Consider the following 56,469-nt stretch of genomic DNA (forward strand, 5'->3'; position numbering starts at 1 on the left):
AGATTAGTCAGACATTAGTGAATCAATGCTGACTACTCCTGGTAACTTTCTTTATATGCTTGAGATGGTCCCAACAACAAACTATTTCATCAGCTTTCCAGGATGGAGGTGAGCCTGTAGTCGCCTGGGTCCTCCTTGCCCTTTTTGAAGACTTGACTGACACTGGCTTTCCTCCAGTTCTCAGACACCTCTCCTATTCTCCAACACCTTTCAAAGATGATGGAGAGTGGCCTACCACTGACTTCTGTCAGTTCTCTCAGCACTCCTTGGATCATGCCATTAGGGCCCGTGGATTTGTGAATGTCCAGTTTATTGAATTGACCTATAACCCAATTCTCTTCAACTGAGGCAAAGAGTTCCTTTCTCCTGATTTTCTAGTGCCATATTCCATGGTATTTCTCAGTTTCTCAAGTAGTTCCTTGAAAAAGCCAAAGTTAGTCCTTCTGAAGTCTAGGGTTGTGACCCTGCTTGTTGCTTTGGGCCTACTGAACGTCATCTCATGCTCACTACAGTCAAGGATGCCCCCAGGCTTCACATCCTCAACCAGCTACTCCCTAGCTTCACCACCTGTGTCAAGAAGTTATTGTCAATGGACTGTAGGAGCTTCCTGGGTTGTGCATGCCTGACTGTGTGACCTTTCCAGCAAATGTCACGGTAATTAAGCTCCCCCTGAGAAACAGGCACTGAGATTGTGATGCGTCTTTCAGTTGTCTGTAGAAGGCCTTCTCACCTTCCTCATCCTGGTAAGGTAGCTATTACCTGTATTAGCCCAACTCTTCTTACCCACAAACTCTGAGCTTGCTCTTCATCTGCCCCTGCGTACAGCTCAATATATTCCAGTTGCTCTCTCAAGCATAGAGCAACCTCACTCCTTTGGCTTGTTGGCCTGCCTTTCCTTAAAAAATACATAGCCATCCATGACCACATTCTGGTAACGAGATGTATCCCACCATGCCTCCATAAAGGCAATCAGATCACAGCCCTTCACCTGCACACAGACCTCTAATTCCTTGTTTATCCCCCATGCTACATGCATCAGTGCACAGGAATTTCAGAGAGGGAGTTGAGCATGCAGTATTCAGCCTAGAGAGGTAGGTGGATTCTGATTCTTATCATGGCAGGTAGCTGAGGAACTTGTTAGTGATCTGACTGGCCAGGCTTATTCCCCGGCTGGATTCAATAGACTAAACATTGCCATTTTGGCCCTCACTCTCCCAAGTTCTACAGTTTAAAGCCCATTGAAGTTGGTCAGCTTGTTGCCAAAGAGGTCCCCTTGCCTCTAATAGGAAGTGAGTGAATCCATCTAACAGATTATAGTCAGGAAAAAAAGTAATTTAAAAAAAATCCCATTGTCATAAACTCCAAAACATTCATGACAACACTAGGCACATAGCCAGAGGTTGACATGCTTTGTATACCAAGCCTCTGACTGGTAAAATGCAGGAGAAAATAACTTGGCCCCCACATGTTTCACTTGCTGCTCCACAGCACTGAGGTTACAGGTTGCGGTGTCATTCATGCCCACGTGAACGAGTAACAACAGACAGTAATCCCTGCTTTTAACAAATTGGGGCACATGCTCAGCAATATCCCGAACCTTAGATCCTGAAGGGCAGCACACTTCCTGTGACTGTCAGGCCAGTAGATGGGTGCCTCAGTCACCCACTCTGAGCACATGTTATTTCTTTTTATGACGCCCACTGCATGCTGCTGGTACAGTTACTCCTCAAGGACCTTGGTCGGGATTGTCCGTAGTTGTTAATGCTTCATATCTGTTACTGGCTGCAATGCTGGAGGATGGAGACTGTTGCAGAGCCCTGTTTTTGTGGGCTACCAGAGTCCAAGGTAGCTCATTCTTGGTGGTGCCTGTTACCAGAACATAATTCTGAAACTGTCTCTCAGACTTCGCTCCCTTAATATACTATGCAGTCTTTTAACCATTTCCTGCAATTTGTCAACCCAACATAACACATCAATCTGTACACACCTTGTGCAGGTACATCCTATATCTGGATGTGTGGAAGGGCTGTGTGGAAGCAGTTCTCATAGTGTGAAGGTGAGTGCCCATCATTCTAGCACAGATCTCAAGTGCTTTCCTGACCTTTGGACCTACAAACAGCTTTCAGCACCTTTCCTGCACGCCCCTTTGCATGAACTGCAACACGAAGCCCTGCGGCACACTCTCTCTGCCTACTCTGAGCACTGTGCGCCTGGGAGGAGTTTAAATTGCCCACGGTTGCTCCTGGCAATGCCCAAGCTGCACCAGGAACTCCTGTTCACCTCAGCCTAACACTAAACTGCAGCAGCAGCTGTTTTCACCTTTTATTATGTAGATTACATATAATGTGGGAAAAGATGAAAATGTAGCCTTTCTTGACCAATAGACTTTGCTCCAGAAGCTTATGCCCACAAATTTCTAAGAATCATAGAACACCAGGTTGGAAGGGACCTCAAAGATTATTTCTTGGCAAAAGCATGGTCTAGACAAGCCAGCCAAGCAACCTGTCCACCCAAATCTTAAGTGTCCATTGCAAGGGACTGCACCACTTCCCCAGGGAGGTTATTCCAGTGGATGGTTTTCTCATTGTGAAAAACTTGCATTGTGTCTAATTGAAATCGCCCCAGGAATAATTTGTATTCATTACCCCTTTTCTGTTCCATGTAACTCCTTGTAAAACAAGAGCCTCTATTTTCTCTGTAGCCATCTTCACAATCCTGGAACCTGTATTTTATAATTTTATGAAGAACAGCTTGCCATTCAATGTTTCTGCTTAACAGGGGCTGATTAAAAGACCACTAAAGCAAAAAGAATCCTTAATTTAATTTAGTAGAAAAATTATAGAAAGTGTTTACTATAGTAATTGACATAACTGCACTTTGGATGCATTAAAATGCTCTCACAGCATATGTTGAATTACAAAAAAAATCCTTCAAAAAAATCCTCCTCCTAAACCTTAGAGTGTTGCCGTTCAACTTCAGCCCTAGGTACATTTATGAAGTTTACTCTCTGTTAAAGTTTTCTTCTTTTGGTCATGACAATAGCCCACACTGATGCACAACAATATCTACAACAGAAGAAGCATATTCTTGTTGTAAGTAGCAAAGTTATCATACATTTCCAAAATAGTAATTTCCTTCATATTCTTTAAACAAAAATGGTAATTATGATAGATCACTGAATCAGAAATTACAGTATTTTTCCAAGTAATGAGTAGGGAAGAGATTTTCACTGAATTTTCCTTAGCTTTGAGGCGTTTAAACATCATCAAATACTTGGCTTCGAGACATTGACAGGTATCTTCCACCGGGCTGGTACCTGCAGAATCAATTTTAAACATGAAAAAATATCACAGAAAATAGAAAAATAAAGACCTATGAAATCATGTAGCTCTCATTGCAGTGCTATTCTTTAACTTTCAGTGAATTACAGGATCTGTTTCCATGAGAATTTGATAGGCAGTCATGAAATTAAATATCATCTGTCCAAGAAAAGCAGTGATTTAAATACTGAGAGTCTTAAGAACTTTGTTTCCTGATACAGTGGGAAGAACACAAATGTTTTTGCTGAACAGAACTGCTTGGTTATTTCTTTTAAAAACAAAGGAAAAAACCCAGCTCCAAACTAAACCTGACTAAACAACATACAAATGTCTTTGGGTGATTAAGAGAACATCTCACTGGGTATTCCCAGGAGAAATACAGTATCACAGATAATGAAAACAAATGGCTACATGCTTAGCAGGGGGGGAAAAAAGCTTCACAAATTGTAGGTCAAAGGCATTTTAAAAGCATAATAAATGCACAAATAAGTTCTACTGCAAGCACAACGTTTATTTTCCTCTCCGCAGTACTTAGTAAAACAGACAAAACCATAACCTGTTATGGAATGATTTAACAACTGCAGAAGCTAATTTGTTATGTTTTTCAGCCACTGCATTTTGTTTGGTTGGTATTTTTGTTGTTTCGTTGGGGGTTTTTTTGTTTGTTTGTTTTTAAATCAATGTTGCACAAGCTATTTTAAGTGAACTGAAATTTCATATGCAATTATTCTTCATTTATTACCTCTATGAAACCAGATGCAGGTTGTTAAATCTCAGCTCTGTGGCTCCAGATTTTCTTTTTAAAGTTCAGAATGTTCCACTCTGAAAAGTCCATATAAATGCCAGGAGACTGCAGATACACTTATCTTGAAAGATATTTGCTCCAAAAGAATTATATATTCATATTCCTGGTTTAGTACTTTGTATTATCCATTTCATATTGTAAAGAATTCAACAGCTGACAAAATTTCTAGGCTAGCTCTTCTTTAAACTTTTATGCTTAAGAGCCAACTTTTGCAATGTGGTGACAGTAGATTAGACAAGTTAGTTGCTGATAGCAGCTAATGTTGCTGAACCAATCTATAAAACCAGGCAGTGTCATTTTAACAGCATTCCTTTCATATTTCTGTACAGGCATTCATTTTGACATTACAGATAAGTCAACTAACATAATTTATGATTTTTTATTGGACTGAGTATGCTAGTTTTAGCTGAAAAATAACGTGAGTAGTAACTTTTTATGGGGAATTTAAAATAATTTATAATTAAGTAGTCCGTAAGTGGTAACTACCCAGATTAAAACAGCATAATAAAATTTATTCCTTGTTTCTTAAATATGAGCAGAACTTAGCAAGTTGTATAAAATACTCTTTTTCATCCACAGAATCCCAGAATTCTCTATTCCAGAACTACACTGTGGAGTCTAGGACTTTTTGTTCAGCAAGTTCAGAGCTAATTTACTCCAGCACTTCCAAGATCTGATCCAGGTGTATTCTGGCAACTACTCATCCTGTAACACTTAAGCGTTTTTTTTGCAGCCCTTTAAGATTGCTTCAATAAGGGAAACCAAGTGAGCTTTCTAAATTCTTGCAGGAAATTACAGAAAACATATATGCAGCTAGGTGAGAAGACTAATTTTGTTTATGAAGATATTTTAAACCATCTGATACAGTCACATAGGTCATTAGTATATCTTAATTGTAAATAACACAGAAGGTTCCTCACCTTCCTGAGTCCAGTTCAAGAGGGTCATCACTAATTGCATCTGCGTTAAAATCCAAAGGTTCTGCATCCTGGAGGAGTTCTATTCTATCTCTTTCAGTCCTACCATTTGATCGGGTATACTTTGACAGTGCTGAAGAGGGAAAAGGAAGGAAAGACGCTCATTTGGGCTGAGCACCCTGCAGCATGTGGAGACATCAAACTTAAAATACCAAATATCAACTTGCTACCACCTCACCCAAAAATGCAAGTGGAGTAACTTCGACTAGACTCAGTATTTAACCAGATTTAGCTACATACTCAAAACTGTAGTATTTCATTCTCATATCTCCACAGCAATGTAACTACAACTTTTCTTTCACCCCTCAAGTAGGATGAGATCACCTTTACAAAGAAACAAAGCAATCAAGAAGTGACATGTAAACTTTACTTTTAAATGAATAATCAATCACCCTTCCAATGTGTGACTTGGACTATGCTATCTGGGGTTTTGTTGTTTTGGTTGTGAGTTTCTGTGTTTTTTTGTGTTTTGTTGGTTTTGTTTGTTTTGACTTGTTTTTAAAGAGGCAAATCTCATGAATTAATAAAGTAATAGCTGTTTTGCAGCTCACTGCCACCCTCACTAGGCCAGTATGTACAGCCTGTTTTGGTGTTGAAATGCTACAAAATTCACATGGTTAACATTAATATAATTTAATATAATTTCATCCAGTCTACCACTGAAAATCTGAGTTTCCAACTTTGTGTAGAAGAGGGGGAAATCTACCATAGTTGTCTTGAAATCATGTTCAAAGATCCTCCTCCCCTTTTATCATTCTTTTCAGTTTCACTTCTTGTTAGCTTACAAGAGCACATCAAATACATAAAAAGCATTCACGTTGTGCCAAATTTTTTTCTGAAAGTTTAGAGCATCCATGAAATAAGTTTTTGATAACAGACATTATTAATCGAGCACATAGTTACTTATGTGATATGTTACTGGCTTTCAGTTTGTTGGTCATCTGATTATTCCAGTCTTAGAGACGTCATTCACAAGTAGAAGAGACAAATTTAGACTTAAAGTTCCAAAACATATTGTAAATAAAGTCTTTGTTGAAAACTTCTAATCTAGTAGAAATCTTTGTATGTCCCATAAGACCAAGTAATTAAGACTATCCAGCATCTCCAACTCGTTGAAGTGCTAAAGATAACAGCATTGGTATCAAGTATCTTCAACAGCAGAAGTGGCACAGCACATCAAAACACAGGACAAAAAATAAAGGTATTTGAAACTACTCACACAGCCAGTTTTCTGCAAATCAGGCATCGAAAACAAAACAAAACAACTACATGTCAAGTCCACAAAACTTACGCCTATTGGTACTGGTCTCTGACAAGCCAGACTCTTTTTGGTCTGAGTGGACAACTCTGTTTCTAGTGGAATCATCTCTATTTCCATATCGTTCCTTCCATTCCTGGGGGGGGGAAAAAAAAAAAAAAAGGAAAAATTTGCATATGTAGCATCAAGAAATATTCCAGATTCACGATTTAAAGTTAGTCAACCACATCAGAGTAAGCAAGTAATAACTTGATAAAGTTCCTGTTTGGTATCTTCATAAAGGAAAGTAATTTTTTTTGTTTATTTTTTGTCTGTTTTGGTTTTATTTTAAATTCAAGATATATCCCATCACTGAATGTCACCATAACTGTTCTGTAGAAAAAAGACTTGCAAAAAACAAGCTACCTATTAAATCTGCACTCATTGTTCTCTGAGCCACTCTGAGTTGTGGTGAAAATGTTCCTATTTTTTGATTTCTACTTCCATCTAGTGGTAGAATGGAGAATTAGACACAGCACACGGACACCCCACATCTAGACTGGCCACATTTACTAGACTTGGCATTCTCTTCCATTCCATTTTGTTTTGTATGTAAACAAAGTACAATGAAATATTAAAGAATATCTCATGCTTTTGTTAGAGCATAGAAACTTTTCAAACAGTCATTTTGTCACTGTGGTACATTTCAAATTCACATCTAGATCCCAGACTGTGGACTGGTAGGAACTGGTATGCTAAAAGTTACAGTGCTAATCTGCCTTATGTTACAGTTCTAAGGTACTCAAGGATGAAACATTTAACCCTGATTCAGTAAAATTCATCACTCTCAACAGCCCCAAAGTTTCAAGAACAGATGTGCTACAGTGTAAAATGCTAATTCAAGAAACAAGTAACATCTGAAATTAAGTTTGCTGTTGCACTAAAATTGTTGCTTAATGAAAGATGATTTCAGTGCATACTAAATGCATCATGCATTTGGTACTATGTTGTTTCACAGTAAGTCCAAGTTCTTAACTCAGGTGATGGGGCAAGAGGATCAGAAGTCTATGCAATACTGCCATCTAAAATTAAAAGTATCACTGAACTTGAAAAGTCAAGAGGTTTCAGTCCCAGTATTATCACAGGATGGCCTAGGATTGAAGGAACCTTAGAGATCATCTATTCAAACCTCCCTGCCATGGGCTGGGGTCTCTCAACTAGACGCTGCTGCTTAGGGCATCACCCATCCTGGCCTTAAAGAGCCCCAGGGAGGAGGAACCCAAGCCTATTCTAGAGTCCCACCATCCTTGTACTGAAGAACTTCTTCCTAAGATCCACGGTAAACCAACTCTCCCTCTGCTTAAAACCATTCCCTCTTGTCCTATTGCTATTATGACTTTCTGTAGATATTTTTCCTTCCTTTATTCAGTTAATTTCTTGCACACATTTTTACCTCTTTCATTGTGACCTTCCATACTAAATTTCAAATGTTACAAATTAATGAAAAACTAAAGGTATAGTTCACCGAAGCGCCTTAAAATTAAGCTGCTTGAATTATTTTTTTATTTGAATTGATTACCTTAATTATTTTTTCCTATTTAGCATACATTCAAAATATGGTTAGAAGCAAATACTATTTGTTACTCGGTGGTAACAGTATTTGTTCAGTCTTAATTGTAATTCCTTCCCCTGAGGAGACAGGGAACAAAAACCAAAAAACACCATGCCAATTACTTTCCACTGACTACACAAAGCAATGGGTAAGTCTGGGAGTTCCCATTTCAGTGAGTATGATGATAATGCAAATGCAGTTATTTCCAGCAGAGTAGTATCAACATAAGAGATTGTAAATAAGCCATTTTAGATCATTCTACATCCCAGAAGTCAGGACCCTTTTTAATGCTCGTTACACCTATTTAGCATATACCGTTCTCACAGCACACTGAGTATATCAGTGCCCAAGCAGTATGGCCAATACTTGAAATTTTTTCCACCAAGACTGTTTTGCAAGATTAAACAGATTCCATCAATTATTTGTAACTTGTTCATGAAACAGATGAGTAAGGCTGAATCAAATGGTAATGATAAATCCTATATCAGACTGTAGTATAACAATATTATAATTAGGTAAAACAATCTCATACCCTTCTTCTGTTTTCACCTTCTTCCTGCCTCTGTCGATTTCTTTTCTCTGTAATAATTAAAAAAAAAAATCATGAGAGCTCCATACAAGAAAAATCATTACCAATATTTTTTCTCCCCACTTAAAATGAATTCATCATGTTGGTATCTTGGGTCAAGGCATAATATCTGGGTATCAGCTGGCAAAAGAATCCCTCTTAGAAATAATTGGAAAAAATATGACATTAAAACCAAACTTGAGCATTATGAATCAAAATCCTGGTGGAATTCTGTGAGGCATAAAATATGAATCAAATAATTTGTGTCCATATGTGGTATTTCACTTGAAATAGAACACTGCAGTATCAAAAATTAGTAACTTCTCGTTTAAAGGAGTGACAGACACTCCTATTTCTCCTTAAAAAAATAAATGCTACTTTAAGTAAACCTGCATTTTGTTATCCATAAACTATGCAAGGAGAATAAAAGTATTCCATAATGTAACATTGTATCCAGATATAATTTCAAAACATTCATTCGTGAATCACAACAGCTTTTAACAACTTTCAAGAAACACTTAAATAAAAATTAACCCCCAAAAAAAACTCTAAAAGCTTTCCAAAACAGCACATAACACCTTCACAGGAAAACATGCCTTCTGTGATAAAAGCTAGCTAAATCAGCCAAAAATCTTAAAGGAAATTAAAGAATCTGGGCAGCTGAATCACACAAAGAAAGATTAGTTTGTTGATGACAAAGGTAATTACTGATACCCCTGACATATTAAGTGACAAGTGACTATTTATATAGCAACCACAATGCTGTACATCTATTGCAGCAGAATACTGACTCAATACAGTTTCAAAATATTGCCATGCTATATACCTTTGTGTGCCATATTTCAAGGCAAGTTTAATGCAACAACATATATGCCATAGGACAACTTAATTTACCTCTTCTGATTAGCTCTTTTCCTTCATCAATCAAATCAGAGGTCATTTCACTATCCCCCATGAACTGCTGGAATCCCAAAAGATTCAAACAACGAGTTCCTAAACTGGTAAAAAATAGAACAAGAAACAAATTGCTTTGTTAATTTGCAACATACAGTTTAGCTAAATTACTATGCAAAACGTAAAACAAGTTATTCAGAAATTTTTGGAAAAGTCTAAAAAGCATACAGAAGAAAGGCAGACTATTATGCTAGCTGAGAATTGAGAAAATTCAGAACACTGACATGTTCCTACATTCAACTGAAATTGATGTTATAATCCTATTCAAACAGAGAGAGAATTTACAGTCTGAGAGCAGTGCAAATGATTTAAGACAAAACAAGTCCTTGAAATATTGGAGGATTTGCATCTATGGTGTCTCATTGACTCTTCTTTGCCAGAAGACAACTGCTATAAAAATTCTATTATGATTTCTCTGGGTTTGGAACTGTAATAACATGGAAAAGCTACCTTAATCTAAGATTTCACTCAGGAGAAATTTGTGGCTTACTCATATGTTGTTTGGATGCTGGCTGCCATTTTGGATACCCATTAGGCAGCAGTCAGGTGTTAAGATTAGTCCATGTATTTTAAGCTAGTCCTGGAATGAGACAGCATGAAACCACTTTCACCTTCTTAACTTCACACCAGAGAACACAACTGCTTTTTTCATTACTGTTTTCCTCCTTCCAGACAGGAGCATCTCTATGTTCAAAGTCAGCTTCATCGTATGTTTGCACTGAAAAGCGTATTTCTTACGCTATCAGAACTTAAGGACCGCTGAATTCCACAAGGGAGACAATTTCCCTTGGAAGATTTCAATTAAACATTTAGTTTTGCATGTATCTGAATTACCAAAGGGTATTAAAGTTCATGCAAAGCAACTTCAGTTTCTGTCCTTCAGTTTCTTTTCTTCCTTTTCACTACTATGTTCCAGACTCAGGGTCATTATGGACAAGAAGTCACAAACTATTTTGTTTTCCTGTCATAGTTGGCTTTTTTTTTGCCTACATCACCACTTTTTTCACCTAACCTACAGGTAAGCAAGGAAAACCTAGGACTGTATACTTGATGACTTACTGTTTATGAATACACAGAGGGTCTTAATGGACATGAAAGGCATTTAACTGCATTCTACATGACTCGGAACATACACATTGCTTCTGACTGAAAGGTAATGCAAAATTGAAGAAGTGAATGTAAACACAGCCAAGTTAAGGTGAGACCAAAAGTATTGCTCACACCCACACACTTTGACGTGTAAGCAAGTATAAAGCAAGCCATACAATAGTATTTTCTGCAATTATCCTTCCAACCTCCAAGGATTTGTGGCTCAGGGAAACAAAATCAAATGATGTAACCACCAGTTCTCAAACTAAACCCTGGTTTGTTATGATCCTGTCAGAAAGTTCACCATGTGTGATTTCTGATAATGCTTCTTAGTTTACTAGAAAACTGCTTCTTTACAGTAATCTCAGAAGCAGAATGTAAATGGTATTAGGCTCCAAATTCTAAAAGAACATATCAGACCCCAAAATCTAGGAATGAATTTAATGTGGGACCCCCCCACTCAGTTGTGAATTAATACTATTAATATTCTTTAAATGCACATTTAAATTTCATATCTATAAATAGCAACTTATTGCTTTAGTTACTGCAATTTTATGAATTTGTCACAACTTAATTGCTGGAAAAGGAGAAGTGAATCTCTTCCCAACTAGTATTACTAAGATAAAAGAAACATGGAAAATCTATCTTACAAATCACTTACCTAAAGTATGTGGCAATACAGAGAATGACAACAAGCATCGGGTAGTATATGTAGAATCCATCAGCAATGAATGACAGCACTCTCATGGATCCCATTATCTGGAAAAAAATTTGCAAGGAAGTTCTAATCAGATATATTCTACATCTGTCTGTAAAGACTGTGGCCATCAACCTATTTTCAGTCCACAACACACAAACATACAATCCTTTGCAGTTAATGAAACAGATTTCACACAGGCAGTTGACGCACAACAACCAGATATAAAGGCCACCTCTAACAGCGTACCCACTTTTAGGCTTCCAAGACGATGGATCTTCTTATCTAAACCAGAATTAATCTGAACCATGTGGATCTATTCTGAAAGAAGCTTCTGGACAACACTAAGAACCTACTTGCTAATAACAAAGATGCGAGCTGTAACTTGTCCTACAGTAACTCACTGTTCAGCAAAGACAAACTCACAAGTTTTCAGTGACAAGTTTGAATCATAAAATTACAGAATTATTCTGCTTTGAAAAGATTTTTAAGGTCATTGAGTCCAACTGTCAACCTAACACCAACATGCCCAATAAACCATATTCCGAAGTACCATATCACAGAATGCTAGGGTTTGGAAGAAACCTCTAGAGGTCATCTAGACCAAACACCCCTACCAAAGCAGGATCAACTAAGGCATGCCACACAGAATCACAGAATTGTCAGGGTTGGAAGGGACCTCAAAATCATCTAATTCCAACACCCCTGCCATGGGCAAAGACACCTTCCACTAGATCAGGTTGCCCAGAGCCACATCCAGCCTGGCCTTAAAAATTTGCAGGGATGGAGCTTCCACCACCTCCCTGGGCAACCTTTCTAGTGTCCCACAGCCCCTGTGGTGAAGAACTCCTAACACCTACTCTAAATCTCCCCTCCTCTAACTTGGATCCATTCCCCCTAGTCCTATCACTACCTGAGATCCTAAAAAAGTCTCTTATCGGCTTTCTTGTAGGCCCCCTTCAGATACTGGAAGGCCACAGTAAGGCCTCCTCAGAGCCTTTTCTTCTTCAAACTGAACAACCCCAATTTCACGCTGTCCTTACAGAAGAGGTGCTCCAGCCCTCTGATCATCCTTGTGGCCCTTTTCTGTACATGTCCATATCTTTCGTGTAATAGGGGCTCCACAACTAGACACTTCAGGTGGGGAATCACGAGAGCAGTGTAGAGGGGGAGAATCATCACTCTTCCCCTGCTGGCCACAATTCTCTTGATGCAGCCCAGGATACAGTTGGTGTTCTGGGCTCCAAGTGCACACTGGCAGCTCATGTTGAGCTTCTCATTCACCAGCAACTCCAAGTCCTTTTCTTCAGGACTGCTCTCAAGCCAGTCACTGCCCAGCCTGTACTAGTGCCTGCGATTGCCCCGAACCAGATGCAGGACCTTGCACTTTGTCTTGTTGAACCTCATGAGGTTGGCTTGTGCCCACCTCTCCTGCCTGTCAAGGTCTCTCTGGATGCCATCCCTTCCCTCCAGCGTGTCTGCTGCACCACACAGCTTGGTGTTATTGGCAAACTTGATGAGGGTGCACTCTGTCCATGTCACCAAAAAAGGTGTTAAAATCGGTCCCAGCACTGACCCCTGAGGGACTCCACTTGTTCTAGCCTCCACCTGGACACAGACCCTCTTATGAAATTACGGATTTATCAGTATTTCATTGGCAGAAGAATTAATAAAACTAACTATTAAAAAAATCCCATGGAAAATATTTATAAAACCTATTTACTGGTTCAAAATATTTGGTTGTGGAACAGATACCTCACCAGCAGGAACATGTAAAAATTTAAACTATATCAGCAAAAAAATGGAAATAAACAAATTTAAACAAATTTTAAAATAAAAGAAGAACATCAGCAACATGTCAGCTTCGCCCACAAGGGCCAGCAGGGGGGAACTCTAGAATTCTCTAGGGCAACAGACCTTTTAATAGATGCTTATAAAAATCAGATTTTGTAGATTACTTATTGCAAGTCACTTCAGTCCAGTATATACAGTCACCACGTTTGTAATCCACAGATCATGGCACAGGTGGGGATTTAAAACCAAGATGATGGCCAGTGATAAAGATTAAGAGATAGAAACCTGATACTTTAACCTATACAATCAGTTTTCTCCAAACATGGCCAAAGGCACACATACCTGGCCCACTTCAGATAAGCCTGGGCAATGTGGGCAATCTCCTGAAAAAGCAGACCTCCTGGCTCCTGCTCCACTGTCTCATTCAGGGCATTTTTGAGGCTTTTGTCTCCTCAGGACAGACCCACTACCAGCCACTCTTTGGGTGTGGCAACCAAGCCAGCTCTTTATCCACCCAGAAGTCCATCCATCAACTCCACGTTTTACCAGCTTGGAGATCAGGATGTCATGTGGGACAGTGTCAAAGGCTTTGCTCAAGTCCAGACAAATGACGCTGGCTGCTCTCATCTGTTCACATTGTGACCTTATCAGAGAAGGCCACCAGGTTTGTCAGGCACGATTTGCCCTTGGTGAAGCCATGATTGTACCCAATCACCTCTTCGTTATTCTTCTGCCTTAACAGTACCTCCAGGAGTATCTGCTCCATGACCTTACCAGGCACAGAGGTGAGACTGACTGGCCTGTAGTTCCCTGGATCATCCTTCTTTCCCTCTGTGATGGTTTTAAGACGGTCTTTTTAATTTTTCTTCACAAAGTTCGAGCAGAGAAAGTGAAAGAATGTAAATAAATCACTATTGGGTGTAAGAAAGAAAAATAATGATTATTCTTAACACTTCCATTGGAGAGGTAACAAATGTTTAAGAATCTCTACTCAAAACAAGTTTGATGAGTTGGGGTACTCTCAGCTTGCTCAGCTTGTCTGCCTGCTTCTTCTCTTCCAGCTGAAGATAACATACTGACCTTGACAAGCTAAGTCTAACACTCTCTCTGCTTCTTGACTCTCTGCCTTCTGCCAGGGGGGTCTGGGGAGAGTCACCTCAGCGTCCCTCTGTTAAGAAAGATCCTTCTGGTGAGGAAGAGAAGGTTAGCCTTAATACTCTGGCAGAACTCTTGAGGCCACACATGGATGATGGAGATGTAGGTCAGGATGTGGACCCTGGTAAAATCATCAGCAACTGCTGGAAGTGCCTCTGAACTCCACGGAATTGCACAGAGGATTACAGTAGGAGTATGGGGACAGCGAGCTCAGGATGATGATGATGACATACAGTCAGCTAATGTACCCAGAGAGGAAATTAGACATGTGAGGAAGGATTACATCAGAGGAGACACTGAGCCAATTCTATCTTGGCTTGGCAGGTGTTTTGATATGGGAGCCCCAGCATTGGTGGTAGGCGACAAGTCGGCCTCTCAGTTGGGGATGCTCTCAAAGGATACAGGCATAGACAGGCACCTAGGCAAGTGCATTGGTAAAGCTTCTCTGTGGGCACGCCTCCTACTGGCAGTCTCGCTGAGGTACCCCAGCAGAGATGATTTACCATGGAACCCTAAGCCTTGGACCACAATAGATGAGGGAATCAAGCGTCTGAGAGAGTTTGCTGTGAGAGAAGTGGTGTATGGAGATCATAAGATTCCGAATCCTGATGAAATTCCTGTTGGAACAGGCTTTGCCAAAAAGCTTATTAAGCTTGCTCCTCCTAATTATGCTACCATTTTGGCAAGCAGAATTTTGGCAAGAAATTATGGTGGATCACCTCCTACTGTTGGCCATTTCACTGACCAAATGAGGCAATTGGAGGACAGTCTCGCACGTACTTCTTTGGTTTCAGCCATTGAAACTTTGTCTGGAAAGATGGAGAATTGCATGAAAGAGCTGAAGGAGGAATTTAAAACCTCCATATCCAACTTGATGAAGGGGGATGATTCTGATTCCTTTTCCTCCAGATGGATACAAGTTTCAGCTGTCAGAAACAGACGTGCTCCAAGAAGGCCATTCCAGAATAGGTCAAACCAAAACAGACAGCAGAGGCAATCACGTGGCAGTATCTGGATAACTCTGCATGGTCAGTTTGGTGAGAACATGAACAGATAGAACGGTCAACCAACTTCTGATCTTTTCAAGAGGTTATGGGAGCTGCAGTGTGGCAGATCCCGAGGTAGCAATACCAGGAGGGTAGCTGTCACTTCCTCAGTTTCCCAGAACAACTCTAATAGCTCCAACAGTGATTCTAATTCTGGTGCTGGATGTTGTGCCAGCTGTACATGTGGAGGTAATCCCCACCATTAGGGGTGCCCTGCCTTCCGCCAGGGGGAGGTAAGGGATAATGGAGATAACAGAATCTATTGGGATGTGTACATCCAGTGGCCTGGCACTTCAAAATTTCAGAAGTACAGGGCTTTGGTTGACACAGGAGCTCAGTGCACCATAATACCATCAAATTATCAAGGGGGAGAATCTATAACTATTCAGGGAGTCACTGGTGGATCTCAAGAGTTGGTTAAGATGCAGGGTGACATGTTTAACTGGGAAACAGTGGAAGAAACATAATATTTTAACAGGACCTAATGCACCTTGGATTTTGGGAATTGATTTTCTGAGAGAAGGGCGTTTTAAAGACCCTAAGGGTTACAAATGGGCTTTTGGAATAGCAACTGTAGAAATTGATGGAGGAAAATTGAAGTTGTCTATTAGACCTGAGCTTTCAGATGAATCTGCAGTTGTGGGACAACATGAGATAGAGGATGTAAAGCTGCCGGTTGCTTCTCAAACTGTGCATCACAGACAATACAGAACCAACCATGACTCTTTGGTGCCCATTCAAAACTTGATTCGTCAGTTGGAGAGTCAGAAGGTCATCAGCAAAACTCATTCACCTTTCAACAGTTCAATCTGGCCTGTGAGAAAGCAGAATGGAGAGTGGCATCTGACAGTTGATTTCCATGCCTTGAATGAAGTAACTCCACCCATGAGTGCAGCTGTACCAAGCATGATGGAACTCCAATATGAGCTGGAATCCAAGCAGGCCAAACGGTATGCTACCATAGACATTGCTAATGCTTTCTTCTCTATTCCCATAGCAGTGGAATGCAGGCCTCAGTTTGCTTTCACCTGGAGAGGCATTCAGTACACATTCAATCGTTTGCCCCAGGGGTGGATTCACAGTTCAACCATCTGCCATGCAGTGATCCATGATGCTTTGGAGAAAGGTGGAGCTCCAGAACACATTCAGTTCATCGATGACATCATCGTCTGGGGTGAGACTGCTGAAGAAGTCTTTGAGAAAGGTAACAAAATCATTGACATTCTCTTGCAAGCCAGTTTGGCTATCAAGTGAGACAAGGTGAAAGGACCTGCCAGAGAAATCCAGTTTCTGGGAGCGCGGTGGCAAGATGGTCGCCATCACATCCCAATGGATGTGATAAACAGAGTCTCCACCATGGCAAATCCCACCAACAAGAAAGAAACTCTGCGTTTCTTAGGCATAGTGGGATTTTGGAGACTGCACATTCCTGGATACAGTCAGATTGTGAAACCTCTCTATGATGTGACTCGAAAGAGAAACAGTTTCCAATGGGGTCCTGAGCAACAAGCAGCCTTTGACCAGATAAAACAAGAGGTAGTCCAAGCGATGGGTCTGGGACCTGTCCGAACTGGTCCAGACATTAAGAACATTCTGTACACGGCCACGAGTGACAATGGTCCAACCTGGTGCTTATGGCAAAGAGCTCCAGGAGAGACACCTGGACATCCTCTTGGTTTCTGGGGTTGTGGCTACAGAGGTTCAGAAGCAAACTACACTCCAACAGAGAAAGAGATTTAGCTGCTTATGAAGGAGTAAAAGCTGCTTCTGAAGTGACTGGAATTGAGTCACAACTTCTTCTAGTTCCTAGATTGCCAGTTCTGAATTGGATGTTCGAAGGCAAAGGTTCTTCACCACATCATGCAACAGATGCTACCTGGTCTAAGTGGATGGCTTTGGTAACACAGAGAGCTCGAATGGAAGATCTTGAGGCCTGGTTTGAGGATTGAGTCAGACAACGGAACTCATTTCAAGAACAATCTTGTGAAAAACTGGGCCAAAGAGCACGGCATCGAGTGGATATTCCACATTCCCTACTATGCACCAGCTGCAGGGAAGATCGAACGCTACGACGGTTTGCTGAAAACCACTCTCAAAGCCATGGGGGTTGGATCTTTGAAGAACTGGGAGAAACATTTAGCACAAGCAACCTGGTTGGTGAATAGTAGAGGTTCAGTGAATCGAGCTGGACCTGCCCAATCAGATTTGTTGTGAAAGGAAGAAGGTGATAGAGTTCCTGTTATCAGAGAAAAGAATCTGTTAGGCAAAACTGTTTGGGTATTTTCTCCTTCAGGAGAGGCCAAGCCTGCCCAAGGGGTGGTTTCTGCTGAAGGTCCTGGTCACACCTATTGGGTGATGCAAGAAAATGCTGAAATTCAGTGTATTCCACAAAGAAATCTAACTTTGGCTGAGAGAGGTTAAATTCAGTGTTGTGCAGATACGACATCGCACCCAAGAAGAGAATCCGTAAAATCTACAGTGCACGAACCCTAAGAACCCTGAGAGCCCTGAGTCACCTGAGAGTCCCTGTTCCTTTCTTCACTCCATCTGCGACGAAACAGCTGCTGTTTGCTGTTCTTCCTGTGATTTGACTCTTTTGAGTCATCTACATCTGAGATAGCCGGAATGGACTATGGTCTTTTTTCACTCGTTGTAGATATTATTTTAGATTAGACAAATAGTAGTAGCAGCCAATGGAATTGTTTAGAAGGAGTAGACTGTAATGGTTTGAAACTGTCTTTTTAATTTTTGTTCTCAAAGTTCAAGCAGAGAAAGTGAAAGAGTGTAAATAAGTCACTATTGGGTGTAAGAAAGCAAAATAACGATTGTTCTAAACACTTCCATTGGAGAGATAAAAATGTTTAAGAACTACTACTCAAAACAAAGTGGGGAGTCCGCAGTTGGGGCAACTTGCTGGGCTGTTTGGCTGCTGTTTCTTCTTCTCTTTTGGCTGAAGATAACACGTACTGACCTTGGCGAGCTAAGTTAACTTTTCTGCTTTAGCTAACTCTGCTTTCTGCCAGGGGCCTGGGGGGGAGGCCCCTGGGAGAGAGGCCCCTTGGGAAAGGTCCCCTTTGGGGAGAAGCAAAGGGAGCTTGGTTGTGCTTTTCTGTTGAGTGTATATATTTGTAAATGTTGTAAATGTTGTATATTTGTACATATTCATTGCATTTCATCATAGATTGTAGATTCTACTTGTAAATACAGCCTTCATTTGCTTCCAGACTGAGCTAACCTGGTTATTGTTGGTGTGGGGGAATTTCAGCTCACACTGACACACTGTACCCATTATTAAATACTGTACCCTTGAATATTTGTATCCATCTATCCTTACACTCGAATCATGGGAATCAGCCCACCAAGTTTCAGTAATAGCCACCATGTCATGGCATCCCAGCAGCAGAGTGGCCCTTAATTGATCCTGTTTATTGCCCAAGCTGTGTGCATTTGCCTAGAGGCACTTCAGCTGGGCTGGCTGTGTCACCCTCTTAGGTGAATCTCCCTTAATTCCCTTGGGGTGTCTTAGTGTATCATCCCTGGCTTGTCTCAGGGTAACAAGTTAAGAGTCCTTATTAGTTCTCCATTCCCTCTGCCCCTGCTGTGCAGCAGCCCCACTGTGTCACAGGCAGGCATGAGATTATTAACTCCTTTCCCCCTTCAAATCTAGTTCAAAGCCCTATCAATGAGCCCTGCTAACTCCTACCCCCAATTCCTTATGCCTCTCTGGAACAGGTGCAACCCATTTGCTACTCTTAGCACTGGAGCCCTGTATACCAAGCTGTATTTGTAAAACCCAAAGCCCTGTTGACAGCGCCAGTCACAGAGCCTTGAATTGAGCTGTTGGCTCTTCCTATATATTCCCTTGTCCACTGCTGATGTCAGAGGGATGGAGGAGAACACAACCTGAGCTTCTGATCCCTTTACCAGTTGCCCCAAGGCCCTGAAGTCTCTTTTAATTGATTGTGAGCCTCTTGTTGTTACATCATCACTATCCACTTGAAAGACCAGAAGTGGGTAATAACCTGAAGGCCTCCCACAGGTGGGAAGTTTTCCTATGACATCCTTTCCCTGGGCACCAGGGAGACAGCAGATCTCCCTATCGAGCAGGTTTGGCCTGCATATCAGGCCTTCTACTCCCCTCAGCAGAGAGCCTCCTATTTACAGTGACTCAATTTTTCTTTTCAGGGTAAGTTTTCATGGCCGGCCTAGGACAAATCAGCCTTGGTGGCACTTCTGGCCTTCCCTTGTCCTCGCTTACAACCATTCCTCCTGCAGAGCCTCATACCTGTTCTGCAAGGCCAGAGTCACTTACTACAATTATCCTCCTTTTCTTCCTCGTTGATGAAGTCCTAAAGCGTGGGGGTGTGAGTGACAAGCTCTGGGTGACTCACTGGATGGATCCTTGTCTCCATCTTCATTCCCCTCTACCTCCAGAACCTCATACCTATTACGTAAATATATCTAAGGGGGATGTGTAGAAAGGGAAGGGGGATGCCTGTGACTCTGCAGGAACCTCCTTCCACCTTCCTGTATTGTTCCATGTCCTATCACTGGACACTACTGAAAAGAGATTGGCACTTTCATCTTGACACCCACCCCTCAGATATTTATGGACACTGATAAGATCCCTTCTCAAGACTAACCAGCTCCAGTTCTCTCAGTCTTTCTTCATCAGAGAAGTGTTCAAGTCTCTTCATAAACCTTGTAGTTCTCTATTGCAGATCCCTGTCTCTCTTGAATCAGCAAGCCCAAAACTGGACACAGTATTCCAGGTGTGGTCTTACCAGAGCAGAGTAGAGGTGGAGGAGAATCTCCCTAGGCCTGCTGGACACACTTAATGTACCCCAGGATGCCATTGGCACTCTTGGCCACAAGGGCACATTGCTGTCCTGTGGATAACTGACTGTCCACTAGGACTCCAAGGCCTTTCTCCACGGAGCTGCTTTCCAGGATGAACCCTAGTCTGTACTGGTGCCTGCTGTTATTCCTTCCCAGATGCAGGACTCTGCACTTCTCCTCGTTAAACTTTATGAGGTTCCCCTTTGCCCAGCTCTCCAGCCTGTCCACATCTTGTTGGATGGCAGCACAGCCTTCTGCTGTGTCAGCCACCCTGTCTAGTCTTCTATCAGCAAACTTGCTGAGGGTATGCCCCTCATCCAGGTCACTGATGAAGATATCCAACAAAACTGGTCCCTGAGGAATGGCCAGAAGCTTCCAACTGGACTCTGCACTGTAGATCACAATTCTCTGAACTCTGTTGATGAGCCAGATACCAATCCACCTCACTGCCCAACCATCTAACCCACTTTCTTGTTTACTTATGAGGATATCTACGTGTTTTTTCAGCACCTCCAGTGACAGTGACTCCACCTCCCTGGGCAGTCTGTTCCAATGCCTGACTACCCTTTAAGTAAAGAAAATTTTCCTACTGTCAATTTAAATCTCTCCTGATGCAATTTTAGGCTATTCCTCTCATTCTATCACTTGAAGGTTTGCCTCCGATCTATAAAGATGTCATACTAAAGTCAGTGAAAGCTACAGCTCTCCAGACATAACAGTCTGAACTCTTCAGCATAATACTTTATTTTCTTAGGATAAAGAGAAAAAAAATGAAGATTGAGCTAATGATGACTCTTACCAATCATTACCAAACTCCTGTTCTAGTCATAGGATCAGAGAATGATATGGGTTGGAAGGGACTTCTGGAGATGATCTAGTCCAACCCTACTGCAAGAGTAGGTTCAGCTAGATCAGTTTGCACAGGATTGTGTCCAGAGATGGATGCTCCACCACCTCTCTGAACTGCCTGGTCCAGTGTTCCACCACCCTAAAAGTAAAGTTCCTGCTTATGTTTAGATGCAACTTTCTATGTTCAGGTTTCTGACTATAACCTCATCCTTGTCACTGGACACTACTGAAAAATAACTGGCCCCATCCTCCTGACATTCGCCCTTAAAGCCTTTATAAGCATTCATAAGAGTCCCCCTTAGTCTTCTCCAGACTAAAAAGCTCCAAATTCTCCAGTCTTTCTACATAAGAGATGTTCTCTTCCCCTAATCATCTTTGTAGCCCTTTGCTGTACCTTTTCAAGCAGGTCCCTAACCTTCTTGAACTGGGGAGCCCAGAACTGGACACAGTACTCCAGGTACTCCTCTAGTCAAGAGTAGAGGGAAGGAGAATTTCCCTTGACCTGCTGTCCACACTCTTCTTGATATATTCCAGGATGTCTTTGGCATTCTTGGGCAAAAGGGTACATTGCTGGCTCATGGTCATCCTGTTCTCTACCAGGAGTCACAGGCCTTTGTCCACAGAGCACCCTTCCAGCAGGTCAGCTCCCAACTTAGAGATACACAGGACTACTCCTCCCTAAATGCAGCAACTTACACTTGCCCTTGTTGACCTTCATAAGGTTCCCTTCCACCCAACTCTCCAGGTGACACCTAAGAGCAGCAGAGCCTCCTGCTGCATCAGCTACACCTCCCAGTTTTGTGTCATCAGTAAACTTGCTGAGGGTATACTCTACCCCTTCAAGCAGGTGGTTGTTAAATACACTGAACAGGACCAGATTCAGTAATGACCCCCGGGGAATACCACTTGTCACAGGCCTCCAATTAGACTGCTCCACTGACCACAACCCTCTGAACTCTATCCGTCATTCAGAATTCAATCCACTGTCATCTAACTCACAATTCCTAAGCCTGCCTATGAGGAGGCTGTGGTAGAGCGACCAGTGTGCACTTACAGCCCAGAAAGCCAATCACATCCTGAGCTGCATCAAGAGAAGCATAGCCATCAGGTCAAGGGAGGTGATTCTCCCCCTCTACTCCGCTCTAGTGAGACCCCACCTGGAGTACGGCATCCACATCTGGAGCCCCTATTACAAGAGGGATATGGACATGCTGGAATGTGTCCAGAGAAGGGCCACCAGGATGATCAGAGGGCTGGAGCACCTCTGTTATAAGGACAGACAAAGAATTGGGGATATTCAGTCTGGAGAAGAGTAGGCACTGAGAAGACCTTATTGTGGCCTTCCTGTATCTTAAAGGGGCCTACAAGAAAGCTGGGGAGGGACTTTTTAGGGTGTCAGGTAATGATAGGACTAGAGGGAATGAAAAAAAAATATAAATCTGTAGATTCAAATTAGATATTAGGAAGAAGTTTTACACCATGAGGGTGGTGAGACACTGGAACAGGTTGCCCAGGATGGTGGTAGAAGCCCCATCCCTGGAGGTTTTTAAGGCCAGGCTGGATGTGGCTCTGGACAACCTGATATACTGTAAGGTGTCCGTGTCCATGGCAGAGAGGTTGGAACTAGATGATCCTTGAGGTCCCTTCCAACCCTAGTAATTCTATGATTCTATGATCAAAAGCCTTATTAATACTAGTGAAAAAGGTCTCAATATCTGAATCTTACTATAAGTAGTATTTTAAAATATTTTGCCTATACTCCAAGCCATTCAGATGGCTCAAATCCACATTTTCCATACTTACAGATGTATAAGCAGTTGGCTGAGTGTTTTTGTGGGAGATTGTTGCATCCATATGGGTCAAGCCCAAAAAGTTCAAGCATAATGGTGGAGTAAGACGGCAAAATAACCTGCAGAAATGCAAGAGGAAATAGCATTAAAACACCTTATTGCACTAAAAATATAAAGAAATCATAAATACACAGATTCATTTAAGTTTGGACAGGGCTTCTAAAATCAAGTCCAACCATCAACCCAACACTACCATCACCACTAAACCATGTCTGAAGTCACCAAGCAGCCTGTTCCACGCTTGACTGCTCTTTCAATAAAGAAATTTTTCGTAATTTTCAATCTAGACCTCCCCTGGTACAACTTGAGACTGTTTCCTCTTGTTCTATCACTGAGTACCTGGAAGAAGAGACCAACACCCACATCACTATAACCTCCCTTCACGTAGTTGTAGAGAGTAATAAGGTCTCCCCTCAGCCTCCTCTTCTCCAAACCAAGCAATCACAATTCCCTGACACTTCTCAGAAGACCTGTTTTCCAGACCCCTCTCCACGTTTGTTGCCCTGCTCTGGACATGGTCCAGCAACTCAATGTCAGGGCCTTCTTGTAATGAGGGCCCCAAAACTAAATACAGTATTTGAAGTGCAGCTTCACCATACTAAGTACAGTGGAACGATCACTTCCGTACTCGCACCAGTTACACTATTCCTGATACAGGCCAAGACACTGTTGGCTTTCTTGGCCACCTGGGCACACAGCACCACTAGGTCCTTTTCTGCCAGACAATTTTCCAGCCACTCTGCCCTAAGCCTGTAGCACTGCATGTGGTTGAGTCCCAAGCGCAGGACCTGGCATATGGCTTTGTTAAACCTCAACACAATTCATCTCAGCCCATCGTTCCAAAGTGACCAGATTCTTACGCAGAGCCTTCCTACCTTCAAGCAGATCAACGCTAGCTGCAGAAGAGAATAATGATTTACAGCTGGTCAGGGTTTACAGCCATATAATTATAAATGAAAGAATATAAATGAAAGTTTCATGGATATTTTCAATCAAGTATTTGAAAGAAAATCTGCAAAATACATGCGACATACTTACATGCCACTGAAAAGGAGACTGTATGCATCTGTCTGATGATGTGAAGCTAAGTAATAATAGTTAAAGACACGGATCCTGAAGACAGTAGAATAAACACAGATACTTAGGAAAAAGATGGTAAGAAAACAGGCCATCTGGAAGAAAAACAGCATAAAAAAGTTGTTTAAATGTAGAACTCTACTGAAGGCTTTCATGCATTCAGCACATAGTTTGTGCATGCAATAGGTTGACTGCAGTATGATTTTCTCACTTTGAGATGAGAGGAGAACATCAGCTCTGACTAGAGTTTTAGGAGTCTGACCTATTTAAATTGAGAATGATATCTGATGCTTTCTGTTCTTTATATAAGCTAACACAACTGACCTTGAGAACATTTATTCTTCCTGCTATGTGAATGAAGTTGCTGTAATTGCCTTGATAATTACTGATTCATTTGAGATTTCTTTCCACAAAAAGTGATAAAAGCAAGTGTTTTCAATTCAACCTATTTTGTTAGTCTGCTTGGAATTTTTCAGCTCAGTTTCTTTGCTGATAAAACTTGTGCACACTTACACTAGTCAAATGTACAACTAGATTTTTGATGAGCAGCAAATTCCTGTTTAGGATAGAGGTCACACACATGGCTGATTAGATAGAGAGTCTAAGCACTTAAACTCCAAACTTATGTTTCACAAATTACTCAACACATGACATTTATCTCAACTGGGTCACATCTTCAACCCACACTCGAGAGCTGTATGAACTGGCAAAAGGAAGAAAACCAGAGGAAAAGTTTGGTATTCTATATTTTGGAGACCTTCTGAAAGTTAACAGATTTAAAAACTTACTCTAAATTTACTATGGTCTACTACTGTAATAACAAACTATCTGAGAAGATTTTGAATGATTATCTGAAACTTACCTCTATGTATATATAATTATATGTCTTTTCTGCCAGCTGTATGAAAACTGCAAATAGGGATAAAACTGGTTTTGTACTGAAAAACGTGCACTCTGACCACACAACAATTACAGAGAACGTGGCCAAAACAACTGCAAGCACCCTGTAAAACCATGGTCGTAGAAGACATTCCCAGTACCATTCTGAAAAAAACAAAACACACACATCCAGAATGGGTTAATGAAAATAACACAAGCAGAAGCTGAACTCCCTTACAAAAACTTACAAACTTAGAATCATAGAATCAGTCAGGGTTGGAAGGGACCACAGGATCATCTAGTTCCAACCCCCCTGCCATGGGCAGGGACACCTCACACTACATCAGGCTGGCCAGAGCCTCATCCAGCCTGGCTGCAAACACCTACAGGGACAGGGCCTCAACCACCTCCCTGGACAACCCATTCCAGGCTCTCACCACTCTCATGGGGAAGAACTTCTTCCTCACATCCAGCCTGAATCTCCCCACTTCCAGCTTTATTCCATTCCCCTAGTCCTGTCACTACCTGACACCCTAAAAAGTCCCTCCCCAGCTTTCTTGTAGGCCCCCTTCAGATACTGGAAGGCCACAAGAAGGTGACCTCAGAGCCTTCTCTTCTCCAGACTGAACAGCCCCAACTCTTTCAGTCTCTCCTCATAGCAGAGGTGCTCCAGCCCTCTGATCATCCTGGTGGCCCTTCTCTGGACACGTTCCAGCATGTCCATATCCCTCTTGTAATAGGGGCTCCAGAACTGGACACAGTACTCCAGGTGGGGTCTCACCAGAGCTGAGTAGAGGGGGAGAATCACCTCCCTTGACCTGATGGCCACACTTCTCTTGATGCAGCCCAGGATTTGGTTGGCTTTCTGGGCTGCAAGTGCACATTGACAGCTCATGTTGAGCTTCTCGTCCACTAGTACCCCCAAGTCCCTCTCCTCAGGGCTGTTCTCCAGCCAGTCACTCCCCAGCCTGTATTTGTGCTTCTTGCATTCATGCCCTTAAAATCAAGGCTGCAATTTGTAGGGTCACGCACTTAATTTCAGGGGTTTCTCCAATGTCTAGGGGTCTGGCTCAGCCCTAAGGAATCATATGTACAAATGGGTAACACAAAGTGGGATCTGGGAGGCAAGTTTTGCAAACAGACTGGGAACTGTTCACTTTTGACCTAGGTAATTATGGGTGATCCACTTTATCATTCATCTGTTACTCTCTTGGAAACAAAACTTAAGCTGTAAATTTATATTGTCCCAACCTTGAAATAACTCATTGTAAGTGCACAACAACTTAAAACGTAATTAGGAGAAGATGATTTCTGAAAACATGCACCATCTGCTGCATCTCCTAATGTTTGGTATGTGACAGACAAGAGCCTTTTACACTTTGCTTTACTGGAAGAGCAGAGCAACCTCAATATCCCACAAGTGCAGAAGGTAGCCATGACCCAATAATCTAATGCTACTACCTTTTCTTCTTCTAAGGCTTCCAAGTTTGCTATTGCCAATGCAATATGCAACTCCTGTTAAATGTGTTTTGAAAATTAGTAAAAAATCAAGCTTATGGTGAAGAGTGTAGATCAGTCCCTGATAGCTATTCTGTATATGAACTCACTGAGATGCACACCTGCTTCTTTCTACTGTAACCCAACTTTTTACATAACAGAACAATCAGCTCTTCTTACAAAATGGTACCACTTACGCCTTTACATGTCCAAAACCTGCATGACAGCCCTTACCAACAGTTGGTGTGTAGAAATACTGAAGGATTTTATTCTCTGGTTCTCGGGAACGAAAGGTATGAACAAACTGTCGAGTTGCACTGGTTTCGTTTTTTGCCACATCTTCTAAGTAAAAGGCTTGCTCTAAAAGAATTTCCCATTGGACCTGCGTTCGCCGATGTCTCTGCACTGAATAGATCACCTACAATAAATTCCAGGAAATTATAGTTATAAAGTATCTTTTCCAAGAAACCAGAGAAAAGCCTTGCCTTGCAAAATCCTTCAAAAATGTCTACATCACTGAATCTGAAATATTAATTCTGTATACTCATAAAGGCAGGCAGTTAGTTCTCTAAATATATAAATTATAAGAAGACTACCTACATGATTCCTGAGTTTTGCAGGAAATCCCCTACTCATCACAAAATGGTAAGGGTTCGAAGGGACTGCTGAAGATCTAGTCCAACCCCTCTGTTACAGCAGGATCACAGAGTAAACCACATGGGAACACATACGGGCAGGCTTTGAAGCCCCCAGATGGAACCTCCACAACCTCTCTAGGCAGCCTGTTCCTGCGATTTGCCACATTTAGCTTATGTGGAACCTCCTGTGTTCCAGTTTGTGTCCATTGCCCCTTGTCCTGTGTCACTGGACATGACTGAGAAATCGGGCTCCATCCTCCTGACACTTGCCATCACAATCTTCTGTAGCAGTAACAGCCTACTTCTTCCAATGTACTGCTTTATTTTTGCGCCTGAGTACCAGGACTTTATTACCATTTAGTTTTTAGTATGTACTGTCAATGAGTCATTACAAGGCTTACTGACAGATGGTTAAAACATTGTCAAGATATAACACAAGAACAATACTTTACACATCCAGAAAAGTGATCTAAATGTCATCTGGGATATTAAATTTCTATGTTTTACTTCACTGAGAACAGTTAAGTAGCAATCCTAAACCTCACATCAATTCAGACAAAGTGCAAAATCTTTGACTAGCATTTATTCTCATTATATTAGCGTAAGTGAAGCATTTTCTTGTTTATTAATATACCTGCTTGTGAAGTTTGACCAAACTTTTTTCACTTGGATAACTGTTCTGTCTTTCATCAAAATCTTCATAATCATCCATATTCCTACCCATTCTTTCCTGGTACTCAGTAGGGCACTGGAACGAAAAGGGAAAATTAGCCGGAGGACAAAGGAGTAGCAAGTGCTCTTTGTTACTTAATTGTAAATGGAGCATTTCATGCAACTGAAAAGCTCACTCTAACCATAGATTTTTCTGTTTCTAAAATATTACATATATCAAAATAGAGCAGATAATTACATGAAGAAAGCATTCCACAAAGAATTCAGACTCAAATTTTGGTCAGAGATTTGCAAGTTGTCAATCCAGGATTATGAGTTAAGGGGAAAAGAAAATAACATCCAAGTATTCTGTGGGTGTAGGAAGTACCTCCTTCCAATTAAACAATTATGACTGAAGACGAGTAATTTATTACCTTCTTCAGTATTGTATCAACACATTTTCTCAATGGGTGGTTATACTTGATACTCTCACTTACTTTTCGAACTTCCTGTTGAGGAAAACAAATAGAACAGCATTGTTTCATTATGTTAAAAATATTTCAAAAAAATATACAAGGTCAGGTAAGAGCTCCAGCCCTCCCAATGAAAGAGATAATTCTAAGATCTTAAAATCAGCAGACCTTCCTAAAAGCCACAGCTTTACTAGACATCTAATGAAAGATACTATTTCAATTATATATAAAGAATATGTACATTGTTTTTTTTAAAAAAAAACATGATGTAAGCATGCAAACAGTGCATAGAAGATTGGTTTCTATGCATGAATGCTGGAAAATACTTTCATGGTTTAGTTGTAGGTAAAGAGGAGGAGTTTCTATCCTACCTCATTTAATTTCACTTTTTTTACTTCAAGCAGCTTGATGAATACCATTTACACTGCTTCATATTATATCTTCCTGATATTCATTTCCATATACCTCATTTCTGAGATCATTTGTCATTTATCAGTCATAAGAAGATCACAGAATTGTCAGGGTTGGAAGGGACCTCAAGAATCATCTAATTCCAATCCCTCTGTCTTGGGCAGAGACACCTTCCACTGTATCAGGTCGCCCACAGCCACATGCAGCCTGGCCTTAAAAACTTGCAGAGGCCTACACCTTCCCTAGTCTTTTTACTATTAATTTACCTGTATTTACTGTTCAATTGACCTCCTTGGCTAGATTTAATTCTAACTGAGCTTTAGCTTTTCTAACCAGGTCTCGTGCTTCTTGGACAGCTTCCTTATATGCCCCCATTCTAGTTGTCCTTTCTTCCATTCCTTGTACAGTTTATTTTTGTGTGACAGTGTGTCCAGCAGCTCCTTGCTCGTTCCTGCCTTCCTCTTTGTTGGTGTACTTTGCTCCTGGGCACAGATAAGGTGATCCTTGAACATTGATCAGCTGTCCTGGGCCCCGCTTCCCTCTAGGGCTTTGTCCCACAATATTTTGGCCAGCAGATCCCTGACACAATCAAAGGCTGCATGCCTGAAGTCCAGGGTTGTAAGCTTGGAATACATCCTTAAGATTTGAGGATCTCAAATTCTAGCACATTGTAGTTGCTGCAGCCAAGATGCTACCTAACAGCTATCTATGTATGTTGTGTCAGAAGTGGCTCTAGCAGTTTATCAGTCTTAGTGAGAACGAGATTTTATTCTTGATCCTACACTGGCAATTCAGACATGACCTTTTGATGCTTTTTAATTGTTGTCACAACGAGCACTTTACAAAAAAATAAATAGGTAAGTTCTAAAGTCTGGAGGACCGAAACAATTGCAAAGGTTTAGAAATCTTCTCAAATAGGATGATTAGGCAGACAGAAGGATTGTATTTGTTTAGTGTGACAAGAGAGCCTAAAAGGATATAGACAGTCCTTCAAACTATAGAAGGCTGTTCTAACAGATGTCTGTCAGTTGTACTGAGTTCCCCCTTGATCTGATTGGAATGTGGGAATTTTTCATAATCCAAATACATACTGAAAACAAACAAAATCTTGCAAGAATGTCCATAAGGGTCAGTCCTAACATTCATATTTGAAAAAGAAAACCAACCAAACTTTCCCTGCCCCCCTCAAAAAAGGAAGTATCATCCAGTACTATAGATTCCTGTATCTTTAGAATCTCTGATAAAGGAAGAAAATTAGAGTCTAAACTAAACTAGGAGAGAAATAATATTCTGTGACTCAGCACACCAGTAAATGACATTTACAATCTGGTATTCTTATTCATCAGGTTTCCTATGATGGTTGAAAATAAAATATTGTCCACAATTTCTAAGTTATAGTTCAATTGCTTCTAGACAGAAGGACAGGGGGAAAAATTAAATATGAAACATCAAACCTTGAAACAAGATTTTATCATGCATTAGCAATAATATATATTTTATGTTGTGTATGATGTAATCTCAACCTTTTAGTCACTGTACCTGACTTAAAGGATAATCTAGTATAAGGCAGCAGTCTAGTACAAGATCTTTTCAGGAATGTTTTCTGTCTCCCTGGTCCCTGAATTTGGGATGTCACCACAAGACTCAAAAGTTTAGTACAACCTTCAAACTACTACACATTTCTGCTCTTTCACATGGTTAACTAAAGATGTCACAACAAAAAGTCTGAGGTCAGTGAAACCAGATTTTAGAGCCCTAGGAACAGTGCTAAAAAATTCAGAAGCTCAAGTAGTTCTCTAACAATATGGTGAGATTTTTGAACAGGTGAACACATTACATCAATACCTGGTGCCAGACCTAGTGCCTCTGCCAAAACTTTGGGATTTTAAACACTGGAAAAGCTTTTGAGGCACAAGGTATACTGTGTTTAAGGGTATAGAGCAGAACAGAATGGAACATCTCCAGGTGGAAGAAACTGACAATGATCATCTGGTCCAACTGCCTCACCACTTCACGTCTGACCAAAAGTTAAAGCATGTTAGGGGCATTGTCCAAATGCCTCTTAGAACACTGACAGGCTTCGGACACCAACCACTTCTCTGGAAGCCAGTTACAGTGTTTAACTGCCTTCCTGGTAAAGAAATACTTCTTAATATCTAGTCCAAAAATCGCACAGTGCAGCTCTGAACCATTCCCACACATCCTACCACTGCATACCAGGGAAAAGAGATCAGCACCTCACTCTTCAGACATTTGGACGATGTTCTTAATTTGCTTTGACTTTTAGTCAGTCCTAAAGTGGTCAGCCAGTTAACTAGATGACAGGCATAGGTCCTCTCCAATATTGATATATTCCATTCCATTGTGTAGTTATGTCACAGTAACATGTTTTTTAGCAATTTCCTCAAAATGCTATTACACATGAATAAAGATTCTACTATTATTTTATGCTGACATATCACAGAAGTTAACACTCTGTCCTACCACTCTTCAGAAGTATTATTTCCAAGCCATGGTACCAGAGCAGTAGAACAGGGAATAGCTAGCTATTCAATGGGTTGCATTTACATTCAGTTCTTAAACTACATTAAAACCCACGGTTCACTCACAAATAAACAAACTCTCAAAAGACTTCTTAAAAGGCACACTGCACAAGTCCCACAAGTCCAACTTCTAAAATCTTCAAAATTCCAGAAACATACTGGTAGCAGAGCATAAAAGCAGACATACACAGTTTGCAAGAACACTAGGGGAACATTTATTACACATTGTATGTATACATTTTATTTTGAAGTTCACTCTGGAATGTTATTCATAAGTGAACAATTTTACTCCACAGGTGTCCCTAAAAGAATAAAACCAACAAATAATGGCTATCAAGTTCCCAAGGTCTTCACGTCATGGATTATTTTGCTTTTGATTTTTATACAAGATCAATTACCAAGAGGGACGATTTTCTAGGATGAGTTTCTTAACTCACTGGTATTTTATAGTAAGTTTACATGTTTTTTTGCCACAAGAGTCCAACATAATGAAATTCAGAGAGGATTAACAGCAGCCTTAACTTATTTCAGAGCAAAAGCTAGTTACTTACCTCCATAATATCCTCTAAATTCTCCTCTGCATCTGCTTTTTCAGTCATTAGTTTGGCAGCTTTGAAATAGGTCTTCATGAGTAGATAACCCCTCTTGGCCCCATTCCAGTGAGAACGGGGAATTTCCACCAAACCATAACCCAAAAGCAAAACAAGAAGAAAGAGACCCCAAGTGTTTGCAGCAGCTATCCCAATAGTCTGAAGCTGGTTCCTGAGGAAAAACAAAAAACCCATCAACAAAAAACCACCAACCAAACAAAAAACCCACAATAACAAGAAAGAATAAAGAAACCAATCAATCACTAAAAGGAAAAACAAATGAGCAACATCCTCCTTCCTCATCCACAAGAAAGCAACCTTGAAGAATCTATGTACTAATATGACTTCCAAGTTTATAGAAACGGACAGTATCATTTGTAACTGTTGCCTAGGGCCAGCCTGCTATATGGCTGTATTTAAAGCTGCCATGATTTTTCTGCATCTCACATGTTTCTGCCCACTCTGGAGGAAAGACAAAAATTTCTGTTTTCAAAGGAGAGGAAGATGTTTCTTTAAAAAACAGGAATTTAAGCAAACGTATTGAGGTCAAAACACCAAAATGGCACTCACTTTAAGAAACAGCTTTCGGATTGTTATTCAGAGGTAGAAATTGAAAGCAGCTAGGTATTACATGACAGTGTTTACTACTGTATCTAGTATGGAAAACCGTTAGAAATATTATAAATACCTATTACTTTAACCCACCTTATTGCCTTTAAATATAAACTACAGTAGAAAGACGTGCTACACAGGAAATACCAACAGACATTTCTAACAACGTTATTGTGAAAACACTAAAAAAGTTTCAGCACTGTCTTTGCAAATGCATTTGTAGGGAGGAAAGCACCGACTGCAAATACAAGAGGATTCTTCTCTTGTACAAATCAAAAATCAGAAAATCAAAAGATAAATGTCTATGAATAGTCAAAAAACCCCCAAAAAAACCTTTCCACAAAAATATTAACAACAGCTTCCAACTGCCTACCAAACTCAGATCAACCAAACAAATTTTTTTTTTTAATAAAAAGACCCATTTCATCAATGGAAGAGATTACTCGTGACAATTTCTAATGAATCATGCAAGTGCTTACAACATTATTCTTACCATTGTAAATTGAAGTTTGGGTTTACAGCCACATATATTAAAAATGCTCCAAAAATCAGCAAGTAAGTGCCATAATAGATTGCATTCTCAATCAATGCAGTTTTAATCTTTCCAGTAATGGAGAACCCTCCTGATCTAGCATATGACTGCATGAAAGGTAGCAGAATCCTAGGAGGAAAGCAAACCAAATCAGACAACAAAGCAACAAAAACAACTAAAAAACCCCAACCAAACCAAAACCAAACAAGTAGTTTAGCAGTGATAGGGGTGTTCAAGATAAAGATTCCCAAGCTTGTAACACATTACCTAGGTGTATGTTTTCATTCTAAATGTACTGGTCTGATGACAAACCTTAGATGAGCTCCCTAAACGCAATATATAGCTAGCTTTACCATGAAAAATGTGTGTTAATCGAGAACTCATTACCAACACTGATTTTCTTGACTGCGCTACAAAAATATGACCGGAAAACGCATATGAATCTAACCTAAAACCACAGACAAGCTGTTTGCGGTAGCTGTATCTGCAGCTTTATATAGTATATCCAATAAAATTAAATAATTTACAGTATTACTCAAAAATTACCCAGCTTATGTATGGAATTGTTTTGGTGTCTGGTTGCCTAAAGCTTTTTTCCCCAGATAATCTAACCATAAACACCTCTGTGTGTAAATTGCTCACTTATAACTACAGAAGTGCACCAACATCAAATGGCTGTCACCTGAAGAGGAGCAGAAAAAGAAGTATGCTCAGTACAGTAATTATTTGTTGGCTCTGAAATTTCTCTAATATGATTAGATAGCTCTGTGGAATAGTGATGTATGTGTTTAAAGAGTATGTTATGACTTTTAAGATGTTGCACTTTGAAGTCATACACAAATGACAGTCTTTGTTATACATTCTTTTGACTTACCATGTTAAAAACTGTGATGTCCAATATACAACACGCCAGAAAATTGGCATAATTCCATTAGGAATATAACTCCATGGTTTGAAACACTTCTGGTTGCTGTAACAATGTAAAGTAGGTTATTGTTAGTAGTATGACCAAGAGTAGGAAACATTTTCTATGAATTCCCCTACTTAGAAAGGTCTTTGAAAAATACACCTTACTATTTGAGCATGCAGTCAACCATCAGCCATCTCAGAAGAAAAACTACATCATCATTTAAAAAATTTTATCATTCTCCTCACTGCAGGTAACATATCTGGACAAGACAGTTTTCTTATAGAAAGAAAACAGCGGACCAAAGAGAAACAAGCAATCAGGCAATTTAAGTTTACAGGATTTTTTTTTTTTTGTGGGTGCAGAGGGAAGGTGTGGTGGTCTTAAGGCTATGCCTTTAGTTTCTTTTCACAGAGTTCGAGCAGAAAAAAGAATGTAAATAAATGACAACTGGGTGTAAGAAGGAAAATACTGATTATTCTAAACACTTCCACTGGGGAGATGGAAATGTTTAAGAGTCATTACTCAAAACAAAGTTCAGTCTGTCTGGTGTTTTTCTGATGGACAGTCTAGCAGGGTGCTTTCTGCGTTTCTCTTCTCTTCTGACTTTGCTTCAGAAATAACATACTGGCATACTGACCTTGAAAGCTAAGTTCTAACAACCTCTCTGCTTCTTGTCTTTCTCCCTTCTGCCAGGGGGGGTCTGGAGAAGGCAGGGAAGGGGGAGACAGAGGGACAGCTTTCCTAGCTTTGGCCAGGAGGGTTTTGTGCTGTTTCTGTTAATTGTACATATCTGTAAATATTGTAAATACCGTACATTTTGTATATACTCATTGCGTTCTATTGTAGACTGTAGCTTTTGCTTGTAAATACAGCTACATTTGCTTCTGAACTGAGCTAGTCTGGTGCTGTTAATGTGGGAGGGAAATTTCAGTCCACCACACTGCAACAGGAGGAAACAGGAAGTACTTTCTGCATAAAAGACATTTCTGTATCACAGGATCACAGATGTCAGGGATTGGAAGGGACCTCCAGAGATCAAGTCCAACTCTCATAGAATCTAGCACAGGTCACACAGGAATGCATCCAGATGGGTCTTGAAAGCCTCCTGAGGATGAGACTCCACAGCCTCTCTGGGGAACCTGTTCCAGTTCTCTGTCACCCTCACAGTGAGGAAGTTCCTCCTCATGTTGAGGTAGAACCTCCTGTGTTGTAGTTTATATCCATTACCCCTTCTCCTATCACAGGGTGCAACTGAGAAGAGCCTGTCCTCTTCCTTCTTGACACCCAGCCTTCAGATATTTATAAACATTTATTAAATCCCCTCTCAGTCTTCTCTTCTCCAGACTAAAAAGCCCCAGGTCTCTCAGTCTCTCCTTATAGGGCACGTGCTCCAGTCCCTTCATCATCCTTGTAGTCCTCTGTTGGACCCTCTCAAGTAGATACCTGTCCCTCTTGAACTAGGAAGCCCAAAACTGGATGCAATATTCCAGGTGAGGTCTCACCAGGGCAGAGTAGAGGGGGAGGAGAACCTCCCTGGATCTGCTGGACACACTCCTCTTAATGCACCCCAGGATCCCATTGGCCTTCTTGGCCACAAGGGCACATTGCTGTCCCATGGATAACTTCTTGTCTACCAGACTCCAAGGTCTTTCTCCATAGGGCTGCTCTCCAGCAGATCACCTCCTAACCTGTACTGGTGCAGTTTATTATTCCTTCCCAGGTGCAGGACTCTGCACTTATCCTTGTTGAACCTCATTAGGTTCCTCTCTGCCCAGCTCTCCAATCTGTCCAGGTCTCACTGAATGGCCACACAGCCTTCAGGTGTATCAGCCAAGCCTCCCAGTTTGGTATCATCAGCAAACTTGCTGAGCAGACACTCTGTCTGTCCCCTCATCAATGTCACTGATGAAGATGTTGACCAGGACCAGACCCAGCACCTATCCAACCTTTAGTGCAGCAGGTTTTCAAAAAATATATAGGGATTCCATCACTTAGCTCTACTACCCACAGCACTTAGCGGTAACAACAGTACACTACTTTTTTCTTTTCTTTTTCTCCCAGCTAGACTTAGTCAGGCTTATATAAATTTTGATTTATTAAGCCAATATTTTTCTGACAGGTAGCCTTTGCTTCAGAGGAAAGAAGAACAGAAAAGCAAAGTCCATTTACATAAGGCCACTTTGTTTTCTTTCCCCACATTTGTCGGAGTAATGAAGCAATGGTGAGTCAAAGGGCAATATGCTCAATTTAAATGGAGTATCTATTGAGAAATAATTGGCATTTTCCAGGGACAAACTGCTTAAGCCAGAGCTGAGTTTTTATGTACATAGCCTAAATATTTCCCAAATTATAAAATTACCATGGTATGACAGGTAGTGTGACTAAAGGTTTCAAAGTTTTCAGATCTGAGTTGCACCAACATTTACTGTTATCTGCTTGCTACCAAAGCTGTTATTTATTTCATATACTCAAGTCATACTACAGTATTACATCCATCAGTGCGCTCTGAAGCTACAGAAAGCTTCAAAAGCTACTAATGTTTCCAAATGGTGTACTTACTGAACTATGTTTAACATACACTGGGTGGTCTTAAATAAAGGGTACAAGGTTGTGTCATTAAGTCTTGGCAATTTACTCTTATTCTGCAGATATACAACCTCCAGATAGCATCTGCTTTAGGGCAACAAACTTTGTCCATGCAAACAAACTTTGCATGGACCTAACAACTGACATCTTAAGTGCTCTGATCAAGTGCTCTGCTCAAGACAAGTACACTGAACACATCTACAAGATGCAGCAATAGGCAAAGAAAACTAAAGAAAGAGCAGCCAGGGAAAGAGTTCACATTCACCCACATTCGCCATGTTTTAGGGATTACTTCCTGCCAGAAGACAGTGAGCAGGCGACCATTACTTTGGTAGAATACAGTAAGTTTCAGGTAACTCCAACTCCCATGCATGTGCAATTATAATAAACAATTAGACATGCTGCTTACATATAGCACAAGCCTACTAATTTAATTTACAAGGTATAAAAAGCAGCTTGTGAAGATTAGCATTTATTAAGGCCTCTCCTCCCAGGTTGAAAAATTTGGTTTTATCATTTCAGCAATGAAACTGAAGAAATCTGGCATGATTTTTTTTAAAGGAATTCTTAGGTAATCAGTAGGAATACTAGTTACTACCAGTAGATGTGGATACATTTCTCCCTCGCCTTCCTGTATGCTTACAATCTTCAAGTGTTGTATCAACACAAGACTTACTAAAAAAGGTACACTCATATCATTCAAAAAAACTAAACTCGTAAAATACTTCTTTAAAAACAGTATAATGAAGAAATAATATAGCTCATACCTTGGAGCAAGTGTGACGTAAGAGCCATTACTTTCTGCAGGGCTGGAGTTAACAGCAAGCTTGCACCGATTATAAATAGTCTAAAAGACAATTTTACATCAGTGACCAAAAAATGTATGGCATTTACTTCAAAACATTAAGTCCCATTTTAAAAAACATTTACTATACTCCAGTTTTAAATGCAATCTGCACTACATGTATAAAGTCGAAGTGCTGCCTAAAGAGATTTAAAGAAATGTTACAAATAATGACATTTTGAAACATGCGAAATAGATTTAACTGATGAGCTCAACAAAAAACCAAAATTCATTGCAAACACAGGCCCTGTCATTCAAAAAGGCAATAAGTGTTTAGACTAGTAAGATACTACTGTAGAAGTTATGATTTTTAAGACCACACCACGTGACTAAGTAGAAAACTCGCAAACTTCTTACCGTGCTGACATCCAGAGGCAGTATAAACACAATAAGAAAGCAGAGATACCACGCTAATAATGTTGCTATGATCACCAGCCTATGTTGTTTCTTGAAGTCTCCATATCGATGAAGTAGGAATAAGGCCAGAAAAAAGACAAATACTATCTCAAGGCCCAGTGCTGCACCACTCATTATTAAATGTTCACTCCAACCACAGCACAGCTCACTTAAAGGAGATCAGAACTGCAATACGAAAAGATACCTGATTACATTTAAATCTGTGGAAGATACTCAAAAAAGTTAAGACACTTTTTAAAGCATATTAATAGACTATTTTAGTTTCACATTACAAAAACTTGGACCAAATTAAGAACAAGACTTGTAACAAGGTTCTCTAAAGTCCTCTAAAGAAATCAAAATATCCTGTCATTCAAATTTCATAATTTCTAGCATCATATTAGGACAACTACTCTTCACCTTCTTGATATTCAACAGATCTAAAAGTCAAAACTCTATCCTCAAATTAGATTTTCTTCTGAAATTTATCCTGGGCTCTTTTCTGCCCACCCCAGCCCCCTAGTTTGTTTTGTCTTTTTTTTTAGAAGAAATCCACTTATGTGGACAATTAGTTAAATGTTTAAATGGTTTTGGAACAGTAAGCAGCAACTTTCTATAAATGGACTACGCATATTCTATATTCATTATGCTCTGTTACTGTGAGCACAAATACAGCAAAGCTTAGTCTACTTGTGATGTAGCTCTTTTGGGTTTGAAATGTCATTTAATGAGGAGGCAATTTGCTAGCTAATTCACCACCCTTCTGTTTTTCATAAAAACAAGTCTCAATTAATTTCTTATTAGCCTTGTCATGACATCTTTGTATTGCTCATCTTTCTGGACTTAGATACTCTGGGCTTCAAGAGTATTAGAAACGTCTAGAAAGTTCATGTACCTTCATACAGGCACTTCACAGACTTAAAAAAAGTTTGGAACTCTGCTCATATTATATTTTGGCTACATGATTTGCAAATCATTTATCCAAGATATCTCACCTATTTCACAATCGTTTATTCTACACATGGACTTGCTAGTCTATTGTACCATTCCTATTCAGAAATGTATTTTGTATTTATCATAGTATAGTAGCAAATGCCACCAAAAAAGTAATAAAAAGAAATACTATATAATCAAACTCATTAAGGCAGTGCTATCTGATACACAGTTTTGGGTGCCCATTATAGCCACACCTTATGCTATATAAGCAAACAATAAGTCAAAAAAATTATACAACATACCCACCATTAGTCACATCCATATGATTTTTTACTACATTTATACCTAAATAGCTGCTACTGAAACAAAAGATGAAAAGGTTTTTTGCAAGATGCCACACACAGCTGCTACTAAGCTTCCCAAAAGACTACAAAAATGTACTGAATATTCTGAAGTAGAAAGGGAATTGAGTCTTGCCACAACTTAGTTCACTTTAAGACAACAGTAACTTCACAGTTAAAATAGAGAATTTTCTGTTCTTAGCCTAGTTGCTATTTTAACCTCAAAATACAAAACTAAAGGCCTAATTTTTACCAGACTGCAACTAAATACAATTAAGAGATGTTTTGAAGTAATAAACACACATTTCCAGAATTACAGATCAAAATTTTTAGTTAGAATCCACTTGTAACTAGCTCTCCACACAAACAGCTTAAATGGCAAAAATCCACAAGGTGATAAATGTGATGTTTGAGAGTAGCTCCTAATGTGAGCTAAACCCTCCTAACAGAACAGCCATTCGGACTCATGCTGCTAAAATTAGGCCTAACAGACCTTAAAATACACTACTGCAGGATACAAAGCTATAAAGCCATGCATTTGTGTGGCAAACAGCACTCACCTCTAATTCTGGCTGTTGGCTCAAAGAAAGGCAAGTTCCTTACCCATCATTTTCTTTCTTTGTTGTATTTACACAGACTTCACATTGTTAGCACACAGCTCCCTAGTATGGGCTGGCTGAAGTTTCTGAGTGTCTAAAGAATGTTTCCCTGACGTCCATGAAATACTTCAGAAGAGTTCTCTCATACTGCATGACCTTCAACTGCTTAGAAGATGCTCCTATTTAGCAATGACACTCTGAAAGGAAGAGTATCTATTGGCATACTCAGTTTCTGGAGAGTAAGGCAGCTACAGATGAATGTTGAAACACCAGCCTGAAGTGCAACTTAACCAAAAAATGAAAAGTGTACAAGTGTAGGCTTTTGTTTCAGACATACAAAGTCATTAATTCTGTGAATGGAAGTAGATAAATTTCAAAATTCTGATAATAAATCCTCAGATTTATTATGTGAGTGGGAACCCAGCTACTAACTCTTTGTAAATGCAATAAAGGGCTTAGTTCACACTTAATTCCCTTGGAAACACCCTATTATCAAGGGTATTCAATTACCTTGCCAGCCTCAAGGCTAAACCACACTCATGACTATCTGCATTACAAATGAACTACTCAGCCTAGTTTGGAAATACTCAAATTACTAAATGAAACATCAGAGAATGAAAAAACCAGTTCCTTTGAGCTTTTATATAGCATCAAGTATAACAACAAAGACACTCCTATATTAAATACTAACAAGGAAAAAAAAAGTACAGCATATCTGTGAAGAAAGGACCGTGGTTTCATAAAGTATGCTCAAATACCCCTTTAATCAGAAATCCCACATCAGATTGCATCACAGGCTTTTCATACTTCACAAGAAAGCATTTTACTAGCAGATTGGTCATTTTGCAAATTATGTGACTGGTGCTTTGACCCTTCCTAGTCTGCAGATTTCTTGTTGTTGCCCATGACACTCTCCAGCTTACCCACATGGTTCTATAAAGACATAGAGGCCATACAGTATTATAAGTAATACCTGAGAAGGCCTGAACTCAATGTAAACATGGCTTCATGTTTTACTGAATACATACACAGAAGTATAATTTGTGTGATGTTCATTTCACATAATCATCTTACTGCATCCTCCAAATTCTTTCCAAGAACCACAACATTTGTGTATCTGACTGCTTCTGCTTAAGCACAGACACAAAACTACTCATCTGTACCCTTCCCTCTCCCACAGCCTTCTGAATCTTCAAGGTATTTTGATTTACACTACCACAGTCTGCAAGGTTCTTCCTCAGTAAAAACATCCTGAGTAAAAGACAGTCAGAAGTCCCATTCAAGACCAAATCCAACAATTCAACAATTTGTTCTTGAAAAGCTTATGCTGTCTTTTACAAAGCTGTTATATGATAGATACTTAAAAATAGCTTTGGTTCAAGAATTTTTTTCAGGAATTAAAAAAAGTGACTACTTTGCCAATCTACTACCAACTACCAAAGGGTAGTTTTCCCTACCCTTCAAAAATTAGTAATAAAGACAGTCACTATGCTTCTGGTTTTCTTATCTTTGTTATTTCAAGAATTTTTAGAATACTACATCCTTTTTAATTGTTGTTGTTCCTGAAGTATTCTCAGACAAAGACCATCAGACTTGGAGAAGTTAAATTACAAATCTTCAATTAAAACACTTGAGGAACCAAGCAGATGAAGTTTTCCTTGCCTTACTTTAAACACCATAATTACATCTGGGAAAAATAATCATCAAGAAAGTTAGCAAACTACAGAGGTTTCTGTTTGGGAATACTCCGCTAGTTCCTACAGTTTCTTCCAGCACATTTCACTCGGCAAAAGAAAAATAGCATGCCACAATGCTGTGCTAGCTTTCTGAAGCCTACCCTCCTTTGCAGAGCTATGCTGTTAAGAATCCTGAAGCAAGACTTCATTTTATGGACAGGATTAAACCTTTTGGACAGATACATCTGCACCACAGTAAAAGCCCTTATCACTTCATCCTTGAACAACACGTTGGGCTCACTTCACATTTTAGAAATCTTAAGAGAAGAACAAGAGGTCAAGCAATAAAAAAACCCTCCAGTCATTTTTTATATCTAAGTCTCCTAAGCCTGTGGTTGGGGTTTTTTTGGTTTGTTGGGGTTTGTTTTTGTTTGGTTTGGTTTGTTTTTAATTTGGTTGTGGGGGGAGGGAAGGGAAGGGGTTGGGGGGGTTTGTTTGTTTGTTTTTTTGTTTGTTTTCCACTTCCTTATTACCCACTGACCCTTGCAGCTTGGGGAACAGTAAGTATTTATAAGCAAGTAATAGATGTGAAGACCTGCTTGCTCTCAGCACTATGATAAAACTACCTACAGAAAGAATTGCCTGAGAAAACTGACCAGAGAATTTATCTGATAGCACCATTTGGGAGAAATAACATCTGAGATAAATTAATAAAATATAATTTGTATAGCTTTTTTTCAGTAAGAAACAGCACCAGTCTGATTAGTAGTTTATTAATACTAGTAATTTCAACTATCTTGCAATGAAAGAAAGATTCTGAATTGATTCAACATTTAATTGCTTGCATATCAATATTTAAGGAAAGAAGTTTTTTATCTGCTTATGGTAAGAGAAAAATAATAACATTCAAAACAGCAGCATTTTCCGATTTGGTGCAAGACTGGGTCCTCCACAGAGCCCTAACTAAAAGACCAAGGTACGCAAAGATTTTTCTGTTCACAAGCAAGCAAGGACCATCAGTACAAAACCACAGTAAGTTTCCTTGCTTTACATGGCACTATCTTGTCTTCTAATAAAGGACATTCAAGAGGCTGATGCTTTCATAGGGCTTAGGGGAATACTCTGAAAAATAACATAGCAAAGAAAACAATTGCTTGGAAAAACTAAAATAGAATCAGATACAAAAGTTGTACCATTGCAATAAGAATCTAAAAAAGACCAGAAATTGATACCTGAGCTACCAGACAATTGCACTCACAAAGAACAGGTGTCAGTAAGGCAGTAAGTCACTGCATTAAGGCAAACTTGGACTATTTGGTAATTCAAAGTTTTTTAAAAAATAATTTGATTTGACCCGTCAGCAAATTCTCCTTTCAACTTCCAATGCATTAACAGAGAAAAGTGAAAAAAAAAAAGCTACGCAAAAAATAAAGGACCTACTGAACAGGTTAAATATTTTTCAGCTTATTTTAAACCTTAAAAAAAAAAAAATCACCTTTGAGTATCCACTTAACCTTTATACAACTGTTGCATGACTCTAGTTCTAACTGGAAATGGTTAACAGAAATTCTTTTCTAAGATCATATGAATGGAAACTTCAGCCACATCGTTGTATCCAACTTAACTGTCTACAATTTGGCATGCACTCCATTACTACCTTCGATTTTACAAGTATATCTCTCCATCATTACACAATAAACAGCATTTACAAGCAAGTGGCTGACTAACAGAGTTGTAGGGATGTTCATTATTAGTTTTCCATTCTTGTCAATTTTAAAACAAATAGTTTGGAGAGAAAGCATGAAGTGCTGCATCACAGAAACAAACCATGGCATAAGTCTGAAACACGGTGAGAAAAAATTACTGAGTTTCAACTAGCATACTTAAGAATAGGACCAGAATTGACTAGACAGTTCCTCAATTTCAGGCCTTCACAGTTAAGGTGTTTCTAAAACGCAAGACTTTCCCCAGTAAAATGTTACAAGTCAGTGAGATTCTGTTCTTCTACATCTAATACTGACACTGCATATCAGAATTGTTATAAAACTGATGGTTGTACATCGGTGGCCTTTAAGTCACACACAATCAAAGCTTACAGACACTCAACAAATATTAAAATGCATGCTGTAAACATGCGTAATTATGACTCCTGAAAAATACCCAACGAAAGAAACAAAAATAGCTGCTAATAACAGAAAAAAACAAACACACCGATTCCTCCCGTATCATTCGCCACACCCGGTCTCCACACAGACACTGCTCTCCGCCTACCCCATCTTACGGTCGATAGTAGCCCAGGGTTCTTCTCGCTTCCGACTCGAGTAACCCACCTCTCTGGGAGCGCCCCAAGGGGGCAGAGAGACGCGACTGCACTTACCCCTTCCGCGGCGCCGCGCCTGGACGGTCCCGGCCCTGCACAGCTCCCCCGCCCGCACCTCGCCCTGACTCGGCGATGCTGTACACCCGGGTTCCGCGGCAACTCCCCGCAGACTCAACACTCTCACCCGCCCTGAGGCCCGCACCCCGGCCTGCCGACACCCTGGGCCGCGTCGTTCCCTCACCACAGCCAGAGTCCCCTTGCCTAGCAGTCAGACTCTCGTGGGGCGGCACCACCCTCCATCCTCGCTGCCGCCGACCTCCACACGACGGGTCAGACTGCCACGCAAAAAACGGCCGCCACGCCCGGTTCCTTCCGTGTCAAACAGACTGAAGCCGCAGCCGCCACCGCCATTCGCCCTCGCCAACCACCCGCCGTCCCAAGCGGCGCTAATATCGTCATCGCCCCCACCCCAGAGGCGGGCGCAAGGTACTGTGGGTACGGTCCCTTCGCGCTGAGGTGGAGGGGAGGGGGAAGGGGTGTGGCTTGTGGTTGGCGAACTACGGCCCCCGATAGGCTTTCCGGGTGGCGCCGCTCAGCTTCCGGTCGGCGGTGCTGGAGTGCGCGGTACGCGTGGCTACCTGGTGGTGCTCGGAGCTCCTTCTGACGCAGCCGTTCCGCCGCCATGCACAGGTATGGGAGCGGGGAAAGAGTACTTGCCGCCTAAAATGCCCTCCTCGCTGTTAGGGTGGGAGAGAGCCGCGTGGTGCCCGGCCGTGTCGCGTGGGGTTCCACTCTGCCCGGGGATGGAGGGATGTGCGTGGGAACCCCGGCAATCGGACCCGGTGAAGCATCCACGAGTTCTTGAGCTGCCCGGAATGTTCTGGGGAGGTGCGTGGGCCTCTGGTGTGCGTGCGGCCAGTAGCGGGGTACAGCGTGCATGGGCGCCTAGGGTCCCCAGGGCTGCTTCTCTTCCGCGCCGCGGCGGGCGGCAGCCGGCGCTGGAAGTCGTCTCTCTGCCGGCGCGGCTCCCCACGCCACCTCCGGCGTTCCCGCCCTCCGCCCGGTCCCCGCCAGCAGGCTGAATGCCGCCCGCCGCCCTTTCTTGGCTGCGCTCGGGTCCCCGGCAGCAATGTTTGTGGCAATGTTTTGGTGCTGGGTCGGAGGGGTACGGAAGAGGCCAATCTATGGCACACGGCCTCCGTCGGCCTCCTCTGACCGGTCGTTCCGTTCGCCCCCTCACTCCGTCCGGGCATGGTGTGCGCTTAGTCCCCGACAGGTTGTTGGCATGAAATCTGCCAGACCGAGCCCAAGGCTCCGCTGTGGCCGCTATTTGTAGTTCCAGTGCCTGTAGACGCAACACCCTGCGTGGGGATGTGGACTGCATGTGACAGTGAAATGCTTTTGTACAAGGAGCTCCATCTTGTGTTTGGCGTCCATCTGGCGGTACCTTCAGAGCCTCTGGGTTTTACTGTGTCTGCAGAAAACATCTCCAGGAGATACCGTCCTCCAGCAGCAATGTTTCATCCAGCTTCACCTGGGACTGGGACTCCAGCAAGACCTCGGAGTTTCTCTCTGGCATGGGAGTGTCTGTCCTTAAGAAAGACAAGCTGGGCAATGAAAACACACCACAGGACCTGCTAGTGTCATCGTCCTGTCCTCCTCAGAAACGGCAGAAGGTGAAGGAGAGGGAAAAGGATTTTGTCATCATGCGCCGGCCTCGGCTGCTCAGAGAGGCAGAGTCAGGTACTGTCACCATGGTCCAAGTTTTGTTAGGGATGGACTGAACATCATGAGTGCTTAGTACTTTTGGTGGTTGTTTTGGTGTTTTTTTTTTTTTTTTTGCTCTAGACCAGCAGAATGTCACTTACAGATCTGGTGGCTTTCAGGCTTCATCTGTGAAGTCCTGCTTTATGTAGGCCTTTAAACAGAGGTGGTGTGCCTGGCACCAGAACTGTGGCCCGTAAAAGCCATGTTTGGCTCCTGCCTAGCTCTTCCAGCCTGTGTCTGTGTCCTGGGTGTTTGTGCTGCACATCCCTGGGTCCATCTGCTCTTGCTCTTTGGGACTTGGGTGGCACCTTGGCCCAGCAGGGCCCTGAGATTCATGTTTCTCTTGCCCAAAGCACCTATTCGAGGAAATGTTTTACCATATACTAAGTGGGGCCAGGATCCTCTCAAAATGCAGCTGCAGCTGACAGATGAGTATGGACTGTTTGTGTTGGTGTCCCCTGTATAATTCTGAAACCCAGTCTACTCAATTTTTCTCTCTCTCTTTTTTTTTTTTTCCCTCCTCATTTAAGCATCTTTCCTATTCTTCTTGACCTGAGAGGGAGGAGGAAAAAGGGAGTGACACAGATTCGGTGATTCACTGATTAAGTAGACTTACACCATAGATCCACACAAAAAGAGATTTAATTGTTAACTTCCTGACTAGAGTTACATGTGTAGATACATATTATATAAAAATTTAAAAATACATTTCTAAATCTACACATGTAACTCTAGTCAGGCAGTTAATGTGTCTAAAAGAATGGGGGGGGAGGGGGGCATTGGAGAGAGAGAGAGAAAGTGAATAGATAAGAGATTTAGATCCCCATCTACAGTTCCAGCAACTTCCTGCCTGGTCCATTTTTTGGGTGTTTGGTGGTGGGTGAGCACCTGTCAGTGAGTCCAAGTCCTTTTTACTCCCTGCCAAAAGGGGTGTTGCTTTCTGGCTTCTGATGTGTCCCCTAATTTGCATGGAAAGCACTGGAAGCCGGTGCCTACCAATGTGCACAGGCTTCAGGGGGGAAGGGCAGCATTAACAGTTTCTACCAGTTAAGTTGACAGTCTTGGAGACCCTGTATTCTACCCTTTGTACAGTATTCAGCAAACTTCATTATCTCAGTGGAACATAGGCAAACTTGGCAAGGGACAAGGCCATCTATCCTCTGATGTCTTCTGAACCCTCCTGAGCTGGCATATTGTGTTTCTTGTCTTGCCACAGAGCACATACTTGTCCTAACTGCAAGGCTGCTGCCTCACAGAGAGTTTGAAACATCAATTCATTTGCATCAGAGTCTGAGAGCATCTAAGTTACTTGGTCCTTGAGACCAAAGAGACCCTGATCCGCATCATTTGCAGTGCAGGCTGAGGCATGCTAGAGGGGCAGCATCTCCTTCTTTTGAGGATGAGCAAGGAATCTTGCCAGAGAGTTACAGGAAAGCTGCAGTAGAGGGTGTAAGACTCCTGGACTGGAAAGGTGCTGGCAAGGAAAGAGAAAAACTGTAACCTGAAGACCTGGGGCACTTGAAGAAGGGGCTACAGTATGCTGCATTCAATTTTCAGTCTGCAGAAACAATGAAATGCAAAATAAAGAAAGGTCTCTGGACATTAGGCTGTCATATGAAAGGTGGGAAAGCCCTCAGAGAGCCCTGCTTTTAAATAAGATGGAATGCTATGTCATAGGCAGCTATTCTTTAGCTTCACCACCCAGAAATTTCCATGTGAATGGCAACACTTGGAGCCTTGTACATACTCATGAGAAGATGAGATTGAGAAATTGAGATCCTGTCACATTCTTTGAGATAAGTCTTGGGTGGTGGTAGTAAGCTCCTTTATGGGAGCCTGACATACATAGGAAGGATGGGCATTTCAGCATGGGGGGAAAAAAGAGGCCCATACAAGCCTTAGAATACAAAGAAAGTAACTGAGATGCTCTTGTTTCTGGAATGACTATGTGAGTAAAGATTGTGGTCATTTTTTCAAGGACATGGTTTTTCCCATAGCTTCAATATGTATACTAAGTTGATGTTAGGTAAAGCTTTGTGTTTGACAGTCATAGCTAGATTAAGACAGTAAAATTATCTTCCTAAAATGAAGAGCTGAAAGAGTATTGGTATCTGCATAGCCTAGAGAGAAACTAGAGGTGCTTTTTACAGCCAAACCAAAAAGGGTGCCTGATCAGCAGGTGAAAATGAACTAGTTTTAACTTGAACATGTTTGCCCTTTCTCTTGAAGGTATTTCCTGGGATGCACTTCCAGATGAATTGCTATTGGCAATCTTTGCATACTTGCCCCTAAGTGACTTGCTTAAAGTTTCCCTGATTTGCAAGAGATGGCATCGTCTTTCGTAAGTATTCACATCATTTAGTGCTAAGAAGACTTTTGCTTCTGTAGACTGCTAAATGATCTGATTCTTGTCTTACTTATTCATGTAGAGTACAGCTTGCATAATATGTGGGTTTTATGTATATGTAATCAAAAGATGACTCATGTTTTAACTTTAGTAAATTCTATTCAATATCTTCCCTCGTCTCAGTCTTTTGTGACACTGAAAACTTTGTGGTTGAATTCATAGTTCTGATCCTTCCTAACTCTGTGCCTTAGGTTTGATGAATCTCTGTGGCAGACTCTTGATCTGACTGGTAGAAATTTGCTGCCAGGAGTGATTGGACAGTTGCTGCCTGCCGGTGTTACTGTTTTCCGCTGCCCACGATCTTGCCTTGGAAATCCATTGTTTAAAACAAGCAAGTAAGGCTTTCTCTGCGTGTTCTGGATCCTGAAACCACATCTCAAATACTCTCTGTTTCTCTGTGTATTTCTGCTTTTAGGGCCTTGTGATGGTTTGAAACTGTCTTTTTAATTTTTCCTTGCAAAGTTCAGAACAGAGAAAGTGAAAGAATGTAAATAAGTCACTATTGGTGAAATTCAGTGTATTCCACAAAGAAATCTAACTTTGGCTGAGAGAGGTTAAATTGAGAGTTTTGCGCAGATACAGCATCGCGCCCAAGAGGAGAGTTCATGAGATCTACGGTGCACGAACCCTGAGAGCCCTGAGTCACCTGAGAGTCCCTGTTCCTTTCTTCACTCCATCTGCAAGGAAACAAGCTGTTTGCTGTTTTTCCTGTGATTTGACTCTTTTGAATCATCTACATCTGAGATAGCCAGAATGGACTATGGTCTTTATTCACCTATTGTTGTAGATATTATTTTAGGTTAGATAAATGATAGTAGCAGCCAATGGAATTATTTAGAAGGGGTGGACTGTGATGGTTTGAAACTGTCTTTTTAATTTTTCCTTGCAAAGTTGAAAACAGAGAAAGTGAAAGAGTGTAAATAAGTCACTATTGGGTGTAAGAAAGTAAAATAATGATTGTTCTAAACACTTCCATTGGATAGATAGAAATGTTTAAGAACTATTACCCAAAACAAAGTGGGGGACTCTGCACATTCTGCGTTCTGCAGTGGGGGCAGTTGCTGGGCTGTCTGGCTGCTGTTTCTTCTTCTCTTCTGGCTGAAGATAACACGTACTGACCTTGGCAGCTAAGTTAACAACTTTCTGCTTAACTAACTCTGCTTCTCTGTCCAGGGGGGTCTGGGGGGAAGCTCCTGGGAGAGAGAGAGGCCCCTTTGGGAGGGTCCCCTTGGGGGGAAGCAAAGGGAGATCGGTTGTGCTTTTCTTTGATTGTATGTATTTGTGAATGTTGTGAATTTTGTATATTTGTACACATTCATTGCATTTCATCGTAGATTTTAGACTCTGCTTGTAAATACAGCCTTCATTTGCTTCCAGACTGAGGTAGCCTGGTTATTGTCGGTGGGGGGGGAATTTCAGCTCACACCGACACAGGCCTCCAGCAGCATTGGCATTTGTGCTGCCTTGGAGCGTGGAAGAGCTGACAATGGTTAGGCGCATGTTGAGATATGAGGACTCATGTTCACCTGCAGTTATTTAAAATCTGCCTAACATGATTTTTGAAAGTCTCAAGCACCACCATCCACTTGCAGCTTCTATCTTTTAGAACGAATAGTTGTCAGCATCTCCAGGATTTTTATGTGGGAAGCTCAAAATTTAACTGCCAACAGGATTTTATGTTTAATGCCAGCCTTTCAGATGTTGACAGCTCCTGTAAATGCCTGAAGATAAGAGTTCTGCAGTTCTGGCTGGTGGCTTAGCAGTAGGCTCAGTGAGTTCAGTAGCATGTCCAATGTGCAGCCAAATACAACAGCATAATTACTACCTGTAAACTTTGCAATGTTCTATTGTATGGGATATATTTATGGCATGGGAATTTGTGGAAAAGGTTTTCATGCAGTTTTAGTGACCTGCCTTTCTCTTTTTTCTTAGATCTCTCAGAGTTCAACATATGGATTTGTCAAACTGCACAGTGTCTGTTGCAGATCTCCAGAGTATTCTTTGTCGGTGTGAAAGGCTGCAGAACCTCAGCTTGGAAGGACTAGTGCTTTCTGATGACATCATCAAGTGAGTGACACCTTTGAGAATGTTCCATAAATACCTTCTGTTTAGTGCTGTCATTTTGTGCAGGCTAGCAAAAGAATGCAGCTGAAAGTTGTTCATTGTGGGAATCTTTTGAAGGGACCGGTTTTAGGCACTTAACAGAGCTTGCTGGCAGGCTAGATGAGCTGCCTTTTTCCTCTTGATCCTTCAAGAGATGAGGTGAGGATGGAAACACAGGAGTCTATCTTGGTGGCTCTTAGTTTTTTGTGGTTTTTTTTTTGGTGTTGTTTTGTTTTGTTTTGTTTGTTTCTTTTGTTTCCTAGAGTAGGGAGAGGCTGGAGAAGCTGCTCATCTCGCTGGTGATTTTTTGTCCATTGACTGTACCCACAGCCAAGCTGTACAGCACAGCTACTTCTGTTTTTCCCATTTCTGTAGTCTCAAGGAAACTTCACGTTTAGTACACAGATTCTTTTCTGTTTTAAGGGGTCTCAGTCTTTCTCCCATCATACACTAGTTGTGCTTCTGTACTTTTTCACTTGGTTGTTGAACTTTACTCTGAGTGGCTGGAAAACTACAGATCTGTCAAGCAGGTAATTTGTTGTTTCGTTAAAGTGGAAAGAGCACTAATGAATGTGCAGTCAAACTCTGGTTTAATCAAATCAGGTGATTGTGCAGGTGTCAGAGACTGTCAGGTGTCAGAAACTCAGGGTGTCCTTTTCTCTTTTGAGTTTTCTGAGCTTTCCTCACACCAGAGGGGGGGGTAAAAAAGCTGAAACCAGTACAAATAAACTAATATGTTTTGGCTTCTGATACAAGATAAAATGTATCTGAAAATTGGGTACTAATTTAGGCACTGATGCTGTTCCTTTAATGCTTTCTGTACAAATGTAGGTGCTCACTGTAACAGTTTTCCTGTCTTTGCCAACTGCTCATCTGCACTAGTCTTGAAAATGAATGCATTCAGGGGGATGCTGTTTGGACACGTTTGTTCTGGAATAACTTCCATCTTGCAGAAGGGTGACCTCACAAACAGGATGATTGCTTTTGTAGAGGTATATTTATCTCTGATAAGGCAATGTATGTGTGTATTTAACGACATACAACAGGGGAAGGTGAAAATAAGTTGTTTCCTATGAAACAGTTTCCTATTTAATATAAGTTGTTTCCTATTCTGCAGTTTGTAAATACGGACTCATCAGGAATGTCAGGTAAAATAGATATCCTTTTCAAAGTTGTTCTGTGATGCAGTGAGTAGAATTGAGATCCTTAGGTTGATCGGTTTACTAAAGACACAGTCCTGACATATAATGTATGACAAATAATTCTGTGCTTGATGTCTTAGCTCTTAAGATTAATCACGTGTCCTAACAATGAGAGCAGTATTCCAACATTTAAATTTAATCAGTCTTCTTTTTTCTCCTCTACAGGAGCATTGCTAAAAATTCCAGTTTGGTGCGACTAAATCTCTGTGGGTGCTCAGGGTTTTCTGCAGAAGCCTTGGAGCTGATGTTGAGCAGCTGTTCTATGTAAGACAAAACCAGTTTTTGCTATTCCTGAGGAAAAGGATCCCTTTTTAATATTGAACCTTTCTCTAGTATCTTTTATTATTAGCCTGTTTCTGTTCCTAAATGCTGAAGAATTGATTATTAGCTGAACAGTCAAATAGTTTCTTTCCATCAGGCTAAATCTTTTTCTTTAATAGCAAAGATGTACATCAGTAGATTTTCATGAGTTTTCTTAATCGTACTTAGAGGAGATCTTGTTGGTGAGCAAACCTGATTTATGCTCTTTTAATCATCATGTAAATTTGTTTTTTGTAATGAAAGTGGTATGTGACATTCACAAAGTGAAAGTATGTGTTTTGAAACTGCTAAGTATACTCTCGTTACACGTTTGCAATCAGCGTACAGCTTGAATGGCAGAAAATACTGTGCCTTTTCATCTACAATAAAATAATCCTTCAGTAACCTTCTGCCTCATGAAGCACTATGTTCAGATTGACAGCTCCAGTGATTAAACCATCTGATGGGAGGAAGTCACTGAACCTGGGTCCCAGTCAATCTGGGATTTATATCCTGATCTTTCTGCTGACTTCCTGCCTTCTTCCTACTTAATCGCTGCTTCTGCAAAAGCGTGTTTTTAATCAAACTGCATGTTAGTGGACAGACAAAATCTTAATCTTTCTATGCCTCTCATGGATAAGTAATGTTTTCTATTGCTTGGTCTGATTGCTTGGATTGTGAGCTCTTTAGAAAATGCCAGTCTGTACAGTACATCGTGAATAACAGATTCCAAACCTGATCCTAAGAGTATTAGTGGAAATTTAACATTTTTCATTTACATAGAGAACTCCAGCTAAGTGCTCTAGTTGTTCTTTGTGCTTGGTTAGGTATACAACACCTGTATACAAAATACTTTGTCTCAGCCCTGTATGGTGATAGGCTATATGTAATCAGGCCTATATGTAAAGAGCTAAGGTCACAGCATGCTCAATGCTTATACAAAACTATGAAGTGTTCTGTACTAATGATGATTAATCGTTCTTGCAAACACCTTTGTTTGTTTGTGTGTAGGCTGGAGGAGCTGAACTTGTCCTGGTGTGACTTCACAGCCACCCATGTCAAAGCAGCAGTCAATCATATTACTTCAAAAGTAACCCAATTAAATTTAAGTGGATACAGACAGAATCTACAAATACCAGGTAAACAACAGCATGTCAGACTTTTTCCTGCCATGGGATAAAGCAGCAGCCTTTGTATTTTATTCTGGTTGGTACCACCTGATTGGTGTATAGAAAAATGATGCACTAACACTGATTACAGCTCTTTATGGCTTGATGTTCTTGCTGGCAGACAAGCTTACTCATGTCTCTGGTTCAGCTGTGAGAGGAGATGATTTGTCTTCTGAATTTAAAAACAGTGAGATGAAAGTTCTTTTCACATTCAGTTGAAAGGTATACCTCTTACTTCTGAACTAAATTCTCGAAGCAGCATACACTGGATCCCATGTTCCACTGTGAACTGTGAATTACCATTCCAGATACTGTCCTTGGAGCATTCTTAAAGCTTGTGCTGTTGTGGCTGCTGAAGGCATCTTCCAAAAGAGGCTAGTCATAGTAACTACTCGAGTTTCAGCCTGACATGATGTCCTGCAGATGTTAGTTAATTTGGAAGGCAAATAATCTCAGTTATCAACATTGGCTACTTGCTAGTACTTCCAGGGAGAAGGTATGCGTAATGTTGCCAGGGTGACAGAAAACACAGAGAAGGGGAGAGAGCACAACAGGGGGGACAAGAGCATAGATTAAGGGTGAAATAGCCTTGGTGGTCAAGAAAAAATTAGTTTTTCTCAATGAGCAAATGTGATGATAGGTCACTGGCTGACAAGCAGGTGGTGACACAAGGGCAGCGGCCTTTCTCTTTTTTCCTGTTTATATGTCACACTGACCTTGGCATGCATCCTTTGTGGGCAAATACACTTTTTATCTTAGCTGAAAACCCAGAAACAGACATGCTACATAATCTCCAAACCAGGAATTTACACCTTTAATTGATCTGACCATTAGAGAATATGCAGAGCTCTGCTCTGCTTGCAAACACTCTATGAATAATTTTACTCACTCTAATGCAATTTATAAGGCATAAGATTTTAATAGTTCACTTATACTTTAGGTAATGTTTACTTTAGGTTTTGCACATGAATTTTGAAATACCTAAATCCTCTGCTGATAAGCACCTTGTTAATAACAGCAGCCTAAGCCAAAGGTGATTCTGTGCTATTTTCAGAAGGATGGTCTCAAGAACTTGTCCTCTAAATCAGGAAAACAGTAAACTTTCTATCATGAGAAGGGAACTTTCCATGGGTAAAAGCAGAAATTGTGAAAGAACTTGATGCTCTTTAATGTGGAAAAATCTTTGGCATTTACTACATTTAAGAATTTCACGTTTCACCTTTCCTGTGTCTCATTATGTTTCTACAGCAATACAATTTTACTCACTTGCTGACTTGCTGGTGCAACTGACTTTTAGTGACACTTCTTTGGACTAAATGGATCTATTTTGCTGAGGTGTCCTGTTAAGGTGTCTTGATAGGCAGACTGTATATGCTGCAAATCTTCTTAACAATAAGTTGTTTCAGTTGTGGGATTCCAGTAGAGAAGATAGAAACAAAGATATATAGAACTCAGTATAAAGCATATTTGTCTTGTTAATGAAAGATGGACTGACTTAATTTCTTTTCAGATGTTAAAACACTGGTGGAAAGATGTCCTTTACTTGTCCATTTAGATCTAAGGTAAGAAGATGTGTGCAGCTAGTCCTTAAATCCTTATGGTTCAGGGGAGTGCTCATTCTTTTGCATTGCAGTAATGACATAGCAATAATGCATGGTTGTGTAGGGTGCCATAGCCAGAAGACACTTTCTATGCTTGACCCACTTTCTATGTCATGACCTAATCTGGAACATTTCACCCTTAACATAAATGGGACATACATACAGGATTTGTCAACTGCCAAGTGATTATAGTTTACAGGTAGAGTGGAAGGGAAGCATTTAGATGCATACAATCTATAAGCCTATCATTCTAGAGATGGTTTAGTTCAGCTCTAATATAAATTTGTTACCTGGATGTAGAACTGGTAGAGGAGGGGTGGGAGGGTGAAGGGAAGTTACATTTTGGTTTTGATTTAGTCAGCCCAAGTAAATCCCTGTGTGTGGAGCTTCTGCTTCACTTGCCCTTCAGTAATACCTCCTCCACAACACACTGGAAATGGGCTACTGACATACTGAACAAAAGAAAAAATACTTCAGTAGTAGAAAAAGTTGGTATTGATTACATTTCTCAGCCTGAATTTTGGAAATACAAAATTTACTGCTGCTTATACTTGAAACTATTTCCTGTGCTCTTTTGTACAGTGACAGTGTGATGTTGAAGCCTGAGTGCTTTCAGTATTTTCATCAACTCATCTTTCTGCAACATCTGTGTCTTAGCCGATGTTATCAGATATCACCTGCTGCCTTAGTGTAAGTCATCTCTAAACGGCTTTGGCTTGCTGTTCACACAGAGGATAAATTAATTCAAACTTGCTTTGTTTTAGGTTTAGAATTGGCAAGTACTGTTTTTAAAAAACTCAGTGGTACGAGGAATAAGGAACTGAGCTAAAACAACCTGACTGCTAGAGTGTGTACCTATGTGAATCCAGACTGGCACCATAGGTATTTCAGAATCTTTCTGCGATGTGTGTACTTGTGGAACTCACTGCTCAATACTTAGAGGCTTGTGTCCTGTGAGCCACGTCCTGAAACTTCATTTGGAGAAATTCCTTCCATTTGTTCTAAATATTTAAGTCCAGGGAAATGAAAGGGGAGAAACCAGTTTATTTTCATTCCACATGAGAGAAGCAATAAGAAGCAATTTATTCAGTAGATTTCCTGGAATTATCAGTACCGAGAATTAATTCCAGTTAAATAACATGCTTTTAAAAGTGGGAAGAGGAATTTAGCTTAGGTAGAAACGCAGTTAGCTAGTTTGGGTAGAAGAAAAAGTCTTCAGGTTCACGATTAATTTCATCTTTTTTGTTTTTCTAGAGAACTTGGTGAAATTCCAACATTAAAGACTCTTCAAGTATTTGGAATAGTGACTGATAGCTCCCTACAGCTCCTCAGAGAAACACTACCTGACATGAAGATCAATTGTTCACACTTCACTAGTATTGCCAGGCCAACCGTTGGCAATAAAAAGAACTATGAGATTTGGGGCATCAAATGCAAACTGACACTGAGAAATCCTAGTGGCTTATGATCATGTACAATGGACTGGATGCGATGGACACTGTGCATAGTGAAGCTCCTTAAGAAGCAGAGTGATGGAGCACTTGTAGTACTGTTAGTGTAAAAAGCATTTTAAGTTGCTCTTATACTTTAGATTCATAAATATTTTTACAGTATTTTTCTACTTAATCTGATCTGTGAGCAATTGCAGAATTTCTAAGAACTTTTTTTACAAGGGAACTTATAAAAAATGTTGTGAATTGTAATTGTGTCAGCCTCTCTAGCAACTGTTGCAGGTTGTAATGCAGCTTTGTTGCTCTAGGGTGTTCTAAAGGTGCTTTTGCTTACCCCTTCCAGTTCTGCAACGCATAAAATGATTTGAAGAGGTGCTAGATATCATAAAACTTATTAATTAATTGGTTTTGTCTGAGTTTGAGGAACTTAAAATGAATAATGGTATTCAGATCCTTAATTGAACAGGATGTACAGCAAGATTAGAATCACAGAATTGTTTGGGTTGGAAAAGACCTTTAATCATTTAGCGCAACCATTACATGACTCTACCAAGTGTGGTGCTAAACCATGTTCCTTAGCACCACACCTCCACATCTTTTAAACACCTCCTGAAGATTCAACCACCTCCCTGGGGACCCTGTTCCAGTGTTTGATAACCCTTCCAGTGAAGAAGTTTCTTCTAATATCCAACCTAAATCTCCCCTGGTGCCACTTGAGGCCATTTTCTCTCATCGCTTATTACTAGGGAGAAGAGACCAATACCCACTTGGCCACAACCTACTTTCAGGTAGTTGTAGAGAGTGATTATGTCTCCCCTAAACTTCTCCAGACTAAACAACCCCAGTTCCCTCAGGTGCTAAAGCAACCCCGTTAGAATAGAGGAATGTGTCTGGATTCACGAAACTGTAAAACAGGGAAAGCAGCTACAACAGCTCAAGACTCTGTACAGGTTAACATGGAGTCTAAAGAAGCTACAGTGAAGTTTTTCTTTAGCAGGCCACAAAGGTAACATCTGTTTTTACTATTCTTAATTGTCAGCAACATAGGTTCTGAAAAGGCCATTCAGCATAAGCATCTGTAAAATTCAATGCTGGTTATAATTTTTTTTCATGTTGTGCTAGGTTTTCTGATTAAATATTACAGAACCTTCATGGAGCTTCTGTCA

General features: G+C 40.8%; 2 protein-coding genes across 2 annotated transcripts; one reads left to right on the forward strand and one right to left on the reverse strand.

Moving 5' to 3' along the window:
- Positions 1-3,165: 3,165 nt before the first annotated feature.
- Positions 3,166-37,592, reverse strand: LMBRD2 (LMBR1 domain containing 2). Its single transcript, XM_054397779.1, has 17 exons — positions 37,393-37,592; positions 36,959-37,038; positions 33,570-33,665; positions 32,657-32,824; positions 31,513-31,723; positions 27,969-28,043; positions 27,518-27,631; positions 26,480-26,663; positions 24,732-24,913; positions 23,831-23,964; positions 22,746-22,851; positions 11,224-11,321; positions 9,414-9,517; positions 8,484-8,530; positions 6,394-6,496; positions 5,046-5,175; positions 3,166-3,316 (listed from the first exon to the last, which is right to left on the reverse strand). Exons 1-17 carry the CDS (start codon positions 37,564-37,566, stop codon positions 3,256-3,258), a joined length of 2,067 nt encoding a protein of 688 aa, XP_054253754.1. The 5' UTR covers positions 37,567-37,592; the 3' UTR covers positions 3,166-3,255.
- A 5,440-nt stretch (positions 37,593-43,032) lies between these two features.
- SKP2 (S-phase kinase associated protein 2) lies at positions 43,033-55,402 on the forward strand. The gene is made up of 10 exons (XM_054397375.1): positions 43,033-43,046; positions 44,784-45,046; positions 47,300-47,411; positions 47,669-47,812; positions 49,410-49,544; positions 50,948-51,046; positions 52,094-52,221; positions 53,762-53,813; positions 54,435-54,542; positions 55,107-55,402. The coding sequence occupies exons 1-10, from the start codon at positions 43,033-43,035 to the stop codon at positions 55,318-55,320; spliced, it is 1,269 nt and encodes a 422-aa protein (XP_054253350.1). The 3' UTR covers positions 55,321-55,402.
- Positions 55,403-56,469: the final 1,067 nt, after the last annotated feature.

This window comes from Indicator indicator, chromosome Z, assembly GCF_027791375.1.
Source record: "Indicator indicator isolate 239-I01 chromosome Z, UM_Iind_1.1, whole genome shotgun sequence".
In the NCBI taxonomy this organism is placed as follows: Eukaryota; Metazoa; Chordata; class Aves; order Piciformes; family Indicatoridae; genus Indicator; species Indicator indicator.

Bases quoted from the DNA above. Each gene is read 5' to 3' on its own strand.
- LMBRD2 (XM_054397779.1), bottom strand. From the start codon at position 37,566: ATGAGTGGTGCAGCACTGGGCCTTGAGATAGTATTTGTCTTTTTTCTG. The intron at 37,039-37,392 runs GTAAGAAGTTTG...ATTGTCTTTTAG, and splicing joins TGCCTCTGGATGTCAGCACG to ACTATTTATAATCGGTGCAA. The intron at 22,852-23,830 runs GTAAGTATGTCG...GCATTTCTGCAG, and splicing joins AGTCTCCTTTTCAGTGGCAT to GTTATTTTGCCGTCTTACTC.
- SKP2 (XM_054397375.1), top strand. The intron at 51,047-52,093 runs GTAAGACAAAAC...GTTTGTGTGTAG, and splicing joins ATGTTGAGCAGCTGTTCTAT to GCTGGAGGAGCTGAACTTGT. The intron at 53,814-54,434 runs GTAAGAAGATGT...TCTTTTGTACAG, and splicing joins CTTGTCCATTTAGATCTAAG to TGACAGTGTGATGTTGAAGC.